This window comes from Aristolochia californica, unplaced genomic scaffold (genome assembly GCF_029961685.1).
Source record: "Aristolochia californica isolate CCGP_79_NKW_82.1479 unplaced genomic scaffold, dmAriCali1.0.hap1 SCAF_4, whole genome shotgun sequence".
Taxonomy (NCBI): Eukaryota; Viridiplantae; Streptophyta; class Magnoliopsida; order Piperales; family Aristolochiaceae; genus Aristolochia; species Aristolochia californica.
In genome coordinates, this window is record NW_027182103.1 from 34,396,105 (window position 1) to 34,458,032 (window position 61,928).

Here is a 61,928-nt window from a genome sequence, read left to right on the forward strand (position 1 = left end):
GGTTTTATTGCAGTGTCTAGCATGTTATAATTTCCATGTCAATTCTTGTGCCCTCTATAGGAATCTGCTTCCCCCATGCGAATAAAGAGGGAAGTTATTGTTTCTGGTTTTCCAGTGAAAAGGGTAAATAATAAGACTTGCATTAATGACCTGATTAGTATGGGAAATAGATTAATAAGAATCTTCTTGAATATATGTATGCATGCACTTCTGTTCTTTTGTCGGATTTAGAGTGATTCATGACCGAGTATAAGAATATGGGTATTTGTCACTACAGAAAAACATAAATGACAGAAAAATTGCTTTATTTTTATCAAAATTTTCTTTCTATTGGCAGATAAATTCCCTTTAATCGGTAATTAGTCCAATCGCTTACTATTGAAGTACTAAGAAATTTATTTACATATCTCGCAATCAAATCAGATCATGAGAGATAACAAGAGCAAAGAGGGCGATGGAAGGCAGTTCCCTACAGTCATGCACCCACATATAAAAGATCAACATTATTTCATGGAAGCCAAGTAGTCAACCAGTACACTTTCATTAAAAACAGAAACATAGAGACCTATTATTTGATCTTGAAGAGAAAGACCACATGTGCATTGTACACTGAAAAATCTGTTCATATTGTAGTTAAAAAAAACCTTTAGTACTGGCAGAAAGGAGTGATGTCCCAAGTCTAATCCTCATGCAACAAGAACTACAATGTCTAATTGATATTTTTTAATAAATGGGAAAACATCCTAAAAAATCAATAAATATCAAAATAAAAGATATACGAGATGTGGCATCCAATTGAACTTCACATATGAAAGAGTTAACAATACATTAGCAACTGTACAGCATGAACCAATAAGCTATACTTACAGAACATAGAATTCTTCTATAAAACCTTTACGTAACAAAATTTCTGTAAAACCTGTCCTATGAGTGCAAATTTTGGGGATAACCCCTGCTCTTATCCACCTTTGGAAAGGGACAAATTAATCGCATGTGGGTAGGAGCCACTGAGAAAATTCTTCGGAAGGAAGACCAAGCCCCGTCTGAGACTGCTGAAACAGATTCATGTAAGAAATCGGAAGATAAGCGTTGTTGCTTCGTTGAGGCTCCATCTCACTGACGAGCCACAGATTATGCGAGTGATCAACTGTGGGTTGCGTCTCAATTTTTCTGTCTGATGCTCCTTCGCACACCAGTCCCATTCCCTTGGGAAATTCCAATCTCTGTTTCGCTTCTTCCCTTTTGCCAGAAATCTTGTAAGACAAATTTCGCAGAGATTCTTTCGACGAGTTGGCGCTTAAAGTGGTTGGATGCTTACGTATTTTTTTATTGCTTCGATTACGGTACCTTGTGAGGATGTGAAGAAGTTCGGCCTTATTTGGAGGCCAGGAATGAGGAGAGAATTCTTTCTCGCTTTCGGGAGGAGAACACAAGAAGAAGACGTCAATCCCACAAAGCAGAGTCAATTGATGGCACTTCTTCTTCACCCCTTCGACTCGCTTCATGAAAACCTTGCAGCGAGTCCTTTCGTCGCCGATGAACTTCATCTCGAGTTTAGATCTGACCATGGCAACTGTACGAAATGGAAAAGAAATTTGAGGAAACTGTGATAAGAGAGAGGAAGAAGCAAGAGTGAGTGCCAGTAAAATGTTGGCTTTTCTATACTTTTCCACTTTCCGGTTTCCACCCCCTCTCGCTAGACGCAACGCAACTCACGGAAGAGGACACACTCTTTGCCAACGGTGAGGTCACCTGCGATTCGGGTCGACCGCCCAAGTGACTAACCTTTTTCCCGCCAAAAATATTTTCAAAATGTTATTATATGTGCCAGTTTAGATGTCCCTCGCCCCCTCAATAGTGAGAAACAATGGCAATTGTTCATTGAAAATTTTCACAACAATGAACTTTTATACAAACTACAATGGTAATTTTTAAAAAGATTCTCATTTTAGCCCGAGTAAGTGACCTCCTTTCTCCACTCAATTTAGGGGTTGTGATCAAGGGCACTACATTTGGGTTTCATTTTTTTGTAGCAACTACTTTGCTTCAAAGTGAGATAGTAGTAAATTGATAGTCATCCCCTACAGCTTGAATGCACGCATGCCAATCACATGCATACAAGCCTTGCCCATGGGGCTCACCCACGCACCTCACCTACATCCACACCCATGCTTGGGGCAAGGGTTGAGTTGGGATTAATTAAATAACCCATTTAATGTAATACATAACTATTTGATCATAGATAATACCAATTAATTAATGACATTATGTATTTACTAATCAATTAATTACTAATTAAGTAAGAAATAATTAAATACCCGATGATTTGTGTGAATTAATCGGCCAAGTGACCTATTTAATGTAATAACTAATCAATTATTTAATAGAACAAGTAGTAATAACTTACTTATCTTATTAATTAAACACATTTTAGTGATATAATTGATTCAATTAATTTATTTAGTAGGATTAATGGAGTTGATGTGAAGAACTAGAATAACATACTAATCGATGGTAGCTAATACTAGTTAATTAATTGGTAATTAATGCATTTATTAATTAAATATTTACTTGATTATTTGTGTTAATTAACAAACCAATTGACTTATTTAATGTAATAACTAATCAATTATTTAAGTGAACATATTCTTATTATATAACTAACTAATTAACTTGGTTTGTAGGATTAATGGAGTCTGTAAGAACCACAATTACATACTATTTGTTGATTGCTAATACTAGTTAATTAAAATAATATATTTAGTAATTAAATAATTATTGATTAGGTAAGAAAATAATTAAAAACCCATGATTTGTGGTAGTAAATTTTCCAATTGACCTATTTAATGTAATAATTAATAAATTATTTAATTGAATAGGTAGTAATTACTTAATTATTTAATTAATTGAACTCATTTTAAATATAAAATTGAACACATTCCAATGGAGTTGGTATGAAGAACCAGAATAATTTACTATTTGACTGCAATTAATACTAGTTGAATAATTTGTATTTATTACATTTAATGATTGAATAATTACTGATTTGGTAAGAAAATAATCAATTACATGATGATTTGTGGTAGCCAATTGACATATTTAATTATATAACTAATCAACTATTTAATCAAACATGCAGGACTTACTTAATTAACTAATTAATATAACCTATTCTATTTATATAATTAAATAATTATTTGACTATTAATTGATTCAATTAATTTTTTTAGTTTTATTACTTATTTTTTATTTTAATGACTAATTACTTTATCTCCCACTATTAATTTTTTTCTACGTTCATTTTTTATTATTATTTAGTTTTCTACTTTTTTTTATTTTCCCTTTTGTATTTTAAATTTTATTATTTTTGTAGTTTTCCTTTAATCTTTTCTTCTTTAGTTTTTTACATTTGCCCATGTCAACAAAGCTTGGCCAAATGGCGCCACATCAGCATGTCCATTAAGAAAAGAGGAAAGAGAATGGGGAAATGAGGAATTTTAGGTTTTAAAGGATGGGCTGACATGGTGCTATATGGACAAGCTTTACTAACGTGGGAAGTTGATCGATCCTATGAGGATTCCAAAGGTCAAAATCAGATAATTTGGGAAATAAGTTTAAAAAGTCATTATTCAGATAAATCAAAATTTTAAATCCAATATTCAGGTACAATTCCTTGAAATATAAAAAATATAATAATAATTTTCCACAAAATCCTTCTTATTACACAAGTTGCTAATTGGGTGTAATTAGATTGGACAACAACAAAATCCTTCTATAATATTTGTGAGAAAATTTTACTTTTGTGCAATGGTACCCCACCTACAAAGTAATATTTAATTAATCTATCTAATAATTAAACTATCAACTGTGAAATCTCCAGTCAGCGAAATATCAAGGAAGGAAAGTAGAGCTCCATGTTTAGCAAGTATTACGTAAAAGGAAACTCTAGGGAAACCAGGATTCCAAATCAAACTAGAACAGGTAGCCTCTTCGGTTTATATATTAGTGAGATAGGACTTGCTCTCTTCTGCCTTGTGGCATTGCCGGATCATACCATCATCCTTCAGTCCACGTCTTCCATTCTTGTTGTGGGATCGACCTACTACTCTAATATTGTTTTAATGGAGGTTAGCTTGCCTGAAGACATCTCACTAGAAATTCTTTCACTTCTACCCAAGAAATCACAGCTCAAGTGTGTATTTTAAGGAAATCTCAGAATCTGATCAAGAAAGTTGGCTTCTTTCACTGCCAAATCTATTGACTTCGGTTTTGTCTATCTCAAATACTATGACTATGGCTTCATACGCGAATGTATGTTCTGTCGCTTGGACGACAAAGGAGCACTCACGCTCCAACCTTGTCTTCCCTTCACATCACAATATCATGAATATGGGTTCATGCAATGGCATCATCTTCTAGTTCAAAAAAATCCACACCAATCTCAAGCTCAGTGACTATCTCTACAATCCCATTACCAAGCATCTCATGACTCTTCCTCCACTCCCTCCTTTCAGAATGGCCCATGACCCCTTTGATAGTTGTTTCCCTTTTTTGGGTTTAACCCATTATTGGGTAGTTTCGCTTAGATGTAAGGATAGTGAGCAATTACAACTTCTTCCTGTTTTGATGGGAAAGAAGGGATTAAGGATTGTACGTTAAATGGGATTTGGTCTAGAAATAAGCTTGAGTTTTCTCCATCAACGGGACTTTGGATAAATTCGACCTTTCTCTGCAAATTTATGGAATTTTATCTACTATGACTGGAGATATGCATCTTGTGCTTCGGCTTTACTTTTTATGAATTTTATATAGCTTTAAAATTCTGGTTGAATCAGACCAGAATCTCTCGTCTTGATTAGAATTCCATTATTTTTTTGTAAAATATTATCTATGTTTTTATTTTGCAGTAAAAAAAAATTTTTGGGTCGTTTTCGAGGTTAGAAGGACGTAGACTTATGATGAGGCATTGTGAGCCCGAGCATCTTCGATCGCCATTGGTGGCATGTGCGACTGTCAATACGTTGTGTGCCTGGTGGATCTCAAAAATGTTGGCGCTCCCTTACTAGATAGTGTCCAAGAGAGGCAGCGATGTTTTCGAACAATGTCCCCGGCCAGACAGGATGACTGCATTGGTGCACCAGAGTAGGTTGCGCTCAGTGCGCTGGAGGTGTCGAGACTTAGTGGGAACCGATGCGCCCATGGGAAGAAAATGCCCACAGCCAGTCGTCAGCCATAGTTTGGGTTTGCAGAGGGGAGTCGAACGACGGGGCTTGCTGTGTGCGTTGACGTAACCATCGACGTGTTGTGAGCATTTTCTCCCCGAGTCCCAAGTTGTCCCATTCTCACTTCCACTCGCCTTGAGAATGCGATGCGCACAACTGATTCTCGATCGAGAGATGTTGCTTTGGTGGGTGGCATTGATCACCAGACAGTGCACGTGTAGGAATACTTTAAATAGAATTTTGAAACCATATATGAAATTCATAAACCAAAATCGTACCTCCTGACATGGTGTCAACTTCCGGCGAACAGAGCATCTCTGGCTAATAGAATGTCTCATCTATCATAGAGGCTCATCAATGGCAACATTCAGGCATACCTGCTAGACCAGAACCCCTTTTATAGGCACCTATCCATCAAAGGAGACCACCAAATGATGGGAAACCGAAAGGCCGTAACTGGCGACCATCATCAGTGGAAAATCGTCTGGCGGATGGGTCACTTAAGTGACGGATCATGAACCGTCTTACAGTCTCCCACTTGACCCATACGTCTACTAAATATGTGTCATTGATACATCTTTATGAATATTTTCCATAGATATAATTTCTTTATACTCAAAAAAAGAAGATTAAATTACATGTATCGTGGTGGTAAGTCCTTTAGAAAAAGTATTACCTTCCACGAATTACAATGTAACTGTCTCCTTTGAATAAGAACCTTATGTGGCACATTTCTTTATGAATGAACTTGCATAATGCTCATTTGAGATCATCTTATATTGTCATTCTTTAAACTTTATGTATACAACCAAATAAGAGAAGACACAAATGAAGTTAATAGAGTTTTTCATTGACAAAATTGCGATACAAACAAAAAGGGAATCTCAATTACATAAATTACTTAATAGAGCTGAGTCCCATATGTTCAACATGTCCCTTATAAACAACAGGTGGTAGACCTTTTGTGAACAGATCATGGATCATTAATTCGGTACTGATGTGTTCCACAACCACCTTGTTTGCTTTGACATGTTCTCGAATAACTAAAAATTTTATGTCAATATGTTTATTACTACTTCCGCTCTTATTGTTATTGGCCAAAAACACTGCTGCGGAATTGTAGCAATAAATCCGTAATGGCTTAGAAATGGTGTTAACAATTGTAAGCCCTGAAATAAAACTCCTCAACCATATAGCCTGTAATAACACTTCAAAACATGCTACAAACTTTGCTTCAATGGTAGAAGTAGCAATCAAAGACTTTTTTGCACTTCTCCAAGAAATGGCCCCTCCAGGTAATAAGAAGACGTATCTCGATGTTGACTTTCTCGAATCAAGGAAGCCAGCAAAATCAGAGTTAGAATATTCAATCACTTCTAGATGATCAGATCGTCTATACATAAGCTTGTAGTGTTTTAGTCCCCTGAAGATATCGCGTGACTTTCTTTACTGCGTTCCAATAGTCCAAATTGGGATTACTTTGATATATGCCCAACATTCCCATTGCATATGCTATGTCACTTCGTGTGCAAACCTGAGCGTACATTAAACTCCCAACTGTAGAAACATAGGGCATATTTTTTATTTGTTCCCTCTCTAAATATTTTTGTGGACCTTGTTCCAAACTTAATTTGTCACCTTTCACAATAGCTGCAACAACACATGAGCAATTATTCATACGATATCTCTCTAGAATTTGGTTGATATAGGCTTCTTGAGACAATCCTAATGTCCCTTGGGATATGTCTCAATCAATCTTTATGCCTATGACATAAGCAGCTTCGTCCATAACCTTCATATAAAATTTCAACAAGAAATCGATTGACCTCATGAAGTAATCCTAAATCACTTGAAGCAAGTAAAATATCACCTACATATAGGACTAAGAAAATTATTTTGCTCCCACTGACCTTATGGTATATACATTGATCCATAATATTCTTCGTAAATCCAAATGAAGAAATAACATCATGAAATTTTAAATACCACTGAAGGGAGGCTTGTTTTAGTCCATATATAGATTTCTTAAGTCTACAAACCAAGTGATCATTCCCCTCTAAAATGAAACCTTCAGGTTGTTTCATGTAAACCTCTTCTTCTAGGTCTCCATTTAGGAAAGCCGTTTTCACATCCATTTGATGTAACTCCATATCAAAATGAGCTACTAATGCCACAATTATCCGAAATGAATCCTTCTTTGAAACAGGAGAGAAGGTTTCGTGATAATCAATTCCTTCTTGTTGAGTAAATCCTTTGGCTACTAATCTTGCCTTATATCTTTCAATATTGCCTAAAGACTTTTTTTTGGTTTTGAAAACCCATTTACAGGCAAATGACCTTCCCCCTTTTAGGCAATTCAACAAGATCTCAAACTTGGTTATTAGCCATTGAATCCAACTCTTCCTTCATGGCATCATTCCATAATGTGGATTTCTTTCCACTCATGGCCTGTGAAAACGTAATAGGATTTTTATGAACAACAACCAATCTATCCGAAGTTGTAGATGAAGGTGGAGTATTTGTATGCTCTTCAAAAACTAAGTTTCCAGGTTGGCTATTCCCACTAATCTCATCATTCTCAAGGAACCTTGCATTCTTAGATTCGACAATTCTTGTCGAACGAGATGGACAATAAAATATGTATTACTTAGACTTTTTCGCATAGCCAATGAAATGTCCACTGACTATTCTAAAGTCTGACTTTGTCTCATGTGGATTGTAAAGTCGAACTTCAACTGGACAGTCCCAAACATGTACTTGCCTTAAACTAGACTTCCAACCTTTCCATAACTCGAATGGCGTTTTATGAACTGCCTTGGTTGGAACCCTATTGAGTACATAGACTACAGTTTTGAGAGCTCCACTCCAAAAAGACAATGGGAGACCAGAGTTACTAATCATATTCCTCACCATGTCCATTAATGTTCGGTTTCTTCTTTCAGCCACACCATTTTGAGGCGGTGAGCCAAACATTGTGTATTGTGGCACAATACCTTGTTCCTCAAGAAACCTTGCAAAAGGACCAGGCAATTGTCCTCTTATAGTGTACTTTCCATAATATTCACCACCTCTCTCTGATCTCACATTTTTTATTTGTTTACTTAATTGTTTGTCTACTTATGCTTTATAGACCTTAAAAGCATCTAGTGCTTCACTTCTATCATAAAGCAGATAGAGATACATATATTGTGTATAGTCATCAATAAAGGTAATGAAATACTGCTCACCATTGAAACATACTTCATAAGGACCTAAAATATCAGTGTGTATGATTTCTAAGACATCAGATGTCCTCCCGGCGCCTTTCATGTACTTGTTGGTTTGCTTTCCTTTAATGCAATCCACACATGTACTAAAATTAGTAAAATCAAGAGCCTCAATCATCAACTAATCTTTTAATTCTATCAATGGAGATATGACCTAATCTCCTATGCCACAACATGTAGGATTTCTCATTTATAACACTTCTCTTAATTACAACATTAAGTTTCCTCCTTCTAGTACCATACCCAATTGTCTTCTGAGTTCGAATGTCCTTAAAAACACAAAGGTTAGGCCAGAAAACCACAATACAATGCAGAGTACGAGTTGTTTGAGCAACTGATAATAGATTATGATTGAGGGTTGGAACAACTAATAGTGAATCAAGACTCAGATTTTCAGTGGGAGTGATAGAACCTCCTCCAATAACATGAGATGGAGTATCATTTGCTGTAGATACGATATGTTGTGCAGATGGTTTCATACTTTTAACATGATGATTGTCAAAGGTCATATGATCAGTAGCACCAGAATCAATTATCCATTCACTACTCTACTAGGAGCGGAAGTATTAAGAACCTTACCAGATGTAGCGATTAAGACTGATGCATCCTCAGTTGTGTGAGAGGTGGAAGGTTCTGGTACTACAACGGAAGCATGATTATTTGATTTGGAGTTCCGTTTGTGAGGCGCTTTGGTAGGATCCCACCATTTTGGATACCCGATAAGTTCATAACTTCGTGACCTTGTATGCCCAGTCTCACCACAGTGGGTACAAATGCGCTCTGGTTTGGTTGTTCCAACCTCATAGCTACGATTCTGAAATCCTAATGTTCGATTTTGATTCCTGTTAGGACCAGTTGGTCGAGCTACCATTGTAGATGTCTCAACACGATCAACTTCATTATTTAAAGTGGTTCAACGAACAGAGTCACGACATACATAAGCATAGGCTTCTTCAAGATCCAATATCAAGTCTTTTCTGAGAATTTCGCCACGGACTTATTCGAATTCTGCATTCAATCCGTTTAAGAAAATATGAACACGCAATCTTTCAATGGACTTTCTATAAGCGATAACATCATCAGGATCTTTCATTATAATCCTGTCACGATGATCAAGTTCTTGAAAATTTTCTACAAGATCACCATAATACGTTGATAAAGGGCGACCAGTCTATTTGGTGGAGAAAACTCTCTGATTCAATGAAAATAATTGTGATTCATCTGACCCATCATAGAAATCTTTTTCCAGAGCATTCCATATTTTGCGTGCGGTACGCAGCCGAATATAGCACTTCATAATATCTGGTGATATAGAGGTTAACAACCACCCCTTCACTTTTTTTTTTTCAGCGTACCATTTCGCATAGGAGGCATCCGTTTCTTGTGGAAATGGTGTTTTTTCCCTAATATATTCGAGTTTTCCTTGTCCCGCAATTTGCATCTCCATGATCTGGGACCATACATCATAGTTGACTTCGGTAAGAGTGACGCTGGTTGTAAAACCGGAGGTTTTGGATTGCACATGAATAATCGGTGTTGATTACTTCAACATGATGAAATAGAAGATCGGTAGATTGGTGATGATCACCCAAAAATACTGGTCCGGTCCATTTTCTGTTACTTGTTTGACCCGGTTTGGGTCTCCAATTGTGGTCTGGTCCTCTTTCTGAATAATTTTTTTTTTCTAGTCGGGTTTGGTCTGAAAAAAAATGGAGGTGGGTATATGTTTTCGGTCTCGTCCGAAAAGTGGTCCGGGTCTCTGTTTTTGGTCTGGTTCAAAACAAAATCTCGCGACCGTCCAGAAAAAATGCGGGACCTAAGTTAACGGAAGATGAATTTTTTGCGTACCTTTGTCTTCTTCGTCGACGGTGCGGCTTCTTCGTTGTCGGCGACGTTCGGACTAGCGGTATGCTAGAAGGTCGAACGGTGGCTTGGATTCAGTCTTCGGCGTCGTCTCGACGGTCCACCGGAGTGGGGCGACGACAGAGATAAATCGAGCGGCTCTTCGTCTTTTGCATTGGTGACGCTAGTGCCAATCGCTGGAAGGTGGTTTGGCAGCGGTTCATCGATGGATTTCGGGAGTTCAGGTGGCGGTGGTTTTATGTTACAGCGACGACCGAAGAGAACCTCAAATAGCGTCTTCTTCGTTCACAGAGCAGACCTGCTCTATTTTTTCTTTCTCGGCGACAGAGTTGCAACTCTATTTTTCAGCTACGTGAGAGACGACGAGACATAGCTTTTGCTCTGTTCTTCGGCGACAAGAAGGAGAAGGAGAAGGATTCTCCTGCTCTGATACCAAGTAAAAAATTAATACTTCAATTACAATCTTAATTTCTCATTCACATCATCGGCTTAAATAGCCGTTTTACAGAATATACATGGAAGAATTTGAGTGATTAATGAGATTACCCCAATCACCGGATTTACAGAATATTTACATGATTTCTCCTTAAGGGAAGAAATCTTAGAGTGAATCTTAACACATTACTGTTCAGTTTCTTCTTTCAGCCACTCCATTTTGAGACGGTGAGCCAGACATTGTGTATTGTTGCACAATACCTTGCTCCTCAAGAAACCTTGCAAAAGGACCAGGCAATTGTCCTCTTATAGTGTACCTTCCATAATATTCACCACCTCTATCTGATCTCCCGATTTTGATTTGTTTACTTAATTGTTTCTCTACTTATGCTTTATCAACCTTAAAGCATCTAGTGCTTCACTTCTATCATAAAGCAGATCGAGATACATATATCGTGTATGGTCATCAATAAAGGTAATAAAATACTTCTCACCATTGAAACAAGCATCATAAGGACCTGAAATATCAGTGTGTATGATTTCTAAGACATCAGAAGTCCTCCTGGCACCTTTCTTTTACTTGTTGGTTTGCTTTCCTTTAATGCAATCCACACATGTACTAAAATCAGTAAAATCACAAGCCTCAAGGATAATCTTTTAATTCTATCAACGGAGATATGACCTAATCTCCTATGTGACAACATGGAGGATATCTCATTTACAACACTTCTCTTAATTCCAACATTAATATCATGCACAGTAATAAGACTACAATTAAATGTAGGGTTTAAAAGAAGTTTGAACAATCCTTCTTCCAAAATGCCATTTCCAACAAGAAAATGGTCTTTATACAAATGAAGGGAATTTTCTAGGAAATTAAAACTGAATCCAAAGGGTAAAAGTTTGGAAACTAAGATAAGGTTTCTAGAAAAAGATGGAACATAAAATTCCCTTTCAAGGTCTAAGACAAACCAGTATTTAGGACAAGTCTGAAAGTTCCAACTACCTGTACATGTGAACCCATCTTTTTCCTGAATAGATGGAGCATTTACTTAGCATCGGTTTTCGTTGGTTCAAAAAACCCTGCATGGTGTTGGCAACATGGATTGTAGTACCAGAATCAATCCACCAAGTGTCATAAGAAGCATGAGTCATATCAGATTCAAAACACACTAAGGAACACATTTGGGTTATCAGGATGCTTGCTAATGCCTTATCGGAATTCTCAAACTATTCCTGAATAACTTGAAGATATTCTGTGGCTTTGGCACATTCAGGAATAGATTCACGAATACTCTTCCCAATATGAGACTTAATAAACATCAAACTTAATCGATTGGATCGCTCCCAAAGTTTAAGTAATGTTTTCATAATTTGGGTACTAGATTCCGTGGGTTTTGAAAGTTCATCCACTCTAAGTGCTAAGTCAAGATCCAGGCACCCTAATAACAACAAAATTTTCTCCTTCCACTCAATATAATTTTCCCCATCGAGGGGAACAATAGAAGAATCAAAGGTTGAGACATATAAAGTTTGAAGAGCTGCAAAAAGTAGCTCGGAAGCTTACTAAACATGTAATAAAGCCAAAATTTGAATATTTACCTATAGAATTAATCCAGACAAATAAACCAGTGTGTCATTATAATCTTTCTTGTGGCTTAGCTTATAACACATATGCGATTTATGTCTCTTTATGATGGGATCTAGAAATTTATTTGTAAATGAATATTCTAGGCCTAAGGGCAACTTGAATTTTTAATTTTTTTTTCTTTCTCATCCTGATTAATCACTTAAATATAACATATACCCTGTGGGTTTAAATTATTATATCTCCATGATTCACATTTTTTATGTCATTATCTTTATGTGACTAAACTTAATGTCACTAGACATTTGCATAATTAAGAATATTGTGGCAATTACTCAATTATTCAAATATACTTAAATATGACATAAAAATAATTGACTAAAATGAATATCAATTAATAATCCTTATATTTAGGTCAACATAAAATATGCATAAAAAACTGAAGTATGCATAATACCTAAATAAACTATTTTTCACAATCATTAAAATTGCATAAAACCAGATTACTGTAATTTTAATCTATATTTTATGTGTATCCAACGATAACACATACAATCAGACAGCCTAAGGGTTAAAAGAGTTTTCCCTGTGTCCTATACGCTGGTTCAAATCCATGCAGCCGCAAGATTTTTATTCTGTCTATCGAGTCAACTCAGCCAGTTTGCAAGCGGGATGGCTCAGCGAGTTTGAATTGGCGAACCGAAACTATTCAACCCATCCGTGCCCCGACTCGCCCGTCTGATTCATCCCGAACGACTTGATAAAGTCCAAGTCGAGTCAACTCGTTCGACTCGTTGCATCTAGATCGATCATGCGCAACCGGTATGAGTCGACTCAGCCGAGTCAAGTCGTTATTTAAATGAAATTTTTGTACCTATGTTTCAATTATTTTTTTATTTACGTGCGCTGGAGGTCGTCTTCACGCGTAAAGATGACGCTCAATGTCCACAGAAGCCCTTTGTCGTACGTCGCCTCCCGTTAGACTTCGGCCGCCGTTGTCCGATGGCGACACCGACAGACGTACAACATCGAGCAAGACGTCGGTTGGCACCACATCACCGGTGCTCGCAGCGTACGCAGAGTACTCCTCTCCAAGGAAATGACTCCATATCAGAGAGGGGATCTCTGATACCACATGTAGGAATGCTTTAAATAGAATTTTGAAACCATATATGAAATTCATAAACCAAAATCATACCACTTGACATGGTGTCAACTTCCAGTGAACAAAGTTTTTCCGCTATCTTCTCCGGCAAACAGAATGTCTCGTCTATCACTGAGGCTCGTCATTTGGTGGTCTCCATCAAAGGAGACCACCAAATGACAGAAAATTGAAAGGTCGTAATCGGTGACCACCATCAGTGGAAATCCGTATGAAGGATGGGTCACTTAGGTGACAGATCATGAACCGTCTAGGTGACGGTTTTTGAACCGTCTTACACATCGAACCTCAGTCGAGAGGACCAGTCACACACCACCGAGAGAGAGAGACGCCATAATGGAAGCCTATATACACCGACATGTTGCTCTCATCGGACGCACATCGGCGACGATGGCACTTGAGGAAGGAGACGGCAGCGCGGGGATGGTGAGTAGAGTCCCAAACGGATCAGACGGTTAGACGAGAAGCTTGGTTGTGAGCAGCCGAGAGTGGCGCGACCAAACCGAGAGGAGATCGGTGTTGTGTGTGCCGGTGTCCTGTGCTCTCGTTGGAGCGTAGCCAAAGCCAAGAGCATGACATCTTGCTCTCTGGTTGTCCCGCACCATTGTACGTGCAAGAGCAATAAACGCTCTCATGGCCCATCCAACCCAAGTGTTATCATTGGATATACTTATTTCATATATAAATAACAGGAAAAATAGAATATTTTTGTTTTCATTCTTTTTCATTTTAGTGCATATGGATTAAATAATTAGATATGCATATAAGAATGTTTAATATGCATTAATTTTTATACGTGAAAATTTTAGTCAATTATTTTGATGTCATATTTTGGTTTACATTTGAATAATTAAGTAATAACCACAACATTCTTAATTATGAAAAATGTCTAGTGACATTAAGTTTAGTCACATAAAGTCAATGACATAAAATTTTGTGATTAAACATGGAAAGCTAATAATTTAACCTCACGTGGTAATTTTTATATTTAAGTGATTAATTAGAATTGGATAGGAACATTTAAAACAAATATTTAGTCGCCCATAGGCCTTGAAAATTCCTATAGAGATAAATTTACGAAGCCATCATAAAGTGATATAAATCATTTGTGTTATAATCTAAGCCTACTCACATGTTGATTAATTTTTTTGAATTTACTTACATGGGTAAATTTTCAAGTTTTGGTTTCATTGTATGTTTTAGTAAACATTGTTGTTTATTTTGCAATTCTTCAAACTTTATCCATTCTGAATTTTTATTCCTCCAATATTATTCCTCTCAATGGTAATAATTATGATGATTGGAAGGAGAAAATCGTCCTTGCATTGGAGTGCGGAGTCAAGTGGTGGAGCCTAATTAATGCCTTACGCTAAGTGGGTTGCGGATTGACCTTCGTGGTAAGGTCAACATGGGGGTTGAAAGGGGGGCGGAGCCCCCATCCGATCCACGATATATTGACTGTTGTTTCATTAAGGGCAGTTTAGGAATTTCATTCTTGTAATGCGGTTTCCTAGTTTTCTCTTTAAATTGGGGGTTGGCTGCTATTAAGGCGATTTCTTAAGTTATTTCATCTTCATAGTGGATTATTGCAATGGTAGAAGACAGGACATAGTCTCACCATGAGGCGAACCTGTATAAACCTTGTTGTGTATTTTTGTGTTTGTTTTTGTCCTCCTTCCACATTTCTTATTATTGCACTCATTAGTTTGGAATTAGGGCGTACAATTCCTAACATTCGGTACCTTGATTTGGCATTTCGGGTGGATGAACCTCCATGGCCCATGGAATCAAGTACCCAAGTTGAAAAAATATCATTTGATCTCTGGGATCGATTAGATCGCTTATCTTTTATGTTTATAAAGTCTCACATTGGGAAAACTATCCGTGGATTCATCCTTGATTTTGCCAAAGCAAAAGAATATCTTCAAACTATTCAGAATCAGTTTGAGACTTCTGATAAAACGTTAGTGTTGGAAGACAGGGCCCAAGCCCACATGACCAAGGAAGACTCACATATCCAAGTGTACTAGAAGATGGGCCCAAACCCATAAGATCATGAAAAACCCATGCATCTAAGATATATTGACGACAAGTTCAAGGCCCATAGATCAAGGAGAAGGCTTATAGGCCCACATATATTGATGGCAGGATGGTAAATAAAGGGTCATCTCATAGAGATGACATTGATGTAATTAAGTTAAAGTTCCAGGGTTAAATCCTTAAACCATAAACCCTAAGTTCAGGGGTATTATTATAATATAGTAGTTTTATTAATATATAAATAGAGCTTCAGGGGGCGGGTTATAATCAATTCCATAACCCTTCTTCCTCTTATCTTCACCCAATGACTTTTTTTCCCTTTTTCTCCATGAGCTAAATTCATGGAGACTTGAAAATCAACATGGTATCATAGCTTTGATATTTAATTTTCTCATATTGTTTTTTTAGTTAGTGAAATTCGTGGTTTATTTTAATGGTATTGTTTTTCTTTCTTTGGTTTATTTGTCTTCTAGAGTATGATGAGATGGAGTTCTATTTTTTTCTCTCATTAATCTGCCGCTGGTATTGTTTGCTTCCCACCTCGATAAACTGCCTTACCCGTGGTATATAATATGTTGTCTCCACTCTTTAGAAAATCCATGGCGTCTTCCTGAGTAGTGTTTCTGGTGCTACTGGCTGTCGTCTTCGCTTAACTTCACCGCCCGTCTCGCTTAACTTCTCCGACAGTGTGCTGCTCGCCATGGCTACTCTGTTGGAAGCATGCGCCACAATTATTTTCGTTCTGGAGGAAATAATTCCCTTGAGGAATTATTGCTGTTAAGCTGAGGTCTGTTTTACCGAAGGTCACGTCACCATTATCGGAGACGATGACACCATGAATGTTAGAAGATGCACCAGTCCAGCTTACCGTCCTCTATCGAAGCCTTACCATCACCGCCGCTGCTACTGCTGCTGCTGCCAATTTTTTTTTGGAGGCCGAAGACGACGACAACTTGCGAAAAAAAACTTCTCTCCCCAAGCCGCTTACTCCATCCTGAATACTGTTTCCGGTGAGTTGTCTTCGTCACCAAATGCATAAAAGCGTTGGTGTCCAGGAAGAAGATATACTATTGCTGCATTTTTTTTTGTCATTCTCCGTTTGGCCGCGGGGAAAGACGACCCACCGCTGCCGGAGAAGATGGAAGTCGGGTTGGAAACTTTCTTTTCAAGTTTCCGCTCTGCATCGGGGAAGAAGAGGGTTGGAAACTTTCCTTCAGAGCTCCCTTCGAGCTCTGTTTCCGTTGAAGAAACCGAGGAGGAAGACGAATATTTCACTGTTCAAATATTAAACACGAATTTATCAGTGCTATGGCCTGTTGGCGCAACCTGGACTCGCCGGAGTCATTCCAGCGAGGCCGAGTCAACCTAGCGCCCGAGTTCCCAGCCGTCCACTGTTTCAGCACCAGCCAAACCGAGTCAACCCATACCAACTTGGACTGAGTTGACACTTATTTTTTGCCTCGGTATACATGCCCAAGTTTTATAAATATTTTGGCGCAACTCGGTATATTTTTCTCATGTTGGAGTTTTATTGTGAAGAATTGACTGATTATTCCTTGGTCAGCATATTATTTTGTACAGCTTTGTGCCTTAAATTATTTCATGGGTCAATTTTACAAGGATTGTTTTGGGACGTGTTTAATGGGCACGAGCCCATTTCAACTGATTCTATATTGTCTCTTTTGGTTGGGAGTCCATGACGGAGGAACTTCATCACCGTAAAAAATATCAAATTTATTTGTGGTTGGGAGTCTATGACGGAGGAACTTCTTCCCCTTCAAAAATATCAATTTTTTGTGGTTGGGAGTCCATGACGGAGGAACTTCATCCCCGTCAAAAATATCAAAATTATTTGTGGTTGGGAGTCCATGATGAAGGAACTTCATCCCAGTCAAAAATATCAAAAAATTTGTGGTTAGAAGTCCATGACTGAGGAACTTCATCCCCGTCAAAAATAACATTTTTTTTTGGTTGGAAGTCCTTGATGGAGGAACTTATTATTATATTTATGGTATTTTTCCTTATTAATATCATATATTACTCTACCACTTAAGAGTCGTTATCCTGTGGAGGTGGACACTTCCGAGCAATGTCTTAGCGGCTAGGAGTGATTTACTTTCACATATATTATACCAGTTGGGCCTCATGAACGAGAGCACCAGCGTGAGGCGGAGTGTTGGAAGATGGAGGCATATTATATAAAAAAAAAATTTATATATCATTTGCAGCAAGCTAGAAGTTCATGCTATTGTCTCACCCCCAGCTTGAGAGGGAGTGTTGGAAGACATGGCCCAAGCCCACATGACCAAGGAAGACTCACATATCCAAGTGTATTAGAAGATGGGCCCAAGCCCAAAAGATCAAGGAAGACTCATGCATCTATGAGATATTGAAGACGGGCTCAAGGCCCACAAATCAAGGTGAAGGCCCATAGGCCCATATACATTGATGGAAGGATTGTAAATAAAGGGTCATCTCATAGAGATGACATTGATATAATTAAGTTAAAGTTCTTGGGTTAAAACCCTAAACCTTAAGTTCAGGGGTATTATTGTAATATAGTAATTTTATTAATCTATAAAAAGAGCTTTAAGGAGAGGGAAATAATCAATTCCATAACCCTTCTTCCTCCTATTTTCTCCCAATGGGTTTTTTTCCCTTTTTCTCCATGAGCTAAATTCATGGAGTCCTAAAAGTCAACAATTAGCAAGCACCATGATGACGAAAATGTGTTCCATGATATTTATAGGCACCAAAGGTGTGCGTGAGCACATCATGCAGATGTGGGACATTACCGCTAGACTGAAATTGTTGGAGATTGAGATGTCTGAGTCATTTCTAGTTTACTTCATCCTTTACTTGCTTTCGTCTGAATATGGACCGTTCAAGATCTCTTACCACACACATAGGGATAAATGATCAATTAATGAACTCCTGACCATGTGTGGACAAAAGGAAGGGAGGCTGAATCAAGAAGGATTGAACGTGCAAATTTAACGACTCGTGGCTAGAAATCATTTAAGAACGAGAGGAGAAAAGCCCCTTTTAATTAAGTTAATAAAGGAGATATCAAATGTTTCTTTTGTAAGAAGAAAGGACATAAAAGGAAGACTTGTCCCAAATTCAAGCATTGGCTTGAAAAGAATGGTAATCTCATATCTTTAGTATGTTTTGAATCTAATATGGTTAATATTTCTTAAAACACTTGATGGATTGATTCTAGTACTACAATCCATGTTGCTAACACGATGCATGGCTTCTTAAACCAACGAAAACTGACGAAAAGTTAAAGTTCCAACTATTTAGGAAACAAGATGGGTTCATATGTGGGGGCAGTTGAGACTTATAGACTTGCCCTTAATTCTGGTTTTGTTTTAGACTTTGAAAAGACCTTTTATGTTCCATCCTTTTCAAGAAACCTTATTTGAGTTTCTAGACTTTTATCTTGTGGTTTCAGTTTCAATTTCCTTACTAATTTCCTTCATTTGTATAAAGACAATATTCTTGTTGGAAAAAGTATTTTGGATGATGGTTATTTAAACTTCTTTTAAATTCTACCCTTAATTGTAGTCTTGTAATTGTGCATGGTACAAATGTTGGCATTAAACATGGTATTATAAATGAGAAACCCTTTATGTTGTGGTATAGGAGATTAGGTAATATTTCTATTGTTAGAATTAAGAGATTAGTAAATGAAGGAGTCATTGAGGCTCTTGACTTTAGTGATTTTGGTACTTGTGTGGATTGTATTAAAAGAAAGCCCATCAAAACTCCGAAGTTAAGCACGCTTGGGCGAGAGTAGTACTAGGATGGGTGACCTCCTGGGAGGTCCTCGTGTTGCACCCTTTTTTTCCCGTTGTTCCTTTGCCACCAGCTAATTTCTCCCTAGTAATGTTGCGGTTAGGGGCGACAAAACATATTTGCATATATAGTTTGTTTTCTTTTTTAACGGTTCAAAATATTCGGGAAGAAGAGAAGAGGGGGAAATAGTACGATTTTGTTTTATTTTCCTTTATTAATGCAATTTGGTTCAGTTTCGACACGGACGATAAATGTTTTATTCTTTAATCGAACGACATAGCACTCCTTTTTAATATTGTATATTTTGATTTTTGCTTAAGATTTTAATTTTTTATTTTATTTTTTGGAGGGAATATGGAATAGACCAACAGAACATGGGTGGAGAGGGAATCCAGGGAAGGGATTGGTAGGATGGAGAGGGTAACACAAACGGGTGCGATCAATAAAATTGGGCACTTTGATAAATGTGGTAGAAAGAAAAAATTCTGAGTAAGATAGGCAAGCTAAAAGATTCTGCAATTTTAGTTAATGTAATAAAAATTAGTTTACGTATTCTCTTTCTCGATTGAACAAACCCATCAGCTCAGAAAATAGCTTTCAAACACGAAGAAAATGGAATTTTGAGCATAAATGATGCTAATATTGACAAATTTCAGGTCACCTTTGTGCACACTTTATTGAAATCTACTGATGAAGGGCAGGGGGGGTCAATTTGTCGTTGGAGATGAACTTCAGCCGCATTATACAGTTCATCTCCTGACGTGAGTCAGTGGAATACCAGAGTTCAAGTCATCTAGATGACTAAGATGAATCCAAAATCATCTCTACGGTTTAAGTTATGGAATCTGGTTTCCGCCTGTTTTTGCCAATCATGATCAACCAAACGGCAGGGTTCGAACCCTCGTCTATTTTTCCCCCTCTCTCCTGCACCCACTCTCTTGGTCTCTTCATTTTTTTATTTTTTTTCCCTCTCTCCCTCATCCTCTCTCGTCTCCCTGTGGCCCCCGATCTCTCTACTCCCTCTCTCTTCTCATCCATCTCTCTCCAGTTTCCGTCTCTTTGTGGCCTCACTATCCCTTATCCATTATAAGTGATGGGACATCCTTTAGCGGTGAAGGTGTAAACCAAGTACTTTGGGATATTTGTTTCTATTTATTTTCTTGTTTCCAGTGAAAACAACCATAATCATCCTTGCTCTAGACCAATTCCTACATATATTTATTTCCTCTTTTCTATTTAGGCTGTTGGGCTTGTCTTTCGTGGACAGCGAATTTGGTTGGCTGCCATGGAAGCTCTGATGTCAAAGGGGATGCGTTATGCTAAGGAGGTTTGATCTTTCATCTAAAGACTTTATCACTTCTTTTGTGTAAGGACTTTAACTCAAAATCTTGGGATTTTTAGTGATTTTATCTGGTTGGTGCATTCTAGGCTTTTCTTTGTGGTTGTTCTGTTGGAGGTTTATCATCCATAATGCATTGTGATGAGTTCAGAGAACTCTTTCCAAGATCAATAAAAGTCAAGTGTCTTGCTGATGCCAGGATGTTCCTTGATGCTTATGGCTTGCTTTTTTCTGCTCTTTTTTTTTGTATTATTGTCATCATGAGTGGAATCAAGGGGTCATGGATCTTGCTTTGTTCTAAAGGTTTTTATCTCGAACAAAAATACTAGGCAAGCATGATATTATGCCAAGGCTATTGATTATGTGCTTGCTTCTTGCTAACTGCAAATACTTCAGGATCATCATAAATGAGCACAATAAATGAGAATTGATATGCATAAACTCTTTCTTGCCATCCTTTTGTACATCACATAAGGATCCAACTTCTGTAAATTCATCCTTCTTTTTTATTCTCTCTTTTACTCTCACATAAAAACATATAAACTGGAGATTGATGTATGTGGTTCCAACTTTGTTGTAGTGTTTCTTCCCTGAAAATTTTGTGGCTAATATTAAGACCCAACTTTTTCTTCTGAATGCTGAATATGATGTTTGGCAGGTAAACTTTTGTAGATTCTGAATGATCCTTTACTGAATATGTCTTCTTATGTTTTGAATTTTTTCTTATCCATTTTTTTTTGTTTTTTTTTTTTTTTGGTACAAGCTAGTTTGTGTCCACTATCAGCTGATCTGCATGGTGAATGGCATACTTGCAAGTTAAATTATGAAAGGTGCACACCAGAAAATATCAGATTCTTCTAGAGTACTTCTCTTTCACTGTTATTCACCTTTTATACTTTAGTGTCATTTATGTCAATAATTGGCCACGAAATGCCTTTGAAGCTTTGGTGTTATCTTCTTAAATAGATTTTAGGAATAAAATGCTTTCAGCTATTAAAGGGTTCTCAATGTCCATGCAAAATGGGTTGTTTATAAATTCATGTTTTGCCCATTGCCAATCAGAGAGGCAGGACACATGGTTTGCCAACAATTCTCATGTCATCATGGTATTAGGATTGTCTCTCCTCTCCTCTGTCAAACTTAGAGCTGATATGTCAAGTGGCAGCCATAGCCAAACAGTTCAGTTTATGGGTGTGGTTTCAATTTACTCTTTATCTATTTTAATTTTCATTCACCAAGTCTGGGGAAGAAAAGAATGGAAGAGTGCTTTGGTTCAAAACTCTGTCACTATTTTGCTCATAGATTCTCATTCAAAAACAAACATCTGAAATTTGTTGACAACAGAGAATCGTTGTAGCTGTCGGTGATTGGTACTTTGATCGAGCTGAAGTAAAGATGATAGACTATGCATACCCTTGTAGCCAGAGTTGTCACAACCTCATCTTTCATTGAAGAAGTCAGCATTGGATCTCTTCACTATTATTTGCACTCGATTCATGTGCATATTCATATCAAGAAGATTTGAAGCAAAAAGGTGTAGAATATGAGACCCAATTAGCATCTGGCTGTTACTGCAGTGTCTAGCATGTTAATTCTTGTGCTCTCTATAGGAATCTGCTTCCCCCATGCAACTAATATTAAAGAGGGAAGTTATTGTTTCTGGTTTTCTAGTGAAAAGGGTAAATAATAAGACATGTATTAAGCATGGGAAATAGATTAATAAGAATCTTCTTAAATATATGTATGCAAGCTCTTTTGTCCTTTTGTCGGATTTAGAGTGATTCATGACCGAGTATAAGAATATGGCTATTTGTCACTGCAGAAAAACATAAATGATAGAAAAATTGTATTATTTTTATCAAATTTTTCTTTCTAATGGTAGATAAATTCCCTTTAATCGGTAATTAGTCCAGTCGCTTACTATTGAAGTACTAAGAAATTTATTTACATAACTGTCAATCAAATCAGATCATGAGAGATAACAAGAGCAAAGAGGGCGATGGAAGGCAGTTCCCTACAATCATGCACCCACATATAAAAGATCAACATTATTTCATGGAAGCCAAGTAGTCAACCATTACACTTTCATTAAAAACAGAAACATAGAGACCTATTATTTGATCTTGAAGACAAAGACCACATGTGCATTGTACACTGAAAAATCTGTTCATATTGTAGTTAAAAAAAAACCTTTAGTACTGGCAGAAAGGAGTGATGTCCCAAGTCTAATCCTCATGCAACAAGAACTACAATGTCTAATTGATATTTTTTAATAAATGGGAAAACATCCAGAAAAATCAATATATATCAAAATAAAAGATCTACGAGATGTGGCATCCAATTGAATTTCACATATGAAAGAGTTAACAATACATTAGCCAACTGTACATCATGAACCAATAAGCTATACTTACAGAACTTAGAATTCTTCTATAAAACATTTACTTAACAAAATTTCTGTAAAACCTGTCCTATGAGTGCAAATTTTGGGGATAACCACTGCTCTTATCCACCTTTGGAAAGGGACAAATTAATCGCATGTGGGTAGGAGCCACTGAGAAAATTCCTCGGAAGGAAGACCAAGCCCCGTCTGAGACTGCTGAAACGGATTCATGTAAGAAATCGGAAGATAAGCGCTGTTGCTTCGTTGAGGCTCCATCTCACTGACGAGCCACAGATTATGCGAGTGATCAACTGTGGGTTGCGTCTCAATTTTTCTGTCTGATGCTCCTTCGCACACCAGTCCCATTCCCTTGGGAAATTCCAATCTCTGTTTCGCTTCTTCCCGTTTGCCAGAAATCTTGTAAGACAAATTCCGCAGAGATTCTTTCGACGAGTTGGCGGTTAAAGTGGTTGGATGCTTACGTATTTCTTCATTGCTTCGATTACGGTACCTTGTGAGGATGCGAAGAAGTTCAGCCTTATTTGGAGGCCAGGAATGAGGAGAGAATTCTTTCTCGCTTTCGGGAGGAGAACACAAGAAGAAGACGTCAATCCCGCAAAGCAGAGACAATTGATGGCACTTCTTCTTCACCCCTTCGACTCGCTTCTTGAAAACCTTGCAGCGAGTCCTTTCGTCGCCGATGAACTTCATCTCGAGTTTAGATCTGACCATGGCAACTGTGCGAAATCGAAAAGAAATTTGAGGAAACTGTGATAAGAGCGAGGAAGAAGCAGGAGTGAGTGCCAGTAAAATGTTGACTTTTCTATACTTTTCCCCTTTCCGGTTTCCACCCTCTCGCAAGACCCAACGCAACTCACGGAAGAGGACACGCAGTTCGCCAACGGTGAGGTCACCTGCTATTCGGGTCGACCGCCAAAGTGACTAGCCTTTTTCCCGCCAAAAATATTTTCAAAATGTTATTATATGTGCCAGTTTAGATGTCCCTCGCCCCCTCAATAGTGAGATACAATGGTAATTGTTCATTGAAAAATATTCCTTTCAAAATGGTTTATGCTTGAAAAAAGGCTACTTTCAATTTCAAAGGCAGACAAGCCCAATTTTAGTGCATGAAAAAAAGAAAGAGTATTAACTATTTTAATGGTAGCTCACAAAAATATACTACTTCGGTCAATAAAAACACTTAACTCACTCTGACTGTTGGGTGCACTCTTGTTCTATGCAGGTAGTTCAAGTATAGGAAATGCCCTGAAGTGATAAAAAAAATATATAAAATTAAAAACAATCTTACCTCAAGGACACTCATAGAATCCCAACATATGGCCTAACTTACTCTAATGAAAGAAGACTAGTTAAAAAGAACAAAAAAAAAGAGCTTTGAAAATAACTTAAAAAAGAACAAAACAAAGGGCTTTGAAAATAAGGGAAACTTAAAAAGAAATAACTTAAAAAGAAAAAAAAACAAGAGCTTTGAAATAAGGGAAACTTCTTTCCAAAAAATGAAGATGGTTTACACTTGTGGTTAAAAAGCCTACTTATATGCAAACTAGGGATAACAATCCTTATCCCTTCATCTTACATGGATCAATATGATCTTCCCACCTAAGTATGAGGTTTACCCCTTTATTTAGATTCAAACTTGGCATTATCACAAATGACTAAATAAGCTCTTAAAGTCTAATACAAGAGCATTTGAATTGATCCAAGTTAAAATTTTAAATTTTAAATGAGACAAAGAAACTGATAGCCATCCTCTACCGCTTGAATGCACGCATGCCAATCACTTGCATACTAGCCTTGCCCATGGGGCTCACCCACGCACCTCACCTACATCCACACCCACGCTTGGGGCAAGGGTTGAGTCGGGATTAATTAAATAACCCATTTAATGTAATACATAACTATTTTGATCATTGATAATACCAATTAATTATTGACGTTATGTATTTTCTAATCAATTAATTACTAATTAAGTAAGAAATAATTAAATACCCGATGATTTGTGCTAATTAATCGGCCAAGTGACCTATTTAATGTAATAACTACTCAACTATTTAATAGAACAAGTAGTAATAACTTACTTATCTTATTAATTAAACACATCTTAGTGATATAATTAACTAATTAATCAATTCAATTAATTTATTTAGTAGGATTAATGGAGTCAATGCGAAGAACCAGAATGACATACTAATTGATGGTAGCTAATAGTAGTTAATTAATTGGTAATTAATTAATTTATTAATTAAATAATTACTTGATTATTTGCGTTAATTAACAAACCAATTTACTTATTTAGTGTAGTAACTAATCAATTATTTAATCGAATAGGTAGGTAGTAATTACTTAATCATCTAATTAAGTGAACATATTCTTATTACATAACTAACTAATTAACTTGGTCTGTAGGATTAATGGAGTCTGTAAGAACCACAATGACATACTATTTGATGATAGCTAATACTAGTTAATTAAAATAATATATTTACTAATTAAATAATTATTGATTAGGTAAGAAAATAATTAAAAACCCATGATTTGTGGTAGTAAATTGGCCAATTGACCTATTTAATGTAATAATTAATCAATTATTTAATTGAATAGGTAGTAATTACTTAATTATTTATTAATTATATTAATTAATTGAACTCATTTTAAATATAAAGTTGAACACATTCCAATGGAGTTGGTATGAAGAACCAGAATAATTTACTATTTGACTGCAACTAATACTAGTTGATTAATTTGTATTTAATACATTTACTGATTGAATAATTACTGATTTGGTAAGAAAATAATCAATTACATGACGATTTGTGGTAGCCAATTGACATATTTAATTATATAACTAATCAACTATTTAATTAAACATGCAGGAGTTACTTAATTAACTAATTAATATATTTATATAATTAAATAATTATTTCACTATTAATTGATTCAATTAATTTTTTAGTTTTATTAGTTATTTTTATTATAATGACTAATTACTTTTTCTCCCATTATTATTTTTCTTTAAGTTCATTTTTTTATTATTATCTAATTTTTATTTTATTTTTTTCCTTATTTTCCCTTTTATATTTTAAATTTTATTATTTTTGTAGTTTTCTTTTAATCTTTTCTTCTTTAGATTTTCACATTTTCCCATGTCAACAAAGTTTGTCCAAATGGCGCCACATCAGCATGTCCATTAAGGAAAGAGGAAAGAGAATGAGGAAATGAGGAATTTTAGGTTTTAAAGGATGGGCTGACATGGCGCTATACAGACAAGCTTTACTAACGTGTGAAGTTGACCGATCCTATGAGGATTCCAAAGGTTGAAATAAGATAATTTGGTTAATAAGTTTAAAAAGTCATTATTCAGATAAATAAAAATTTTTAATCCAATATTCGGGTACAATTCCTTGAAATATAATAAATATAATAATAATTTTCCACAAAATCCTTCTTATTACACGAGTTGCTAGTTGGGTGTAATTAGATTGGACAACTACAAAATCCTTCAATAATTTTTGTGAGAAAATTTTACTTTTGTACAATGGTCCCCCACCTATAAAGTAATATTTAATTAATCTATCTAATAATTACATAAAAAATTTAAAGCAACAACAATTCAAAGAAATATTTAATGAATTTCTTCATTTGAATGTTGAAGATTAAAATATAATTTTAGTTATTGAAATTTATGTTTCAATTGCATAATTCTAAACTTTTTTCAAGCGATCCATTTACTTTTCTCCATAGCACAACAAGGTGCTTCTCTAGATGACAAAATTCAAAATATTGGCACTAGTACTACATCATGACTGAAAAACTATCAACTGTGAAATCTCCAGTCAGCGAAATATCAAGGAAAGTAGAGCTCCATGTTTAGCAAGTATTACGTAAAAAGAAACTCTAGGGAAACCAGGATTTCAAATCAGACTAGAACAGGTAGCCTCTTCGGTTTATATATAAGAGGTAGGACTTGCTATCTTCTGCCTTGTGGGATTGCCGGATCATACCATCTCCCTTCAGTCCACGTCTGATCATGCTTTGTTTTTGCATCTTGGGGATCGACCTACTACTATAATATTGTTTTAATCTAGGTTAGCTTGCCTGAAGACATCTCACTTGAAATTCTTTCATGTCTACCCAAGAAATCACTGCTCAGTGTATGAAGCTATTTTAAGGAAATGGCAGAATCTGATCAAGAAAGTTAGCTTCTTTCACTGCCATATCTATTGACTTCGGTTTTGTCTATCTCAAATACTACGAATATGGCTTCATACGCGAATGTATGTTCTGTCGCTTGGACGACAAAGGAGCACTCACGCTCCAAGACTCCCTTGTCTTCCCTTCACATCACAACATCAAGAATATGGGTTCATGCAATGGCGTCATCTTCTAGTTCAAGAAAATCCACACCAACTCAAGCTCAGTGACTATCTCTACAATCCCATTACCAAGCATCTCTTGACTCTTCCTCCACTCCCTCCTTTCAGAATGGCCCATGACCCCTTTGATAGTTGTTTCCCTTTTTTGGGTTTAACCCATTGTTAGGTAGTTTCGCTTAGATGTAAGGATAGTGAGCAGTTACAACTTCTTCCTATTTTAATGGGAAAGAAGGGTTTAAGGATTGTACGTTAAATGGGATTTGGTCTAGAAATAAGCCTGAGTTTTCTACATCAACGGGACTTTGGATAAACTCGACATTTCTCTGCAAATTCCTGGAATTTTATCTACCATGACTGGAGGTATGCATCTTGCGCTTCCACTTTTATTTTTAAGAATTTATATTTCTTTAAAATTTTGGTTGAATCAGACCAGAATCTCTCTTCTTGATTACAATTCCATTATTGTTTTTGTAAAATATTATCTATATTTTTATTTTGCAGTAAAAAAAAATTTATATGTCATTTTCGAGGTTAGAAGGACATAGACTTACGATGAAGCATTGTGAGCCCCGTGCATCTTCGATCTCCATTGGTGGCATGTGCGACTGTCAATACATTGTGTGCCTGGTGGATCTCAAAAACGCTGGCTCTCCCCAGCTAGATAGCTTCCAAGAGAGGCGGCGATGTTTCCGAACTATGTCCCCTACCAGACAGGATGACTGAATTGGTGTGCCATAGTAGGTTGTGCTCAGTGCGCTGGAGGTGCCGGGACTTAATGGGAACCGATGCGCCCATGGGAAGAAAATGCCCAGAGCCAGCCGTCAGCCGTCGTTCGGGTTTACAGAGGGGAGTGAAATGATAGGGCTTGCTGTGTGCGCTGATGTTAAACCATCGACGTGTTGTGAACATTTTCTTTCCGACTCCCTGGTTGTCCCATTCTCACTTCCAGTCGCCTGGACACTGGCGATGCACACAACTGATTCTCGATTGAGAGACGTTGCTTCGGTGGGTGGCATTGAGCACTAGACAGTGCATCGTGTAGGAATACTTTAAATAGAATTTTGAAACCATATATGAAATTCATAAACAAAATCGTACCTCCTGACATGGTGTAAACTTTCGGCGAACAGAGCATCTCCGGCTAACAAAATGTCTCGTCCATCATAGAGGTTCATCAATGGCAATATTCAGACATACCTCTGCTAGACCAGACCCCCTTTTATAGGCACCTCTCCATCAAAGGAGACCACCAAATGACCGAAAACCGAAAGGTCATAACCGGCGACCACCATAAGTGGAAAATCGTCCGACGGATGGGTCACTTAAGTGACGGATCGTGAACCGTCTTACAGTGTCCCACTTGACCCATACGTCTACTTAATATGTATCATTAATACATCTTCATGAATATTTTCCATCGATATAATATCCTTTTACTCAAAAAAGGAAGATTAAATTACATGAATCGTGGTGGTAGTCCTTTAAAACAAGTATTACCTTCCACGTATTACAATGCAACTGTCTCCTTTGAATGAGAACCTTATGTGATACATTTCTTTATGAATGAACTTGCATAATGCTCATTCGGGATCATCTTATATTGTCATTCTCTAAACTTTAAGTATACAACCAAATAAGAGAAGACACAAATGAACTTAATGGAATTTTTCATTGACAAAATTACGATACAAACAGAAAGGGAATCTTAATTACATAAATTACTCAATAGAACCGAGTCCCATATGTTCAACATGTCCCTTGTAAACAGCAGGTGGTAGACCTTTTGTGAACGGATCAGGGATCATTAATCTGGTATTGATGTATTCCACAACCACCTTGTTTGCTTTGACAAGTTCTCGATTAGCTAAAAACTTTATGTCAATATGTTTACCACGACTTCCGCTCATATTGTTTTAGGCCAAAAACACTACTACAGAATTGTAGCAATAAATCCTTAATAACTTAGAAATGGTGTTAACAATTTTAAGCCATAAAATATAACTCCTCAACTATATAGCTTGTAATGACGCTTCAAAATATGCTACAAACTCTGCTTCAGTGGTAGAAGTAGCAATCAAAAATTGTTTTGCACTTCTCCAAGAAATGGCCCCTCCAGGTAATAAGAAGACGTATCTCGATGTTGACTTTCTCGAATCAAGGCAGCCAACAAAATTAGATTCAGAATATCCAATCACTTCTTGATGATCAGATCGTCTGTACATAAGCTTGTAGTCTTTTAGTCCCCTGAAGGTATCGTGTGACTTTCTTTGCAGCTTTCCAATAGTCCATATCGGGATTACTTTGATATATGTCCAACATTCCTATTGCATATGATATGTCAGGTCATGTGCAAACATGAGCATACATGAAACTCCCAAGTGTAGAAGCATAGGAAATATTTTTCATTTGTTCCCTCTCTAAATTATTTTGTGGACCTTGTTCCAAATTTAATTTCTCACCTTTCACAATATGTGCAACACCAGATGAGCAATTATTCATACGATATCTCTCCAGAATTTTGTTGATATAGGCTTCTTGAGACAATCCTAATGACCCTTGGGATCTGTCTCTATCAATCTTTATGCCTATGACATAAGCAGCTTCGCCCATATCATTCATATAAAATTTCAACGAGAGAAATCGATTGACGTCATGAAGTAATCCTAAATCACTTGAAGCAAGTAAAATATCACCTACATATAGGACTAAGAAATTTATTTTGCTCCCACTGACCTTATGGTACATACATTGATCCATGATATTCTTTGTAAATCCAAATGAAGAAATAACATCATGAAATTTTAAATATCACTGACGGGAGGCTTGTTCTAGTCCTTATATAGATTTCTTAAGTCTACAAACCAAGTGATCATTCCCCTCTAAAATGAAACCTTCAGGTTGTTTCATGTATACCTGTTCTTCTAGGTCTCCATTTAGGAAAGTCGTTTTCACATCCATTTGATGTAACTCCATATCAAAATGAGCTACTAATGCCATAAGTATCTGAAATGAATCCTTCTTTAAAACAGGCGAGAAGGTTTCGTGATAATCTAACTCTTCCTTCATGGCATCATTCCATAATGTGGATTTTTTTCCACTCATGGCCTGTGAAAACGTAATAGGATCATCTTCAGCACAAATGTCCATGTCAGATTCTTGAAAGTACACTTCATAATCTGAAGAGATTACAAGTTTTCTAACTCGTGAAGATCTTCTTAATGGCACTTCAACATTTTCAGGTTGTGAATGTTGCGTAACCTAATCTATAGGAGTATCCTCATGATGAGATGGTTCTTCAACTATTGGTTGTACTTGAATAATCGAATCCTGATGATTTTTATGAACAACAACCAATCTATCCGAAGTTGTAGAAGCAGGTGGAGTATTTGTATGCTCCTCAAAAACTAAGTTTCGAGGTTGGATATTCCCACTAATCTCATCATTCTCAAGGAACCTTGTATTCTTAGATTCGACAATTCCTGTCAACGAGCTACAAAAAGTAGCTAACAAGCTTACTAAAGATGTAATAAAGCCAAAATTTGAATATTTACCTATATAAATAATCCAAAAAAATAAATCAGCGTGTCATTATAATATTTCCTATGGGCTTAGATTATAACACATATGCGATTTATGTCTCTTTATGATGGGATATTCTAGGAATATTATAGAAATTTGTTTGTAAAGGAATATTCTAGGCCAGTGGGCAACTAGAATTTTTTTTTGAAATATTTATTTCCCATCCAGAATAATCACATAAATATAAAATTTACTCTATTGGGTTAAATTATTATATCTCGGTGATTAATCACAATTTTTTTATGTCATTAACTTTATGTGACTAAACTTAATGTCAGTTGTCATTTGCATAATTAAGAATGTTGTGGCAATTACTCAATTATTCAAAATGTATACCTAAATATGACATAAAAAATAATTGACTAAAATGGATGTCAATTAATAATCCATCTGATTCAACCCAAACAACTCGATAAAGTCCGACTCGAGTCAACTCATTCGACTCGTTGCATCTAGATCGTTCATGCGCAACCAGTACGAGTTGACTCAGCCAAATCAACTCGTTATTTAAATGAAATTGTTTGACCTATGTTTCAATTTTTTTTATTTACGTGCGCTAGTGGTCATCTTCACGCGCAGAGATAACTCTCAGCGTCCACGACAGCCCTCTGCCGGATGTCGCCTCCCAACAGACTTCGGCCACTGTCATCCGACGATGACGCCGACAGATGTACAACTCCGAGCGAGATGCCGGTTGGCTCCACAACACCAGCACTCGCAGAGTACGCAGAGAGCTCCTCTCCACGGAAATGACTCCATATCAGAGAGGGAGCTCTGATACCACATGTAGGAATGCTTTAAATAGAATTTCAAAACCATATATGAAATTCATAAACCAAAATCATCCCTCCAGACATGGTGTCAACTTCCAACGAACAAAGCTTCTCCGCTATCTTCTCCAGCAAATAGAATGTCTCATCTATCACAAAGGCTCATCGACGGCAACATTCATGCATACCTCTGCAAGACCATAGCCCCTTTTATAGGCTCTTCTCTATCAAAAGAGACCACCAAACGATGGGAAACCAAAAGGTCGTAACCGGTGACCAATGACAGTGGAAAATAGTATGACGGATGGGTAACTTAAGTGACGGATCGTGAACTGTCTAGGTGATGGTTTGTGAATCATCATACACATTGAACCGCAGTCGAGAGGAGCAATCACATAGCACTAAGAGTGAGAAATGTTGTAATGTAAGCCTGTATACACCGATGTGTTGGGCTCGTCGGATGCACATCGGCGACGATGGCACCTAAGGAAGGAGACGGCGGTGCAGGGATGGTGAGTAGAGTCCTAAACGGATGAGATGATTGGACGAGACGCCTGGTCGTGAGCAACAGAGAGTAGCGTGACCGAACAGAGCGGAGACCGGTGTAGTGTGCGCTGGTGTTCCATCCTCTCGTTGGAGCGTAGCCAAAGCCAGGAGCATGACATCATGCTCTCTGGCTGTCCCGCACCACTGTACGCGCAAGAGCACCAAACGTGCTCATGGCCCATCCAACCCCAGTGTTATCATTGGATACACTTAATTCATATATAAATAACAGGAAAAATAGAATACTTTAGTTATCATTCTTTTTCATTTTAGTACATATGGATTAAATAATTGGATATGCATATATGAATGTTTAATATGTATTAATTTTTATATGTGAAAATTTTATTTAGGTTTTATGCATACTTAATCTTCTATGCATATTATGATTGACCTAAATATAAGATATTAATAATTGGCATAAATTTTAGTCAATTATTTTGATGTCATATTTTGGTTTACATTCGAATAATTAAGTAATAACCACAACATTCTTAACTATGAAAAATGTCTAGCGACATTAAGTTTAGTCACATAAAGTTAATGACATAAAATTTTGTGATTACCCATAGAAAGTTAATAATTTAACCTCACGTGGTAATTTTTATATTTAAGAGATTAACTAGAATTGGATAGGAAAATTTAAAACAAAGTTTTGGTCGCCCACAGGCCTAGAAAATTCCTTTAGAGATAAATTTATGAAGCCATCATAAAGCGATATAAATCGTTTGTGTTATAATCTAAGCCAACTCACATGTTGATAAATTTGTTTGAATTTATTTACATCGGTAAATATTCAGTTTTTGGTTCCATTGCATTTTCAGTAAACATTGTTGTGTATTTTGCAGTTCTTCAAACTTTATCTGTTCCAAATTTTTATTCCTCCAATATTATTTCTCTGAATGGTAATAATTATGATGAAAGGAAGGAGAAAATCGTCCTTGCATGGAGTGCGGATTCAAGTGGTGGAGACTAATTAATGCCTTACGCTAAGTTGGTTGCGGATCGACCTTCGCGGTAAGGTCGACATGGGGGTTGGAAGGGGGGCGGAGACCCCATGTGATCCACGATATATTGACTGTTGTTTCATTAAGGGCAGTTTAGGAATTTCATTCTTGTAATGCGGTTTCCCTAGTTTTCTCTTTAAATTGGGGGTTCGCCGCTAAAAGGGCGATTTCTCTTTGTAAGTTATTTCATCTTCATAGTAGATTATTGCAATGGTGGAAGACAGGACGTAGTCTCACCTTGAGGCAAACCTGTATAAACCTTATTGTGTATTTTCGTGCTTGTTTTTGTCCTTTTTCCACATTTCTTATTATCGCTCTCATTAGTTTGGAATTAGGGCGTACAATTCCTAACATGTAGTACCTTGATTTAGCATTTCGAGTGGATGAACCTCCATGGCCTTGGAATCAAGTACCCAAGTTGAAAAAATATCAGTTGATTTCTGGGAGCGATTAGATCGCTTAAGTTTTATGTTTATCAATTCTCACATTGGGGAAAGTATCCATGGATCCATCCTTGATTTTGCCAAAGCAAAAGAATATCTTAAAACTATTCAAGATTAGTTTGAGACTTCTGACAAAACATTAGTGTTGGAAGATAGGGCCCAAGCCCACACACACAACAAAGGAAGACTCACATATCTAAGTGTACTAGAAGATGGGCCCAAACCCATACCCATAAGATCATGGAAAACCCATGCATCTAAGATATATTGAAGACGGGTTCAAGGCCCACAAATCAAGGAGAAGGCCCATAGGCCCACATACATTGATGACAAGATGGTAAATAAAGGGTCATCTCATAGAGATGGCATTGATGTAATTAAATTAAAGTTCCAGGGTTAAATCCCTAAACCCTAAACCCTAAGTTCAGGGGTATTATTATAATGTAGTAGTTTTATTAATATATAAATAGAGCTTTAGGGGGAGGGTTAAATCAATTCCATAACCCTTCTTCCTCCTATTTTCTCCCAATGAGTTTTTTTCCCTTTTTCTCCGTGAGCTAAATTCATGGAGTCCTGAAAATCAACATGGTATCATAGCTTTGATTTTTAAGACTCGAGTATGGTTTTTTCTAGGTTCAGAAACAAAGTATTTTTCTTTTGTCATAATGTTGTTTTTAGTTAATGATATTCGTGGTTTATTTTAATGGTATTGTTTTTCTTTCTTCATTTTATTTGTCTGCAGAGTATGATGAGATGGAGTTCTATTTTTTTCTCTCATTAATCTAACGCTGGTATTGTTTGCTTCCCACCTCGATAAACTGCCTTACCCTTGGTATATAATCTGTTGTCTTCACTCTTGAGAAAATTCATGGCGTCTTCCCGAGTAGTGTTTCTGCTGCTACTGGCTATCGTCTTCGCTTAACTTCACCGTTCGTCTCGCTTAACTTCTCTGGCAGTGTTTGCGGCGCACGCCAAGGTCACTCAATTGGAAGCTTGCGCCAGAATTATTTCCGTTCTGTAGGAAATAATTCAGTCGTGGAATTATTGTCGTTAAGCCGAGGTCTGTTTTGCTGAAGGTCACGTCGCCATTACCGGAGAAAATGACACCATGAACGGGAGAACTGTTGAAGATACTGTTACAGATATATTGCCTTGATTCAAGGCTCCATTTTTGTATATTCCGTTGAGGATAATTATCCCTGATTATAGGCTAATTCTTTGTATAATTTCCATTTCAGATTGATTGTAATATTTTTTATATGACATTGTAAAGCTTATAAATTGATCATCAACTCCACCTTTGAAGTGTGGTGATTTTTATCAAATCCTTTCATGGAATCAAAGCAAGCGTTCTACCCTGTCTCTGCCGAGTGATTCTAAATTTTTTTTTCTCTCCGCTGAGCTTCTCTGCCCCTTTAATTTTTTTTGCGGTGTCCTTGTTCTTCGCCTCTGTCATCGTCGCCGTTGAAGAAAGACGACAACTTCGCTTTCTTGGCGGTGCATCCCGTCGCTGTTCATCTCCTCTGTTCGTCGTCTGCTCTCTGACGTGCAATGTGAACCTTGTTACGGTCCCAGATCTGACACGTGGATTCTTTGGGAGCATTACCGTAGGGGTAGTAGGAAGACATGGGGAAGACAAAAACGATAGATCAAGCCTAAGGGAAGCTTGAAAACCCTAGAGCTCGTTGAGAAGAACTCTAAGCCTTTTTACGCTAAATTTAACCTAATTCTTAATACTTCAATGCTTCATTTTCTCATTACTCTTACCCCTTAAATAGGGTTCACCCTGTTAGGGTTTAATAAAATATTACAGAAATATCCCTATGAATAAAATATTCCAAAAATATCCCTATTAATAAATAATTCCAAAAATACCCCTATGGCCTAAAACTGAAATAAAATAAAGTAAATTAAATAAAACAACTAAAATAATAATGTTATTGCGTGCATAACATTACACCCCCCTTGGAAGACGAGCTTGTCCTCAAGCTCGGAAGTAGTGTCGGTATGCTGATGTCTCCACCGGTGCCGAAGTAGCATCCGCGATAGCTATGACCCCCCTTCAGGACAATAATTTTTTTTTTTTTTTTTGGGCCGGTCCAAGGTAACCTGGGTTGACTCGGTTCAGGAACCCGGTCCGGCGCACGACCCCACTTCTGGACCCCTTTTTTTTTTTTTTTGGGCCGGTTTGAGTTAACCTGGGTTGACTCGGTTCAGGAACCCGGTCCGGCGTGCGACTTAGCGGACCGGGCCGATTAAATTTTCCTAAGTTAGGAAAATTTAATCGGGAGTCGTCTTCTTCCTTCGGCACTCCCGAACTCTGCAGCTGGTGGATCCTTTCCTCACGGCACCGACGAAGTCCAGCGACGGACGTCTCCTTCCTCTCTCCCGGCACCGACGGAATCGCCTGATTTTTCGGTGATGAAGAGCAGCTCGTTGGGCTTCGCTTCTCCGATGGGAGAGTTGTCGAGACAAAGGGCTCTCGGAATATCGCTAACGGTTCTACTGGAATGTCGCTGATGGGTCTTCTGCGGAATTGTCGCCAACGGTCTTCTGCGGAAATGTCGCCGACGATCTTTTGCTGGAATGTCGACGGTAGATGCTGTTGGAATGTCGCCGAACAGGGCAGAATTGTCGCCGACGAAGTCTCGTGCTGCTTCCACGGTGACTAGCAGCCCTTGGAGGCTTCGCCGATTGAAATTTTTCCGAGACAGACTCTCAGAAATATTTCCCGGTCGGAATGGCCGGGAAATTTTTCCCCTCCCGTGCAGAACGGAAATTTTTCCCCTCCCGTGCGTAATGGACTATGGCTATGTGCTTGGGTTGTCGTGAGCAGGGGAGGACTGATTTATGTTGTTTTTCTGCGTCCGCCTCTCGAGACAAAATTTTTGAATTTTCTGGCCATGGTCCGTTCTGCCCGTCTGAGATAGAGATTTGAGGTCGTATGACCTGTTTTGTTGTAACAACAAGTTTCTCTCTTCCATAACGTTTAATGGAAGCATCTAACCGTGCTTGTATTTTCCCCAATTCCTTACCCATAGCAATCCATCTTTCTTGGGATATAGAATAACCCATTGTGTTCCCGCTTTGATACCAATTGTTACGGTCCCAGATCTGACACGTGGATTCTTTGGGAGCATTACCGTAGGGGTAGTAGGAAGACATGGGGAAGACGAAAACGAAAGATCAAGCCTAAGGGAAGCTTGAAAACCCTAGAGCTCATTGAGGAGAACTCTAAGCCTCTTTACTCTAAATTTAACCTAATTCTTAATACTTCAATGCTTCCTTTTCTCATTACTCTTACCCCTTAAATAGGGTTCACCCTGTTAGGGTTTAATAAAATATTACAGAAATATCTCTATGAATAAAATATTCCAAAAATATCCCTATTAATAAATAATTCCAAAAATACCCCTATGGCCTAAAACTGAAATAAAATAAAGTAAATTAAATAAAACAACTAAAATAGTAATGTTATTGCGTGCATAACAAACCTCCAGCCGAACGCGAACCAATCTGCCGTGAATCACTATTCGATCACCGTTTTCCGATTTCTCTTCCACCGATTTATTTTTCGGCTTTGATGCTTCTCGCTTCGGTATTTACCATCGCAATCTGCCGTCGATCACTGTCCGATCGCCTTTTGTCAGTTTCTGCTTCACCGATTTATTTTCGGTCTTGTTGCTTCTCGCTTCGGTATTTACAAAAGACGTCGTCGCGTCTCCTGGTGAGTCGCTTCGGATCCTTCTTCGCTTCGCCCAAAAAATTATTTTTCGTTTCACTGTTTGCTGCTTCTTCGAGCTGACGCCCAACATTTATTTTTCCTAACCTATCTCTTTGATCAAAGTCAAAGTCAAAGTCCAAAAAAAAAAATCACTCGTCTTCTCCCATGGCTTCCGAATCTTCTTCTCATCTTCTCCCTTTTAACACTCTCATCCACATGATCACCATCAAGCTTTCTTCCTCTAATTATCTTCTCTAGAAAAGCCAATTTCTTCCTCTCCTTGAGAGTCAAGAATTGATAGCTTATGTTGATGGTACTCTTGTCCCACCACCTCGATTTGCACCAGCCACCTCTACCACACTCAACCCCACATTTCTTGCATGGGAATCAGCCGATCAACGACTTCTCAGTTTACTGCTATCCTCTTTCACAGAGGAAGCCATGGCTGTTGTTGTTGGCCTCTCCACTTCTCGTGATGTCTGGGTTGCGTGGGAGAATACCTTCAGCCATCATTCAAAAGCCCGTGAACTATGACTCAGGGATGATTTGCAACTGATGAAACGCGGCACTAAACCGTTGCTAAGTACGCTCGTACTTTTAAAGCCCTCTGTGACCAGCTCCATGCCATTGGTAGACCTGTCGAGGACATTGACAAAGTGCACTAGTTCCTACGTGGCCTCGGCACTGAGTTTTCCAGTTTTTCTACCGCTCAGATGGCTCTCACCACTCTCCCCTGTTTTGAAGATTTAGTTTCTAAAGCAGAAAGTTTTGAGTTGTTCTAGCGGTCCCTTGAGGCTTCTGCCACCACTGCGGCGTTCACAGCCACTAATCGTAGTCGTACCAATACCCATGGAACTTCTTCTGCTTCCTGTGGTAACCACCGAGGTCGTACTCATTCCCACGGCCGCAACTCTTCCAACCGAGGACGCACCCACTTTGGTCAGGGTCGTCGTCCACCCTGTTGCCAAATTTGTCGCATGGAGGGCCATTATGCTGATCGTTGCAATCAGCGGTATGCTCAAACTGACTCCTCGACTCATCTTGCTGAAGCCTTCAACACATCTTGTTCTCTCTCTAGATCCGAGGCTGCTGACTGGTTTTTGGACACTGGGGCTTCCGCCCATATGACCACTGATTCATCTACTTTGGATCAGTCCAAAAATTACACGGGTAAGGACTCTGTGATTGTAGGAAACGGTGCATCTCTACCCATTACCCATATTGGTACCTTTTCTCCTGTTCCAAATATTCACTTATTAGATGTCTTGGTTGTTCCTCATCTCACGAAAAATCTTCTTTCAATTAGTAAGTTAACTTCTGAATTTCCCCTCTCTGTTGCATTTAATAATGCTTCTTTCACTATCCAGAATCGTTAAATAGGAAGAGTGGTGGCAACCGGTAAAAGAGATGGAGGGCTTTATGTGCTGGAGCGCGGCAACTCTGCTTTTCTTTCTGTTCTTCAAAATAAATCTCTGCGTGCTTCATATGATTTATGGCATGCTTGTCTTGGTCATGTGAATCACTATGTTATTTCATTTTTAAATAAAAAAGGACATCTTTCTCTTACGTCTTTATTGCCTTTTCCCAAGCTATGTAGTACCTGCCAACTTGCTAAAAATCATCGTTTGCCTTATTCTCAAAATGAACGCAGGTCGTCTCATGTGTTAGATCTCATTCATTGCGATCTTTGGGGTCCTTCCCCAGTCAAATCAACATCGGGTTTTCTCTACTATATCATTTTTATTGATGATTATTCCCGATTCACCTGGTTTTATCCTCTGAAGTTTAAATCTGATTTCTTTGATATTTTTCTTCAATTTCAAAAATTTGTTGAAACCCAACATTCCACTCGTATCAAGATTTTTCAAAGTGATGGTGGTGCCGAATTTTCTAGTAATTGCTTCAAAGCCCATCTACGTTCTTCTGGCATTCATCATCAACTCTCTTGCCCTTATACTCCTGCTCAAAATGGTCGCGCTGAAAGAAAACATCATCATCTGACTGAGATTGGTTTAATACTTCTCTTCCACTCTCATCTTCCTTCTCACTTCTGGGTTGACGCTTTCAGCACTGCAGTTTATATCATCAACCGGTTGCCCACTCCGCTTCTTGGAGGTAAGTCACCCTTTGACCTTTTATACGGCTACTCTCTGAATTATGAAAATTTTCATCCTTTCGGTTGTCGTGTTTATCCTTGCTTGTGTGATTATATGCCTCACAAACTTTCTCCCCGTAGTGTTCCCTGCCTTTTCTTAGGTAATAGTCCCTCTCACAAAGGGTTTTGTTGTCTTGATCCTCTCACCTCTCGGCTATATATCACCCGTCATGCTCAATTTGATGAAACTCACTTTCCTACAATCCCTAGGTCCCAGGCCCAACCACTTTCTTCTCTTCACATATCCAATTTCTTGGAACCTCGTCTTCATCATATTGAGCCACACACCCCTTCCTCTCCTCCACATTTCCCGCACATTCTTTGATCCAGCTCCTCCCTGTGTAATATTTGTTCTGACCTTTTGGATGAGTCTGTGTAGGTTAATAATTCTCTTGCAGGTGCTTCTTTGCTATCCTCGGTTTCTAGTCCACCTTCTATTGAGACCACTGCTCATCCGCCTTCTATTGAGACCGCTGCTCATCTGCCTTCTCCCTTGAGCTCCTATATTACCCGTGCTAAAGTTGGTATTTTCAAGCCTCGTCATTCAGCGCATCTCAGCGTCTTGTGCTCTAATGGACTTCTTTCGGCTCTTCTTACTTCTACTGAGCCCAAAGGATTCAAATCTGCTACTAAGAATCCTGCTTAGCTTGCTGCCATGGATGAGGAAGTTCAAGCTTTGCAACAAAATGGTACTTGGATTTTGGTTCCTCGTCCTCTCAACACCAACATAGTGGGCTCTAAATGGGTGTTTCGCACTATATATTTTTTGGATGATACTGTCGAGTGTCTCAAAGCTCGCCTTGTTGCCAAAGGTTATACTCAGGTACCTGGTCTCAATTACACAGAAAAATTTAGTCCGGTTGTCAAAGCTACTACTGTCCGTGTTGTGCTTTCTCTTGTTGTTACCAATAAATGGCCTCTTAGGCAACTTGATGTCAAGAATGCCTTCCTCAATGGCAACCATACTGAACATGTTTATATGAAACAACCTCCTGGATATATTGATCCTCGTTTTCCCACTCATCTTTGTCTGTTAAAGAAAGCTCTCTATGGCCTCAAGCAAGAGCCTCGTGCCTGGTTTCAGTGTTTCAACTCCTTTCTTCTCACACTTGGGTTTTCTTGCAGCCGTGTCGACACCTCTCTCTTTGTATTTCATCAACACTCTAGCCTTATAAATTTGCTTCTTTATGTTGATGACATTATTGTTACTGGCAATAATCTATCTCTGCTTGACAGCTTTACTCATAAGCTTCATTCTGAGTTTGCTACCAAGGATTTGAGCTCCCTCAGCTACTTTCTTGGTCTTGAAGCTTCACCCACTGTTGATGGTCTATTTATCAGTCAGTTAAAATATGCTCGGGATATTCTCACTCGCGTTTAGTTGCTCGACAGCAAACCTGTTCACACTCCCATGGTTGTTTCCCAACACTTGTCTACTGATGGTTCTCCTTTCTCTGATCCTACTCTCTATCGGTCTCTGGTTGGCGCCCTTCAATATTTGACCATTTTGCGCCCAGATATTGCTCATGCTGTTAATTCTATCAGCCAATTTTTGCACGCGCCTACTGAAGATCATTTTTTTGCTGTTAAACGTATTCTTTGCTATGTTAAGGGCACTCTCCATTTTGGCCTTATTTTTCGTCCATCCACTGTTCCCAGTGCGCTAGTCACCTATTCGGATGCTGACTGGGTTGGCTGCCCCGATACTCGTCGCTCCACATTAGGCTACTCCATTTATGTTGGTAACAATCTCATTTCTTGGAGTGCAAAGAAGCAACCCACTGTCTCCCGCTCCAATTGTGAATCTGAGTATCGCGCCCTAGCTATGACCACTACTGAACTTCTTTGGCTTACGCATCTTTTGCATGATCTCAAGGTCCCAGTTCCACAGCCACCCTTGCTCTTATGCGACAACAAAAGTGCTATCTTCTTAAGCTCCAATCATGTTTCCCACAAGCGGGCCAAACATGTTGAATTAGATTACCATTTTCTTCGGGAATTTGTTGTCGCTGGCAAACTTTGCACCCAGTTTGTGCCCTCTCACCTACAGGTTGCTAACATCTTCACCAAAAGTGTTTCTCGCCCTCTTTTTGAATTTTTTCGATCCAAGCTTCACGTTCGTTCCAATCAGACGGTTCGCTTGCGGGGGGGTGTTGAAGATATTGTTACAGATATATCGCCTTGATTCAAGGATCCATTTCTGTATATTCCGTTGAGGATAATTAGCCCTGATTACAGGCAAATTCTTTGTATAATTTCCATTTCAGATTGATTGTAATATTCTGTATATGGCATTGTAAAGCTTATAAATTGATCATCAACTCCACCTTCGAAGTGTGGTGGTTATTATCAAATCCTTTCAAGAACAAGCACCAGTCCAGCTTACTGTTCGCTGTCGAAGGCTTCCCATCAACGCCGCTGCTGGTGCTGCCAATTGTTTTTGGAGGCCGAAGACGATGACAGCTTGCAAAACAAAACTTCTCTCCCCGAGCCGCTTACTCCGTCCAGAATACTGTTACCGGCAAGTTGTCTTCGTCACCAAATCCATCACAGCGTCGGCGTCCGGGAAGAAGATGTACTGTTGCTGCATTTTTTTTCGTCGTTCTTTGTTCGGCCGTGGGGAAAGACGACCCACCGCTGCCGGAGAAGATGAAGTCGGGATGGAAACTTTCCTTCCGAGTTTCCGCACTGCGCCCGGGAAGAAGAGGGTTGGAAACTTTCCTTCTGAGCTCCAGCCGAACTTTGTTTCCGCCGAAGAAACCAAGGAAGACGAATATTTCACTATTCAAATATTTATGTTTTCTAAGTTAGGAAACACGAATTTATCAGCGCCATGGCCCACTGGCACAACCTGGACTCACCCAAGTCAATCCAACGCCCGAGATCCCAGCCGACCACTGTTTCAGCACCAGCCAGACCGAGTCAACCCATAACAACTCGGACTGAGTCAACTTGGTCTGTGTCAACTAACCTGGGCCACTTATTTTTTGCCTTTGTATACATGCCCAAGTTTTATAAATATTTCGGCACGACTCAATAACTTTTTCTCTGGTTGGAGTTTTATTATGAAAAATTGAGAGATTATTCCTTGGTCAGCATATTATTTGGCACAGATATGTGCATTAAATTATTTCATAGGTCAATTTTACAAGGATTATTTTGGGTCGTGTTAAATGGGCATGAGCCCATTTCAACTGCTGCTATTGTGTCTCTTTTGATGAGACATTATTTTTAAAGAAGAGGTAGCCTAATACCATTATTTATTTATGTCCCTGTAAAAAATATCAAAATTTTGTGGTTGGCAGTCAATGACGGAGGAACTTCATCCGTGTCAAAAATATCAAAATATTTTGTTGTTGGGAGTCCATGACGGAGAAATTTCATCCCCGTAAAAAATATCAAATTTATTTGTGGTTGGGAGTCCGTGGCGGAGGAACTTCATCCCCGTCAAAAATATCAAATTTTTGTGGTTGGGAGTCCTTGCCGGAGGAACTTCATTCCTGTAAAAAATATCAAAATTATTTGTGGTTTGGAGTCCATGACGGAGGAACTTCATCCCTGTCAAAAATATCAAAATTTTTGTGGAAGTCCATGACTAAGGAACTTCATCCCCGTCAAAATATTATATGTTTGTCTTTCGAAGTCCTTGATGAAGGAACTTATTATTATATTTATGGTACTTCCCCCTATTAATTTCATATATTACTCTACCACTTGAGAGTCATTGCCCTATTGAGGGACATGGTGGTGGAGGTGGACACTCAGAGCAGCGGCTAGGAGTGATTTACTCTCACTGATATTATACCAGATGGGCCTCATGAACGAGAGCGCCAGCGTGAGGGGGAGTGTTGGATGATGGAGGCATATTATACAAAAAAACGATTCTATATATCATTTGCTGCAAGCTAGAAGTTTATGTTGTTTTCTCACCCCCAGCTTGAGGGGGAGTGTTGGAAGACAGGGCCCATACCCACATGACCAAGGAAGACTCACATATCCAAGTGTATTAGAAGATAGGTCCAAGCTCATAAGATCAAGGAAGACTCATGCATCTAAGAAATATTGAAGACAGGCTCAAGGCTCACATATCGAGGAGAAGGCCCAGAGGCCCACATACATTGATGGTAGGATGGTAAATAAAAGGTCATCTCATAGAGATGACATTGATGTAATTAAGTTAAAGTTCTTTGGGTTGAAACCCTAAACCCTAAACCCTAATTTCAAGGGTATTATTGTAATATAGTAGTTTTATTAATCTATAAATAGAGCTTCAAGGGAAGGGTTATAAACAATTCCATAACCATTCTTCCTCCTATTTTCTCCCAATGGGTTTCTTTCCCTTTTTCTCCATGAGCTAAATTCATGGAATCCTAAAAATCAACAATAAGCAAGCACCCTGATGACGAAAATGTGTTCCATGAAATTTATTGGCACCAAAGGTGTGTGTGAGCACATCGTGCAGATGTGGGACATTACTGCTATACTGAAATTGTTCGAGATTGAGATGTCTGAGTCATTTCTGATTTACTTCATCCTTTACTTGCACTCGTCAAAATACAGACCGTTCAAGATCTCTTACAACACACATAGGGAAAAATGATCAATTAATGAACTTCTGACCATGTGCGTACATGAGGAAGGGAGGCTGAATCAAGAGGGGATTGAAAGTTCAAATTTGATGACTCGTGGCAAGAAACCATTTCAGAACGAGAAGAGAAAAGCCCCTCTTAATTAAGTTAATAAGGGAGATTTCAAATGTTTCTTTTGCAAGAAGAAAGGACATAAAAGGAAGACTTGTCCTAAAGTCAAGCATTGGCTTGAAAAGAAAGCTAATCTCATCTCTTTAGTGTGTTTTGAATCTAATATGGTTAATATTTCTTATAACACTTGGTGGATTGATTCTGGTACTACAATCCATGTTGCAAACACCATGCATAGCTTCTTAAACCAACGAAAACCGATGAAAAGTTAATGTTCCAACTATTTAGAAAAAGAGATGGATTCATATGTGGGGGCAGTTGAGACCTATTGACTTGTCCTTAATTTTGTTTTTTTTAGACTTTGAAAAGACCTTTTATGTTCCATCCTTTTCAAGAAACCTTATTTACGTTTCTTGACTTTTATCTTGTGGTTTTTGTTTCAATTTCCTTACTAATTTCCTTCATTTTTAGAAAGACAATATTCTTGTTGGAAAAAAGTATTTTGGATGATGGTTATTCAAACTTCTTTTAAATTCTACCCTTAATTGTGGTCTTGTAATTGTGCATGGTACAGATGTTGGCATTAAACTTGGTGTTATAAATGAGAAACCCTCTATGTTGTGGCATTGAAAATTAGGTAATATTTCCATTGTTAGAATTAAGAGATTAGTAAATGAAGGTGTCATTCAGGCTCTTGACTTTAGTGATTTTTTTACTTATGTGGATTGTATTAAAAGAAAGCCCATCAAAACTCCGAAGTTAAGCACACTTGGACGAGAGTAGTACTTGGATAGATGACCTCCTGGGAAGTCCTCGTGTTGCACCCCTTTTTGCCAGCTATTCCTATGCCACTAGCTAATTTCTCCCTAGTAATGTTGCGGTTAGGGGCGGCCAAACATATTTGCATATATAGTTTGTTTTCTTTTTTAACAGTTCAAAATATTCGGAAAGAAGAGAAGAGAGGAAAAAAGTACGATTTTGTTTTATTTTCCTTTATTAATGCAGTTTGGTTGAGTTTTGACATGGATGGTAAATGTTTTATTCTTTAATGGAACGACATAACGCTCCTTTTTAATATTTTATATCTCAATTTTTCCTTAAGATTTTAATTTTTTATTTTATTTTTTGGAGGGAATGTGGAATAGACCAACAGAACACAAGTGGAGAGGGAATCCAAGGAAAGGATTGGTAGGATGGAGACGTGCGATCAATAAAATTGGGCACTTTGATAAATGTGGTAGAAAGAAAAAATTCTGAGTAAGATAGGCAAGCTAAAACATTCTGCAATTATAGTTAATGTAATAAAAATCAGTTTAGCTTTCTCTTTCTCGATTGAACTAACCCATCAGCTCAGAAAATAGCTTTTAGTCAAGAAGAAGATTGGATTTTGAGCATAAATGATGCCAATGCTGACAGATTTCAAATCACCATTATGCACACTCTAGGAAAACAACACACAAAGTGATTGACTTCAATTCTAATAGTTTTTGCAAGATGACCAAGTGAGCTCCTCTAAAGATAAAATATAATTATTGAAATCTACTTATGAGGGGGGGGGGGGGGGGGGGGTGGGTCAAGTTGTCGTTGGAGATGAACTGCAGCCGCATTATTCAGTTCATCTCCAAACGTCAGTGGAACACCAGAATTCAAGTCATCTAGATGACTAAGATGAATTCAAAAATCATCTCTACGGTTTAAGTTATGGAATCTGGTTTCCGCCCGTTTTTGCCAATCATGATCAACCAAATGCCAAGGGTTCGAACCCTCGTCGATTTTTTCCCCTCTCTCTCCCGCACCCACTCTCTGGGTCTTTTCATTTTTTATTTTTTTCGCCCTCTCTCCCGCACCCTCTCTATCCTCTCCCTGCGGCCCTCGATCTCTCTACTCGCTCTCTCTTCTCCACCATCTCTCTCCAGTCTCCATCTCTCTGCAGCCTCGCTATCCCTTATCCATTTTATGTGATGGGGCATCCTTTAGCGGTGAAGGTGTAAACCAGGTACTTTGGGATATTTGTTTCTATTTATTTTCTTGTTTCCAGTGAAAACAACCATAATCATTCTCTTTTCTATTTAGGCTGTTGGGCTTGTCTTTCGTGGGCATCGAATTTGGTTGGCTGCCATGGAAGCTCTGATGTCAAAGGGGATGCGCTATGTTAAGGAGGTTTGGTCTTTTATCTAATGATTTTATCACTTCTTTGGTGTAAGGACTTTAACTCAAAATCTTGGGGTTTTGGTGATTTTATCTGGCTGGTTCATTCTGGGCACTTCTTTCTGGTTGTTCTGCTGGAGGTTTATCATCCATAATGCATTGTGATGAGTTCAGAGAACTCTTTCCAAGATCAATAAAAATCAAGTGTCTTGTTGATGCCGGGATGTTCCTTGATGCGTATGGCTTGCTTTTATCTGCTCTTTTTCTTGTATTATTGTCATCATGAGTGGAATCAAGGGGTCATGGATCATGCTTTGTTCTAAAGCTTTTTGTCTCGATCAAATACTAGGCAAGCATGAAATTAGGCCAAGGATATTGATTCTGTGCTTGTTTCTTGCTAACCAAATAAGAGAAGACACAAATGAAGTTAATGGAGTTTTTCATTGACAAAATTGCGATACAAACAGAAAGGGAATCTCAATTACATAAATTACTTAATAGAATTGAGTCCCATATGTTCAACATGTCCCTTATAAACAGCAGGTGGTAGACCTTTTGTGAACGGATCAGGGATCATTAATCTGGTATTGATGTATTCCACAACCACCTTATTTGCTTTGACATGTTTTCGAATAGCTAAAAACTTTATGTCAATATGTTTACTACGACTTCCGCTCTTATTGTTCTTGGCCAAAAACACTACTACAGAATTGTAACAATAAATCCTTAATGGCTTAGAAATGGTGTTAACAATTTTAAAACCTGAAATAAAACTTTTCAACCATATAGCCTGTGATGACGCTTCAAAACATGCTACAAACTCTGCTTCAGTGGTAGAAGTAGCAATCAAAGATTGTTTTGCACTTCTCCAAGAAATGGCCCCTCCAGGTAATAAGAAGACGAATCTCGATGTTGACTTTCTCGAATCAAGGCAGCCAACAAAATCAGAGTCAGAATATCCAATCACTTCCAGATGATTAGATCGTCTGTACATGAGCTTGTAGTCTTTTAGTCCCCTGAAGGTATCGCGTGACTTTCTTTGCAGCTTTCCAATAGTCCAAATCGGGATTACTTTGATATATGCCCAACATTCCCAAAATATATGCTATGTCAGGTCATGTGCAAACATGAACATACATTAAACTCCCAACTGTAGAAACATAGGGAATATTTTTCATTTGTTCCCTCTCTAAATTATTTCGTGGACCTTGTTCCAAACTTAATTTGTCACCTTTCACAATAGGTGCAACACTAGATGAGCAATTATTCATACGATATCTCTCTAGAATTTTATTGATATAGGCTTCTTGAAACAATCCTAATGTCCCTTGGGATCTGTCTCTATCAATCTTTATGCCTATGACATAAGCAGCTTCGCCCATATCCTTCATATAAAATTTCAACAAGAGAAATCGATTGACCTCATGAAGTAATCCTAAATCACACTAAGCAAGTAAAATATCACCTACATATAGGACTAAGAAAACTATTTTGCTCCCACTGACCTTATGGTATATACATTGATCCATGATATTCTTCGTAAACCCAAATGAAGAAATAACATCATGAAATTTTAAATACCAATGACGGGAGGCTTGTTTTAGTCCATATATAGATTTCTTAAGTCTACAAACCAAGTGATCATTCCCCACTAAAATGAAACCTTCAGGTTGGTTCATGTAAACCTCTTCTTCTAGGTCTCCATTTAGGAAAGTCATTTTCACATCCATTTGATGTAACTCCATATCAAAATGAGCTACTAATGCCATAATTATCCGAAATGAATCCTTCTTTGAAACAGGAGAGAAGGTTTTGTGACAATCAATTCCTTCTTGTTGAATAAATCCTTTGGCTACTAATCTTTCCTTATATCTTTCAATATTGCCTAAAGATTTTTTTTTGGTTTTGAAAACCCATTTACAGCCAATGGCCTTCCCCCCTTGAGGCAATTCAACAAGATGTCAAACTTGGTTATTAGCCATTGAATCCAACACTTCCTTCATGGCATCAGTCCATAATGTGGATTTTTTTCCACTCATGGCCTGTGAAAACGTAATAGGATCATCTTCAGCACAAATGTCCATGTCAGATTCTTGAAATTACACTTCATAATCTGAAGAGATTGCAGGTTTTCTAACTCGTGAAGATCTTCTTAATGGCACTTCAACATTTTCAGGTGGAGAATGTTGAGTAACCTGATCTATAGGAGTATCCTCATGATGAGATGGTTCTTCAACTATTGGTTGTACTTGAATTATCGAATCCTGATGATTTTTATGAACAACAACCAATCTATCCGAAGTTGTAGCAGCAGGTGGAGTATTTGTATGCTTCTCAAAAACTAAGTTTCGAGGTTGGCTACTCCCACTAATCTCATCATTCTCAAGGAACCTTGCATTCTTAGATTCAACGATTCTTGTCGAACGAGCTGCAAAAAGTAGCTAACAAGCTTACTAAACATGTAATAAAGCCAAAATTTGTATATTTACCTATATAAGTAATCCAAACAAATAAATTAGCGTGCCATTATAATCTTTCCCGTGGGCTTAGATTATAACACATGCGATTTGTGTCTTTTCATGATGAGATCTAGAAATTTGTTTGTAAAGGAATATTCTAGGCCTGTGGGCAATTAGAATTTTTTTTTAAAATATTTATTTCCCATCCTGATTAATCACATAAATATAACATTTACTCTGTGGGATTAAATTATGATATCTCGGTGATTAATCACAATTTTTTATGTCATTAACTTTATGTGACTAAACTTAATGTCATTTGACATTTCCATAATTAAGAATGTTGTGGCAATTACTCAATTATTCAAAATGTAAACCTAAATATGACATAAAAAATAATTGACTAAAATGAATGTCAATTAATAATCCATTTGATTCAACCCAAACGACTCGATAAAGTTCGAGTCGAGTCAACTCGTCTGACTTGTTGCATCTAGACCGATCATGCGCAACCGGTACGAGTCGACTCAGCCAAGTCAACTCCTTATTTCATTGAAATTGTTTTACCTATGTTTCAATTTTTTTATTTACGTGCGCTGGAGGTCGTCTTCACGTGCAGAGATGACTCTTAGCGTCCACGACAGCCCTCTGCTGGACGTCGCCTCCTATCAGACTTTAGCCGGTATCATCCGACGGCAACGTCGACAGAAGTACAACGCTCAGTGAGACGCCGGTTGGCTCCACAACACCGGCGCTTGCAGAGTACACAGAGAGCTCCTCTCCACGGAAATGACTCCATATCAGAGAGGGAGCTCTGATACCACATGTAGGAATGCTTTAAATAGAATTTCGAAATCATACAAGAAATTCATAAACCAAAATCATCCCTTCTGACATTGTGTCAACTTCCAACGAACAAAGCTTCTCCACTATCTTCTCCGGCCAACAGAATGTCTCGTCTATCACAGAGGCTTGTCGATGGCAACGTTCATGCATACCTCTACAAGACCATACCCCATTTTATTGGCTCCTCTCCATCAAAGGAGACCACCAAACGACAGGAAACCAAAAGGTTGTAGCCGGTGACCACTGTCAGTGGAAAACAGTATCACGGATGGGTCACTTAAGTGACGGATCGTGAACTGTCTAGGTGATGGTTTGTTAACCGTCTTACACATTGAACTGCAGTCGAGAGGTGCAGTCCCAGAGCACTGAGAGAGTGAGACGTCATAATGTAAACCTATATACATCGACGTGTTGCGTTCATCAGCCGCACATCAGCGACGATGGCACCTGAGGAAGGAGACGGCGGTGCAGGGATGGTGAGTAGAGTCCTGAACGGATGAGACAATTGGACGAGATGCCTGGTAGTGAGCAGTAGAGAGCGGCGTGACTGAACAGAGGGGAGACCGGTGTAGTGTGCGCTGGTGTTCCGTGCTCTCGTTGGAGCGCAGCCAAACACAGGAGCACGACATCATGCTCTCTAGCTGTCCCGCACCACTGTACGCACAAGAGTAGCAAACGTGCTCATGGCCCATCAAACCCCAGTGTTATCATTTCATACACTTAATTCATATATAAATAATAGGAAAAATAGAATATTTTAGTTTTCATTCTTTTTCATTTTAGTACATATGGATTAAATAATTGGATATGCATATAAGAATGTTTAATATGTATTAATTTTTATATGTGAAAATTTTATTTAGGTTTTATGCATACTTAATCTTCTATGCATATTATGATTGACCTAAATATAAGAAATTAATAATTGGCATAAATTTTAGTCAATTATTTTGATGTCATATTTTGGTTTACATTTGAATAATTAAGAAATAACCACAACATTCTTAATTATGGAAAATGTCTAGCGATATTAAGTTTAGTCACATAAAGTTAATGACATAAAATTTTGTGATTAACCATGGAAAGTTAATAATTTAACCTCACGTGGTAATTTTTATATTTAAGTGATTAATTAGAATTGGATAGGCAAATTTAAAACAAATTTTTGGTTGCCCACAAGCCTAGAAAATTCCTTTAGAGATAAATTTATGAAGCCATCATAAAGCGAGATAAATCATTTGTGTTATAATCTAAGCCAACTCACATGTTGATTAATTTGTTTGAATTTATTTACATGGGTAAATATTCAATTTTTGGTTCCACTGCATGTTTTAATAAACATTGTTGTTTATTTTGCAGTTCTTCAAACTTTATCTGTTCCAAATTTTTATTCCTCCAATATTTTTCCTTTGAATGGTACTAATTATGATGATTAGAGCCTAATTAATGCCTTACGCTAAGTTGGTTGCGGATTGACCTTTGCGGTAAGGTCAACATGGGGGGCGGAGACCCCATTTGATCCACAATATATTGATTGTTGTTTCATTAAGGGCAGTTTAGGAATTTCATTCTTGTAATGCGGTATCCCTAGTTTTCTCTTCATATTGGGGGTTCGCCGCTAAAAGGGCGATTTCACTTTGTAAGTTATTTCTTCTTCGTAGTGGATTATTGCAATGGCGGAAGACAGGACATAGTTTCACCTTGAGGCGAACCTGTATAAACCTTGTGTATTTTCGTGCTTGTTTTTTACCTTCTTCCACATTTCTTATTATTGCTCTCATTAGTGCTGAATTAGGGCTTACAATTCCTAACATGCAGTACCTTGATTTGGCATTTCGAGTGGATGGACGTTCATGGCCCATGGAATCAAGTACCCAAGTTGACAAAAATATCATTTGATCTCTGGGTGTGATTAGATCGCTTAAGTTTTATGTTTATCATGTCTCACATTGGGGAAAGTATCCATGGATCCATCCTTGATTTTGCCAAAGCCAAAGAATATCTTAAAACTATTCAAGATTAGTTTGAGACTTCTGACAAAACATTAGTGTTGGAAGATAGGGCCCAAGCCTACACGACCAAGGAAGACTCACATATCCAAGTGTATTAGAAGATGGGCCCAAACCCATATGATCATGGAAAACCCGTGCATCTAAGATATATTGAAGATGGGTTCAAGGCCCACAGATCAAGGAGAAGGCCCATAGGCCCACATACATTGATGACAAGATGATAAATAAAGGGTCATCTCATAGAGATGGCATTGATGTAATTAAGTTAAAGTTCCTGGGTTAAATCCCTAAACCCTAAACCCTAAGTTCAGGGGTTTTATTATAATATAGTAGTTTTATTAATATATAAATAGAGCTTCAGGGGGAGGGTTATAATCAATTCCATAACCCTTCTTCCTTCGATTTTCTCTCAATGGGTTTTTTTCCCTTTTTCTCCATGAGTTAAATTCATGGAGTCCTGAAAATCAACATAGTATCATAGCTTTGATTTTTAAGACTGAGTATGGTTTTTTCAAGATTCAGAAATAGAGTATTTTTCTTTTCTCATAATGTTATTTTTAGTTAGTGAAATTCGTGGTTTATTTTAATTGTATTGTTTTTCTTTCTTCGGTTTATTTGTCTGCTAGAGTATGATGAGATGGAGTTCTATTTTTTTCTCTCATTAATCAGCCGCTGGTATTGTTTGCTTCCCACCTCGATAAACTGCCTTACCCTTGGTATATAATCTGTTGTCTTCACTCTTGAGCAAATCCATGGCGTCTTCCTGAGTAGTGTTTCTGCTGCTACTGGCTGTCGTCTTCACTTAACTTCACCGTTCGTCTCGCTTAACTTCTCTGGCAGTGTCTGCGCCGCACGCCAAGGCCACTCAATTGGAAGCTTGCGCCAGAATTATTTCTGTTCTGTAGGAAATAATTCCGTTGCAGAATTATTGTCGTTAAGCCGACGTCTGTTTTGCCGAAGGTCACATCACCTTTACAGGAGACGATGACACCATGAACGGGAGAACAAGCACCAGTCCAGCTTACCGTCCTTTGTCGAAGGCTTCCCATCAACGATGCTGCTGCTGCGGCCGATTTTTTTTGGAGGCCGAAGACGACGACAGTTTGCGAAAAAAACTTCTCTCCTCGAGCCGCTTACTCCGTCCAGAATACTGTTTCCGGCGAGTTGCCTTCGTCACCAAATCCATCACAGCGTCGGCGTCCGGGAAGAAGATGTACTGTTGCTGCATTTTTTTTTTGTCGTCCTCTGTTCGGCCACGGGGAAAGATGACCCACCGCTGCCGGAGAAGATGAAGTCGGGATGGAAACTTTCCTTCCGAGTTTCCGCACTGCGTCTGGGAAGAAGAGGGTTGGAAACTTTCCTTCTGAAGAAACCGAGGAAGACGAATCTCTCACTGTTCATATATTTCATGTTCCCTGAGTTACGAAACACGAATATATCAGCGCTATGGCCCGCTGGCACAACCTGGACTCGCCCGAGTTCCCAGTCGACTACTGTTTCAGCACCAGCCAGACCGAGTCAACCCATAGCAACTCCGACTGAGTCAACTCGTTCCGTGTCAACTAACCCTGGCCACTTATTTTTTGCCTTGGTATACATGCCAAATTTTATAAATATTTCGGCACGACTCGGTACCTTTTTCTCTGGTTGGAGTTTTATTGTGAAGAATTGACAGATTATTCTTTGGTCAGCATATTATATGGTATAGATATGTGCATTAAATTATTTCATGGGTCAATTTTACAAGGATTATTTTGGGTCGTGTTAAAGGGGCATGAGTCCATTTCAACTGCTGCTATTGTGTCTCTTTTGATGAGACATTATTTTTAAAGAAGAGGTAGCCTAATACCATTATTTATTTATGTCCCCATAAAAAATTATTCATCCCTGTCAAAAATTTCAAAATTATTTGTGGTTGGGAGTCCATGACGGAGAAACTTCATCCCTGTAAAAAATATTAAATTTATTTGTAGTTGGGAGTCCGTGGTGGAGGAACTTCATTCCCGTCAAAAATATCAAATTTTTGTGGTTGGGAGTCCATGACGGAGGAACTTCATTCCCATAAAAAATATCAAAATTATTTGTGGTTTGGAGTCCTTGACGGAGGAACTTCATCCCTGTAATAAATATCAAAATTTTTGTGGTTGGAAGTCCTTGAGTAATGAACTTCATCCCCATAAAAAATATCTTATTTTTGTCGTTCGAAGTCGTTAACGGAGGAACTTATTATTATATTTATGGTACTTCCCCCTATTAATTTCATATATTACTCTACCACTTGAGAGTCGTTGCCCTGTAGAGGGACATGGTGGTGGAGGTAGACACTCAGAGCAATGTCTTAGCGGCTAGGAGTGATTTAATCTCACTGATATTATACCAGATGTGCCTCACGAACGAGAGCACCAGCATGAGGGGGAGTGTTGGATGATGGAGGCATATTATACAAAAAACGATTTTATATATCATTTGCAGCAAGCAAGAAGTTCATACTGTTCTCTCACCCCCAACTTGAGGGGGAGTGTTGGAAGACAGGGCTCAAGCCCACATGACCAAGGAAGACTCACATATCCAAGTGTATTAGAAGATGGGCCCAAGCCCATAAGATCAAGGAAGACTCATTCATCTAAGAGATATTGAAGACAGACTCAAGGCCCACAAATCAAGGAGAAGGCCCATAGGTCCAGATACATTGATGGTAGGATGGTAAATAAAGGGTCATCTCAGAGAGATGGCATTGATGTAATTAAGTTAAAGTTCTTGGGTTAAAACCCTAATTTTAAGGATATTATTGTAATATAGTAGTTTTATTAATCTATAAATAGAGCTTCAAGGGAATGGTTATAATCAATTCCATAACCCTTCTTCCTCCTATTTTCTCCTAATGGGTTTCTTTCCCTTTTTCTCCATGAGCTAAATTCATGGAATCCTAAAAATCAACAATTACCAAGCACCTTGATGACGAAAATGTGTTCCATGAAATTTACAGGCACCCAAGTAGTACGTGAGCACATCGTGCAGATGTGGGACATTACCGCTATACTAAAATTGTTGGAGATTGAGATGTCGGAGTCATTTCTGGTTTACTTCATCCTTTACTTGCTCTCGTCAGAATATGGACGGTTCAAGATCTCTTACAACACACGTAGGGAAAAATGATCAATTAATAAACTTCTGACCATGTGTGTACAAGAAGAAGGGAGGCTGAATCAAGAGGGGATTGGAAGTTCAAATTTGATGACTCATGGCAAGAAACCATTTAAGAACGAGAAGAGAAAAGCCCCTCTTAATTAAGTTAATAAGGGAGATATCAAATGTTTCTTTTGCAAGAAGAAAGGACATAAAAGGAAGACTTGTCCCAAATTCAAGCATTGGCTTGAAAAGAAAGGTAATCTCATCTCTTTAGTGTGTTTTGAATCTAATATGGTTAATATTTCTTATAACACTTGGTGGATTGATTCTGGTACTACAATCCATGTTTCTAACACCATGCATAGCTTCTTAAACCAACGAAAACCGACAAAAAGTTAATGTTCCAACTATTCAGGAAACAAGATGGGTTCATATGTGGGGGCAGTTGAGACCTATAGACTTGTCCTAAATTCTGGTTTTGTTTCGGACTTTGAAAAGACCTTTTATGTTCCATCCTTTTCAAGAAACCTTATTTATGTTTCTAGACTTTTATTTTGTTGTTTTTGTTTCAATTTCCTTACTAATTTCCTTCATTTGTAGAAAGACAATATTCTTGTTGGAAAAATTATTTTGGATGATGGTTATTCAAACTTCTTTTAAATTCTACCCTTAATTGTGGTCTTGTAATTGTGCATGGTATAGATGTTGGCATTAAACATGGTGTTATAAATGAGAAACCCTCTATGTTGTGGCATAGAAGATTAGGTAATATTTCCACTGTTAGAATTAAGAGATTAGTAAATGAAGGAGTCATTGAGGCTTTTGACTTTAGTGATTTTTGTACTTGTGTGGATTGTATTAAAAGAAAGCCCATCAAAACTCCGAATTTAAGCACGTTTGGGCGAGAGTAGTACTAGGATGGGTGACCTTCTGGGAAGTCCTCATGTTGCACCCTTTTTAGCCCGTTGTTCCTCTACCACCATCTAATTTCTCCCTAGTAATGTTGTGGTTAGGGGCGGCAAAACATATTTGTATATATAGTTTGTTTTCTTTTTTAACAGTTCAAAATATTCGAAAAGAAGAGAAGAGGGGAAAAAAGTACGATTTTGTTTTATTTTCCTTTATTAATGCAGTTTGGTTGAGTTTTGACACGGACAGTAAATGTTTTATTCTTTAATCGAACAACATAACGCTCCTTTTTAATATTTTATATCTCGATTTTTGTTTTAGATTTTAATTTTTTTTTAGAGGGAATGTGGAATAGAAAAACATAACACGGGTGGAAAGGGAATCCGAGGAAGGGATTGGAAGGATGGAGATGTGCGATCAATAAAATTGGGCACTTTGATAAATGTGGTAGAAAGAAAAAATTCTGAGTAAGATAGGCAAGCTAAAACATTCTGCAATTTAAGTTAATGTAATAAAAATCAGTTTAGCTATTCTCTTTCTCGATTGAACTAACCCATCAACTCAGAAAATAGCTTTCAGACATGAAGAAGATTGAAGTTTGAGCATAAATGATGCTAATGCTGAAAGATTTCAAATCACCTTTATGGTCACCCTAGGAAAACAACACACAAAGTGATTGACTTCAATTCTAATAGTTTTTGCAAGATGACCAAATGAGCTCCTCTAAAGATAAAATATAATTATCGAAATCTATTTAAGAGGGGAGGGGGTGTCAAGTGGTCATTGGAGATGAACTTCAGCCACATTATTCAGTTCATCTCCTGACGTCAATGGAATAACAGAGTTCAAGTCATCTAGATGACTAAGATGAATCCAAAAATCATCTCTCCAGTTTAAGTTATTTAATCTGGTTTCTGACCGTTTTTGCTAATCATGATCAACTAAACGCCAGGGGTTCAAACCCTCGTCGATTTTTTCCCCTCTCTCCCGCACCCACTCTCTGGGTCTCTTCATTTTCATTTTTTTCGCCCTCTCTCTTGCACCCTCTCTCACATCTCCCTGCGGCCCTCGATCTCTCTTCTCCCTCTCTCTTCTCCACCATCTCTCTTCAGTCTTCGTCTCTCTGAGGCCTCGCTATTCCTTATCCATTATAAGTGATGGGGCATCCTTTAGGGGTGAAGGTGTAAACCAGGTACTTTGGGATATTTGTTTCTATATATTTTCTTGTTTCAAGTGAAAACAACCATAATCATTCTTGCTCTAGACCAATTCCTACATATATTTATTTCCTCTTTTCTATTTAGGCTGCTGGGCTTGTCTTTCGTGGGCAGCAAATTTGGCTGGTTGCCATGGAAGCTCTGATGTCAAAGGGGATGTGCTATGTTAAGGAGGTTTGGTCTTTCATCTAATGATTTTATCACTTCTTTTGTGTAAGGACTTTAACTCAAAATCTTGGGGTTTTTGATGATTTTATCTGGTTGGTGCATTCTAGGCTTTTCTTTTTGGTTGTTCTACAGGAGGTTTATCATCCATAATGCATTGTGATGATTTCAAACAACGCTTTCCAAGATCAATAAAAGTCAAGTGTCCTGTTGATGTTGTTCCTATATGCGTATGGCTTGCTTTTTTTTGCTCTTTTTCAAGTGGTCATTGGAGATGAACTTCAGCCACATTATTCAGTTCATTTCCTGACGTCAGTGGAATACTAGAGTTCAAGTCATCTAGATGACTAAGATGACTCCAAAAATCATCTCTACAGTTTAAGTTATGGAATTTGGTTTCCGCCCGTTTTTGCCAATCAATATCTACCAAACGCCGAGGGTTCGAATCCTCGTCGATTTTTCCCCTCTCTCTCCCTCACCTACTCTCTGGGTCTCTTCATTTTCAATTTTTTTCGCCCTCTCTCCCGAATCCTCTCTCTCATCTCCCTGCCATGGAAGCTCTGATGTCAAAGGGGATGCGCTATGTTAAGAAGGTTTGGTCTTTCATCTAATGATTTTATCACTTCTTTTGTGTAAGGACTTTAACTCAAAATATTGGGGTTTTTGGTGATTTTATCTGGTTGGTGCATTCTATGATCTTCTTTCTGGTTGTTCTGCTGGATGTTTATCATCCATAATGCATTGTGATGAGTTCAAAGAACTCTTTCTAAGATCAATAAAAGTCAAGTGTCTTGTTGATGCTGGGATGTTCCTTGATGCGTATGGCTTGCTTTTTTCTACTCTTTTTCTTGTATTATTGTCATCATGAGTGGAATCAAGGGGTCATGGATCATGCTCTGTTCTAAAGGTTTTTATCTCAATCAAATACTAGGCAAGCCTGAAATTATGCCCAGGCTATTGATTTGGTGCTTGCTTCTTGCTAATTGCAAATACTTCAGGATCATCATAAATGAGCACAATAAATGAGAATTGATATGCATAGACTCTTTCCTCCCATCCTTTTGTACATCGTATAAGGATCCAACTTCTGTAAATTCATCCTTCTTTTTTATTCTCTCTTTTACTCTCACATAAAAACATATAAACTGGAGATTAATGTATGTGGTTCCAACTTTGTTACAGTGTTTCTTCCCTGAAAATTTGGTGGCTAATATTAAAACCCCACTTTTTCTTCTAATTGCTGCATATGATATTTGGCAGGTAAACTTTTGTAGATTCTGAATGATCCATTACTGAATATGTCTGCTTATGTTTTGAATTGTTTCTTATTCATTTTTTTTGTTTGTTTTTTTCTGGTACAAGCTAGTTTGTATCCGCCATCAGCTCATTCGCATGGTGAATGGCATGCATGCAAGTTAAATTATGAAAGGTGCACACCAGGACAAATCAGATTCTTCCAGAGTACTTCTCTTTCACTGTTATTCACCTTTGTACTTTAGTGTCATTTATGTCAATAATTGGCATCGAAATACTTTTGAAGCTTTGGTGTTATCTTCTTAAACAGATTTTAGGAATAAAATGCTTTCAGCTATTAAAGGGTTTTCAATGTCGAAGCAAAACTAGGTTGTTCATAAATTCATGTTTCGCCCATTGCCAATCTGAGAGGTAGGGCACATGGTTTTCCAACAATTCTCCTGTCATTAGGAACAAGGTATTAGGATTGTCTCTCCCTCCCTCTGTCAAACTTTGAGCTGATATGTCAAGTGGCAGCCATAGCCAGACTGTTCAGTTTATGGGTGTGGTTTCAATTTACTCTTATCTATTTTAATTTTCATTCACCAAGTCTGGGGAAGAAAAGAATGGAAGAGTGCTTTGGTTCAAAACTCTGTCACTATTTTTCTCTTAGATTCCCATTGAAAAACAAACATCTGAAATTTGTTGACAGCAGAGTATCGCTGTAGCTGTCGGTGATTGGTACTTTGACCGAGCTGAAGTGAAGATGATAGACTGTGCATACCCTTGTGACAAGAGTTGTTACAACCTCGTCTTTCATTGAAGAAGTCAGCATTGGATCTCTTCACTATTATTGGCACTCAATTCAGGTGCATATTCATATCAAGAAGATTTGAAGCAAAAAGGTGTAGAATATGAGACCCAGTTAGCATCTGGCGGCTACTGCAGTGGCTAGCATGTTGTAATTTTCATGTCAATTCTTGTGCCCTCTATAGGAATCTGCTTCCCCCATGCAATCAATATTAAAGAGGGAAGTTATTCTTTTTGGTTTTCCAGTGAAAAGGGTAAATAATAAGACTTGTATTAATGACCTGATGACTATTGTAAATAGATTAATAAGAATCTTCTTGAATATATGTATGCAAGCTCTTTTGTTCTTTTGTCGGATTTACAGTGACTCATGACCGAGTATAAGAATATGGCTATTTGTCACTGTAAAAAAACATAAATGACAGACAAGCCCAATTTTAGTGCATGAAAATGGCCTATGCTTGAAAAAAGACTCCTTTCAATTTCAAAGGCAGACAAGCCCAATTTTAGTGCATGAAAAAAAGAAAGAGTATTAACTATTTTAATGGTTGCTCACAAAAATATACTACTTCGGTGAATAAAAACACTTAACTCACTCTGACTGTTGGGTGCACTCTTGCTCTATGCAGGTAGTGGAAGTATAGGTAATGTTCTGATGTGATTAAAAAAATACAAGAAGTTTCATTAGCTACACCAAAATTCTAGAATTTCTAGCGGACTAACAAAAGCGACAATTGTTTTACACCAAACATAGGGGACAAAAGAGATAGAATGATAACAAAAAATTAACCAGAATAGTAACTAAGCAATGGAGCACAAAATTGACTAAAACTGTTGACCACAAGAGTTTGACTAAAAAATTGACCCAAAAAAAACTACTAGAATTTTAATAACAAATTAAATACAATGGAGATATACCATGGAGAAAGGGGAAATGCACCATGGAATTTAACCAGAAAATTAGTTGGAGTTACTTGCAGTATCATATTCATATGGCCTTCGAGCATAACAATCTTACCTCAAGGACACTCTTAGAATCCCAACACGTGGCCTAACTTACTCTAATGAAAGAAGGCTAGTTAGCCTCTCAAAAACTTAAAAGAACAAAAAAAAGAGCTTTGAAAATAACTTAAAAAAGAACCAAAAAAAGGGCTTTGAAAATAAGGGAAACTTAAAAAGAAATAACTTAAAAAGAACAAAAAAAAAGAGCTTTGAAATAAGGGAAACTTCTTTGCACAAAATGAAGATGGTTTACACTTGTGGTTACAAAGCCTAAAGCCTACATATATGCAAACTAGGGATAAGAATCCTTATCCCTTCCTCTTACATGGATCAATATGATCTTCGCACCTTTGTATGAGGTTTACCCCTTTATTTAAATTCAAACTTGGCATTATCACAAATGCCTAAATAAGCTCTTAAAGTCTAATTCAAGAGCATTTCAATTGAACCAAGTTAAAATTTTCAAATTTAAACGAGACAAAGAAACTGATAGCCATCCTCTACAGCTTGAATGCACGCACGCCAATCACCTGCATACAAGCCTTGCCCATGGGGCTCACCCACGCACCTCACCTACATCCACACCGACGCTTGGGACAAGGGTGGAGTCGGGATTAATTAAATAACCCATTTAATGTAATACATAATTATTTTGATCATAGATAATAGCAATTAATTAATAACGTTATGTATTTTCTAATCAATTAATTACTAATTAAATAAGAAATAATTAAATACCCAATGATTTGTGCTAATTAATCGGCCAAGTGACCTATTTAATGTAATAACTACTCAATTATTTAATAGAACAAGTAGTAATAACATACTTAACTTATTAATTAAACACATTTTAGTCATATAATTAACTAATTAATCAATTCAATTAATTTATTTAGTAGGATTAATGGAGTCGATGCGAAGAACCAGAATGATATACTAATTGATGGTAGCTAATACTAGTTAATTAATTGGTAATTAATGCATTTGTTAATTAAATAATTAATTTATTATTTGTGTTAATTAACAAACCAATTTACTTATTTAATGTAATAACTAATCAAATATGTAATCGAATAGGTAGTAATTACTTAATACTCTAATTAAGTGATCATATTCTTATTACATAACTAACTAATTAACTTGGTTTGTAGGATTAATGGAGTCTGTAAGAACCACAATGACATACTATTTGATGAATTCTAATACTAGTTAATTAAAATAATATATTTACTAATTAAATAATTATTGAATAGGGAAGAAAATAATTAAAAACTCATGATTTGTGGTAGTAAATTGGCCAATTGACCTATTTAACGTAATAATTAATTAATTATTTAATTGAATAGGTAGTAATTACTTAATTATTTAATTAATTGAACTCATTTTAAATATAAAATTGAACACATTCCAATGGAGTTGGTATGAAGAACCAGAATAATTTACTATTTGACTACAACTAATACTAGTTGATTAATTTGTATATAATACATTTATTGATTGAATAATTACTGATTTGGTAAGAAAATAATCTATTACACGACGATTTGTGGTAGCCAATTGACATAAAATGAAACCTTCAGG

At 37.7% G+C, this 61,928-nt stretch overlaps 1 protein-coding gene and 2 pseudogenes across 1 annotated transcript; 2 read left to right on the forward strand and 1 right to left on the reverse strand.

Annotated features, from left to right (window-relative positions):
- Positions 1 to 13,872: 13,872 nt before the first annotated feature.
- LOC137963253 (pectin acetylesterase 12-like) lies at positions 13,873 to 22,168 on the forward strand (annotated as a pseudogene).
- Positions 22,169 to 23,246: 1,078 nt separating this feature from the next.
- On the reverse strand, positions 23,247 to 23,831 carry LOC137963254 (agamous-like MADS-box protein AGL14). The gene has a single exon (XM_068810414.1). It carries the CDS (start codon positions 23,829 to 23,831, stop codon positions 23,247 to 23,249), a length of 585 nt encoding a protein of 194 aa, XP_068666515.1.
- A 17,297-nt stretch (positions 23,832 to 41,128) lies between these two features.
- On the forward strand, positions 41,129 to 59,358 carry LOC137963256 (uncharacterized; annotated as a pseudogene).
- Positions 59,359 to 61,928: the final 2,570 nt, after the last annotated feature.

Excerpts from the sequence above, each read along its gene's own strand:
- LOC137963254 (XM_068810414.1), bottom strand. The coding sequence starts at position 23,831 with ATGGTCAGATCTAAACTCGAGATGAAGTTCATCGGCGACGAAAGGACT.